Source organism: Callospermophilus lateralis, chromosome 16, assembly GCF_048772815.1.
Source record: "Callospermophilus lateralis isolate mCalLat2 chromosome 16, mCalLat2.hap1, whole genome shotgun sequence".
Classification (NCBI taxonomy): domain Eukaryota; kingdom Metazoa; phylum Chordata; class Mammalia; order Rodentia; family Sciuridae; genus Callospermophilus; species Callospermophilus lateralis.
In genome coordinates, this window is record NC_135320.1 from 58,635,840 (window position 1) to 58,707,928 (window position 72,089).

Consider the following 72,089-nt stretch of genomic DNA (forward strand, 5'->3'; position numbering starts at 1 on the left):
ATATGCAAGTGAATATAGAAAAAGCTAGTTCTTTTCACAAATTGGAAGCCAGGTAAATTGTTTCTGTATGACTAACCAAGAGACTACTCAAAACCTCTGAGGCTGGTTTTGAACAATTATAAGTCTCTTTAATAAAATAGTTTAAACAAGTTGTTAAAATTTTCTGTCTTACCTGGTATGGTGGTGCACAACTATAATCTCAGCTATTTAGGAGGCTGAGGCAGGAGGATGGCAAATTCAAGGCCACATTTGGCAATATAGAGAGACCCCATCTCAAAATAAAAAATAAAAAAGGGACTGGGGTTGTAGCTCAGTGGTAAAGCAGGACTCCAATCCCTAGTACTGAAGTGGAGGAAATTTTTCTGTCTTGTTTCATTTCCATAACAGTTGATATCTGGCTGTCCTTTTTAGAATGCAGAGAGAACTTTCTTTACCATGTTCGATAAATGTTGCCCAGGTTCCATTGCCAAGAAAGTGTCATCTAAAAATGACAGTTTAGGTTTTAAAGATGTAGCTCCTCTCTTTGCTTAGTTTTAATGTATGGACTGTTATTATAGGACATAATAGCAGCCGTGGTCAGACATGGAAATGGTGGGGAGACAAAAAATATACAAGTGAAGTATTTTAACAAAATGAAAATAAATAAACTTGTATTTTTTCCTTTAAAAATGTTAGGGGGCTGGGGTTGTGGCTCAGTGGTAGAGCGCTTGGCTAGCACATGTAAGGCTCTGGGTTCAATCCCCAGCACCATATATAAGATAAATAAATAAAATAAAGTCATTGTGTCCATCCACAACTTACACACACACACACACAAACACACATAAATGTTGTCAGGAAAAAATAAATCTTTAGATGTCTTTTATGATTTTTTTTTTTTTTTAAGACAGGCTCTTGCTAAATTGCTCAGGTTGGACTCCAACTTGTAGTCCCATTGCCTCAGCCTCTAGAGTAGCTGGGGTTTCAGGGATGTGCCACTCACTTGGTTCTATGCACCTTATGCTTTAAGTTTAGAAGGCACTTCTAGATTGGTAGTATTTAGAGTTGGAAGAGAAGAAAATGTGTGGCATACCTGTTACATTCTTAGATAACTATGTATGCTTCTATTAAGGGCAGAGAGAAGTGAGCCTCCCTTATCTTTGTAAAAACACATTCTTTACTATTATAAACCAATGAAAAGCAAATATATGCAGGTTTTGTTAAACACATTTGCTAGATTTTTAAGTGAGATATGCTAGGCCAGTAATGATTAAGGCTAACATTTATTGAGCATCATTCTGCCTACCAACTATTACATGGAGGTTGGAAAATAGAGCAAGGTCGGAAGTAGATGCATTTGACTTAAAACTCACAAATCCAAGATGAGAAGTCTACTCAGGATGATATATAACAAGAAGAAACCAAGAAGTTTCAAATGCAGGCCCTAAAATTTCACTGTCTAAAGCTATTATCACCAGCCTCATTTGGCCATTTAAATTTTAACTAACCTGGGGCTGGGGTTGTGGCTCAGTGGTAGAGCGCTCACCTAGCAAGTGCAAGGCCCTGGGTTTGATCCTCAGCACCACATCAAAAAATAAATAAAGGTAATGCATCCATCTGTAATTAAAAAATAAATATTAAAAAAATTTTAACTAACGTGAAATAACTTTTAATTTAAAAGTCAATTCCTAAGTCACATTAGTCACATTCAAGTATTCAATAGCCCATGGGACTAGTGGGTATCAGATGGATAGCAAGCACAGAATAAAATTTCCATCATTACAGGAAGTTTTGACATGGAACTAATGAAAAATTGTCTTTATGTTCACACTGTGATGCCAGATAAAGTCTATGGAATTTCTGACAAGTTTCCAAAGCTGTGAAAGAAACTGAAAATCATCCAAAATTGTGCAGTTTGGTTGTTTTTTTTACTTTCTGTTCAACCTAATTCTGTAACTCTAAGAAATTTTGTGGTGAATTTCTGCAGGGACACAAAACAGAAAATGTATAGATAGGTCAGAAAACCTATGCCACTGGCATTTCCTATGTGCCAAGCACCATGATAATGCAACTACATCTAACCTGCAGGATAGCTCTATCGGTATTTATTTATTTTTGTACTGGGAATGAACCCAGGGGTGCTTAACCACTGAACCACATTCCCAGTCCGTTTAAATATTATTTAGAGACGAGTCTCGCTGAGTTGCTTAGGGCTTTGCTAAATTGCTGAGGTTGGTTTTGTACAAGTGATCCTCCTGCCTCAGTCTCCCAAACTGCTGGGATTACAAGAGTGCACCACGGTGCCTGGCTATCTGGTTTATTGTTAATCACCATTTTGCAGATGAAGAAGCTGAAGTTTAAAGGTAGAAGGTCACAAGCTAGCAAGGAGGAAGGCCAGGATTTAACACCAGGAGTGTTTATGGTGCTATTTGGCTCTGTGCCTTCTAGTTCTTCACTTTCCTTAACTATAAATCTAAAAGGATCAACTTAGTAAAAACCTCAAAATCCTCTACTGTTTCTAAAACTCAATGTTCTAAATTAGAATAATACTACTTATCTACCCAAGCTAATGAACTATGCATGAGTAGGAAGGGCAGTTTGCTATCTATTTTTCCCCCAAAGGATAATGCTTCCCTCTGTCGTGCCTCTGTCCTGAAGCTTTGCTTGGTTTCCCTTATCTAATGTGGTTTGGATCATTTGTAATCACCACACACCACAGACCCTCCCCCTGCCTAACTTGATAAGAAGCTCAAGGTAAGGGGCGATTCGCTCCAGGAATCCTAAAAACAACCAACCAACTGCGGTAATATAGCGGGTGCCCAGTCCGTGGACGTTTATGGAACTAAGTGGAACCAGACTGCAAGGAAACTGTGAATCAGCCGAAGAGCACGATTAAGGATATTACTCAGAAAACTGGCCTGGCCAAGAAGAAGCCTGTGCAGGGGGTTGGAGATAAATTCTAACCAGCAGAAATCTCAAGCGGGAAAACTTTAGGGATAGGGTCCGTGACGCTCGCAAGTGGCTAGCCCGCGGCCACCCGCAACACCCGCAGCCGCCGCCAACTCCACCCACTCCGAGCGGCTGCCGCGGCCCCAGCTCCCGGCTCCCAGGCTCCCCGGAGCGTCCCGGGCCCGCCCTCTCCGGCGACGGCGGCTGCGGCTGCGGCTGCGCAGTGGCGCGCGCCGCGATCAGCTGACTGCTCCGGCCCGCACGTGACTTGTTCTGTGGGCTCTGGGGTCGAGGAAGCTGTGAGGCCGGAGCTTAGGTCCGGGAGGGATGGAGCGCTGAGCCGTTAACGTCTGCCAGGCCGCCCGCCTCCTCACCTGTTTCCGCCGCCGCCGCCGCTTCCTCGTTTGACACCTTCCCGGGTCAGTGAGCGATGGCTATCCCTGAGGGGGACCCCTGGCCAGGCCCAGGCTTGCGCTGCTGTCGCTGCTTGGGAGGGATGGGGGCGGGGGCGGGCCCGAGACAGTAGCGTTGGCGTTGGAGCTGGAGCCGGCAGGCCTGGTGCCTGTGTCTGCTCGGCTTCTGTTGGTCACTGCTTTGGGCCTAGGTTCAGTCTCTAAGGAAGAGGAAGGAGGGAAAAAGAGACACAGCCTCAGGGGGTACTCAGTGGCAGAGGCCGAAAGGAGAGGCAGAGCGGACTTGGGACCTTGCTTAGGCAAGGGTTACTGAGAATCCACGCCGTCTGATGGAGGGGATGGAAGGTGTCAGAGTGGTTCAGGTGAGGATCTGGGGTGGTGTGAGTGAGGTCACAGGCAGCGTTAGAGCCCGGGACTGGGTGTAGGGACTTGTGTGTGAGTAGGGGGTTGGCAGTTTAAAGGGCCTAACAGCTCCACTGCACGCAGGGATCGTCAGAGGGAAAAACAGGGTCGGTCTAGGTAGGAGAAAGCACAAGAATCCAGGGAACTCAAACCTTTTTTGGCTGTTCTTGGTAGAATGGGGGAAGGGTAGGCAAAAATCTCCGAAAGGGAACTTGTGCAGAGAGTTGTTAAGGCATATTGAATCACCTGCGAAACAGGAGTAAGAGGAAAGCTGATCTTATTTTCAGTGGAAAAAATCTGAGGGTTCTATCCTGAGGGTGCAGCAAGTTTAAACAAACCAACCTTAGGAGTTCCACCTAATGATATTGGGAGGAAAAGTCACATATGCGACACATTAAAGTACTCTGAGGATATATATATATAATTGTCAAAAAGAATGCAAAGTGTTTTGAAAGTGTGAAGCTATGGGAACTGGAGCTATGGGAAAATACCCTGGAGGCAAGAAAACTTGAATTGGGTCTTGTCAATCCAGTGGGATTTGAACTAGTTGAGGAAAATGGGGACAACTTTCTAGGCATGGAAAGCCACAGGTTTTGAGAACCTGAAGATGAAGGGAAAAGTTTTGGAGAGTGGAGGACAAAGGCCAGGTTTGTGGTGGGTTGTGTAGTGGATCAGTGGGGAATAAAGTTGGGCTGAAATAATGAGAACTTTGAATGACTTATTTACTTAACTAATGTATTGAGTACATGCTATATGCTGGTATTGTGGTGATGCAAAGATTCAGAAAATAAAGGATTTCTATCCACACAGAACTTTTAATAGTCAAATTGGAGGCAACAGAGTTTAGTAATGATCATGCAAGTGTGAAATGTGCTTTGAAGGAATATCAGTGGTGTGAAAGAGTTTGCCAGGAATATAACCTTTATGGAAGAATGTTCAAAGAACGTTTTTTGAGCCTATGACTTGACCTGAGGTCTGCAAAGAGGCTGAAAAGGGGATGTGATGGTACCAGTGGAAAGAACTTTAACTGAGGAACAGTGTATGTGAGGAGGAATAAAGTGTTTGAGAAGTTGTTGGAGGGCTAGGGTGGCTGAAAAGTGGGTAGAGGTTATGAGATCTAGGGTCAGGCCCAGCAGGGCTTTTACCCTAAAAGCAAAGAAGCCAGTAATGATACAAGCAGTGGAATGAGTCAGACTGTAGTTTTTGAAGAGATAATTTTGTGAAGAATGATGAAGAGGGTGGCAAAAGTGAATGAGAAAGCCAGCTGAGGAAAACATTGTTGTAGTCCACTGAAGGATTTGAGGGCATTTTTCTCTCTTTACTAGGGATTTAAGGAGAACTTTTAACTTTACTCACCTTGAGAGGATTAAGGAGTTGGGAAAGAGGAAGAATGATAGTTCTGTTTGTCCCTTTCCCTGAAGGTAGTTATAACTACCTCCTAAGCAGTCCTGAAATACACAGGGAGGCCTGGATTGTTTTGAAGTTCATGGGAGACTTTGTTTTTTTTTTTTTTTTTTTTTTAAGAGAGAGTGAGAGAGGGAGAGAGAGAGAGAGAGAATCTTAGTATTTATTTTTTAGTTATCAGCGGACACAACATCTTTGTTTGTATGTGGTGCTGAGGATCGAACCCGGGCCGCACGCATGCTAGGCTAGCACGCTACCGCTTGAGCCACATCCCCAGCCCTCATGGGAGACTTTGTAAAAATTTATTTTGACCTTTCAAATGTGTTCCTTAGTAATGTCATCTGTTTCAGAGTAGCTTTTGTTGAAATATAGTCACAGGAAGGAATCAGTTACCTTTCATGTTTTTTTTTTTTGTTCTTACAGGTCTTTGAGGGATGGTAGTTGAAAATGCTCTCACTGGATAGGTAGGGACCTATCTCGATCTTTGGAACTAGAAACAGAAGTAAAGTGATTTGGCTAAGCTTGGCCTGACTTCCACAGTCTTCTGACTGCTCATAGATTATTCCTGCTGATTACCTACCCAGTACTTACTACAATTCAACATGTAGAGAGCAGGGTGAGTTTTTCAAAGTACCTTGTAATCTTTGATTTAGCATTTTGGGTGAAATTTCTCTAGGATAGCTTCGAGGGATTTGGCAGTCTGTACTTTTAGAAACTGCTTCTCTAAGAGCTTGGGGAAAGCTCTTCCATTTACAATCCAGTTGGGGGAGATAATAAGCAGCAAGGTGAGCTGAAAGTACTCAGTTTGCCATTCTCAGTTCTTTGGCAACTAGGGAGTTTCAAATTTTTCTGAAGATGGAGCCTCAGGGTTGTGTCTCAGAACTCTGGAATCTCTTTCCCCTTTTGTTATTCTTTGCAGAGACTATATAAAATTTCAAGAAACATTACTCAGGATCTAACTAAATGCTGAGAGCTATGTGACTAGAATAATTTTACTTTTAAAACTGGATAGGAAATACTCATTTTTATTTTTTGGTGTAGAAGTCTTAGGAGCCTCCTTTATTTAGCTTTTGCAACCCAGAACGAAGCTTCTGGGCTTCACAAATTTGATTCTGTGATTATTTTCACAACTCGTGAAATAATTTTATTGGCCAAAGAGCAAAACTGGCCCCAAAACAAAACTTCTGCAAAGGTAAACCTTTGCAAAAGGGTCTTCTTGCAGCCCACCTGTCCTTAGCTGTAAGTCTTGATTTTGCTTAGGAATAACAATTTTGATTGACAAGAGTTTTGACTCAATAGTTTTGACTGAGCACATCCTAGTTTAATTTTGTTCTTGAACATATTTTGAACTATCTGCAGAATACATTCTTTTCTACTTTTTTGGATGTAGACTTACATATCATTTTAGTTATAAATCAATTCATGTTCAATTTTCTCTCTCTTTTTTTTTTTTCAGTATTGGGGGTTAATCCCAGAGCTTCATGCATGCTAGGCAAGTGCTCTACCACTGAGATACATCCCTAGCTCTAGATTTTCATGTCATAAATGTTTTTTTTTTAATATTTATTTTTTAGTTGTAGTTGCACAGGATACCTTTATTTATATGTGGTGCTGAGGATCAAACCCAGGGCCCTCGCACCTGCTAGGTGAGCACTCTACCACTAAGCCACAACCCCAGCCCTGTCATCAGTGTTTTGAAGACAGTGAAAACAGGCTGCAGTTTTAGCTCAGTGGTAGAGTGCTTGCCTAGAATGTGTGAGGCACTGGGTTCCATCCTCAGCAGCACATAAAAATAAATAAGTAAAATAAAGGTATTGTGTTCATCTACAATAATTTAAAATAATTATTATACCCTATTGGCTATATCTGCCGTTTCAACCATCATCTACAATAATTAAAAAAAAAAAAAAAAAAAGACAGTGAAAACCTTAGCATGATGCTCTTGGAAAGAGCTCAGGAAATGTAAAAATTTCCTATTGACATGAGTCTTAGAATTAGAAATTTCATTTTATTTTTTGATAATGAAACAAAATTATTTTCCAAAGGGAAAAGAAACTACTTCTAACATTATGTGAATATGCACACGTGCTATAAACTTATTGAGTTTAAAAATGATCCAAGTAGGCAGGAGGTTAGGTGCTTTGGTTATATCATGAGATGAAAGGCAGAATATTAGCTAGGTATCTAAAAAGTGACTGGTATCTGTATGTATTTTAAAATAGAGAGTGATGTGTCTTCTGAGGTATATTAAGTAAATTTATCAATGAACAGTGAAGTTATTTGTATATTAAGCTAACCAACGGTTGAATTAACCTTACCATGAAAGGTTATCTTCTTGACCCAGCCTATAGTTCAGTGTTTTTGCATGGGTGCTATTGGTATTTTGGACAGTATTATTTTATGTTTAGCCTTCATCCATCAAATGCTAATTAATGATCCTCACATTGAGACAACCCCAAATGCTCCCATTTACTTCTAGACTTCTAGAGGAGAGGGATACCATTTGTTGCAAAACATGCATGTGGTGCCATCATTTATATGTTTAACAAATATTGAATATTGAAAATACAGAGGCTAAGAGAAAGGTCTTTTTTTTTTTTTTGGCAACAGGGGTTGAACTCAGGGCATCCAACCACTGAGCCACATCACCAGCCCTATTTTGTATTTTATTTAGAGATAGGGTCTCACTGAGTTGCTTAGTGCCTCACTTTTGCTAAGGCTGGCTTTGAACTCGTGATCCTCCTGCCTCAGCCTCTGGAGCTGCTGGGATTACAGACATGTGCCATTGTGCCCAGCTAGAGTAATATTTTAATAGATTCAGTTCTTGATGTTTTAATGTAACTCCTTTAGTATGAAAGTACAGAAACTAGTCTGATATTTCTTTGAGGAACTTATCTGTTCAAAAGCTGCTTGAATAACTCAAATAGATTTTCTGTACCAATAAAATGTAGTCACTAGCTGTGTGACCTTGAACAAGTGGTGTCATTAACTCTTCCCTCTTCTGCAAGAGGAGGGCAGTGATAATGTCTACTTTGAAGGAATTAAGTACAAAATTGCCTAACATACTGAATGAAATGCTTGTCACTGGGCACTGCACATAGTATATATTCAATGAGTAGTTGTCCTTACCATTTAACAGAATCTCAAGCTTACTGGAGTTAAAATAGGGAAAATTTATTTTAACTCTTTAACTTGATAAATTTCAGGCCAGAATACATTGCAACAGAGACATCAGCACCTTCTAGCAGAGTGTGGTACTGTGGTTCAGTCAAGATTATAAGTGATCAACCCCAAAGAAAGGGAAGTAACATTTGGGGAGCCATGAATGTAGATTCAGGGAATCCCCTGGCATGGAAGGAATTGTCTGCTCCCTTTGTCATTACCGAGTTGAGTTGCCTGTACAGAGAGGAGTCTCTGGGAGCCCAGAAGATTTTGATGATGACTTTCAGTAGTAGCCATTCAACTGTTCCCTATTGGCTATATCTGCCGTTTCAACCAGCTTTACCAGAAATTACTAGAAACTTTCCAACATTGTATTTTGTGTAACTACTTCCTGCAACATGTTGCAAGTCTTTTTTTTCTTCTGTATTTGGGGTGGAGCCCAGGGCCTCATGTATGCTAGGCAGGTGCTCTACCCCTGAGCTACATCCCCAGCTCTTGTTTCCAGTTTTTATGGCATCTTGTGTGAAAGGAAGGCTTTCCTTTTACAAATTTATTTCTTGTCAACTGTGGCATTAAAAGAGTGTAGTGGTTTATAAAATATATCTATTAAAGATTAAATTTTCTTTTATATTTAAGTATATTTATCCAGTGAACTTGAGGTAGTCTTTAATGGGAGATAGAGTATTTATAAATATTGTTGAAAACAAAATATATAAGAGTTAAAATTTGTTTAATGAAGGTGTAAGTTGTGACAGTTTTTAAATCTCATTCCATATGAATCATGGAAATATTCCCTGAAAAGTAAAATTCCCCTTTTAGTTATTGGAAACATTTAAGCAAGTTATAATAAAAGTAAGCCTCTCCCACCATCCCATTTATGATGCTTATGTTTTGAAGGATGAAATCTTTACATTCAAAGAGGAAGTGGTCATTCTTTCTTTCATTTTATGCAGTGTAAGTGATTTCTAGGCAACTAAATTTTAAAATGAATGGCTTATCTGGGCATGGTGGCTTTCATTTATAATCCCAATGACCTGGGAAACTGAGGAAGGACGATTTTAAGTTTGGTCAGCATGGACAATTTAGCCAGATTCTGTGTCAAAATAAAAAATAAAAAGGGCTAAGTATGATGGTGCATGCTTATAGTCCTAGAGACTTGGAAAGTTGAGAGGCAGGAGGATCATAAGTTTGAGATTAGCTTCATAAAATGAGTGAGACCCTGTCTCAAAATAAAAGGGTCTGGGGATATAGCTCAGTGATAAAGCACCCCTGAGTTTAATCTCCAGTACTGAAATGCATACATAAATAAATAAATAGGGATGGAGATGTAGCTCTGTGGTAGAGTGTCCTTGGGCTAATTCCTCAGTACCCAAATAAATATTTTGTGTTAAATGTTTCATACTGGTCAGTTTCACTAAAAGTTGAAGTGCATATTTGGAAGGCCATGTGATATTTCACCGATACCTGAGGCATCCATTTTCCTTGTGCTTGTTGAAATAAACTGCTTTAGTAAACTTAACACAGTTGCCCTTTGGTGTCTGAGAGGACTTGGTTCGAAGACTTCTCACTGATTCCCTGGTGGATACCAAAATACAAGGATGCTCAAGTCTTTGTATAAAATGGCATAGTATCTACATACATTACACATGCTTTCCCATATACTTTAAATTATTTCTAGATTAATTGTACTGGGTAATATAATGATAAGGATAAGAGTCTGCATATTCAGCACAGATGAATATTTTCATTCCATGGTTGGTTGATGCCTGAGATGAGGAATCTGTGGATATGGAGGCCTAACTAATTATAAAATCTGAAAAGGAAGTTGTTTGTATATTGGCCAGTTTCTAGGCTTAATATATTGTGAAAGATGACTGCATTTCAGAGACTGCAGTATTCTTGAAAGCATTAAAATCAGTTAAGGGTTGGACCACTTTTGGGGGTGCTGCTGTTTTCTGCAGCCCTGTCATGGGTCAGGCTTGTACCTTCCATTCACAGAGGCAGTGCACAGCAGATCTCCTGTTCAGGCTGAGCACCCCCACTTTTTGTGTTTTTGAATAAATTACTACATTATTGTTTTAATTTTACATTTTAATTAATTGTGGTAGGAAAATAATTCATTGTTTTCAAACTCCTAGAACTGAGAGATACAGTATATAAAAAGTCCCTGAGGGGCTGGGGATGTGGCTTAAGCGGTAATGCGCTTGCCTGGTATGCGCCGGGTGCGGGTTAGATCCTTAGCACCACATAAAAATAAAATAAAGATGTTGTGTCCACCGAAAACTAAAAATAAATATTAAAAAACTCTCTCTCTCTCTCTTTAAAAAAAAAAAAAAAGTCCCTGAAGTTTGGACCCAGGTTTATCTTTCATTTCTCCTTCCCACTTGGCCTGAGGTCAAAATGGATGAAGAGTCCAGGAAGATTGTGAGGATAAAACGTGAAAACTCAGACAAGGACTAATGCTTGATGACAGTGAAGACTGGCAGATTTGAGTTGTAATTCTAAGAAGCAGGGTTAGGGGCATATGTTTTGTGTTATTTAGTCTTCTGTCCCTTGGAGAAGGAACACTGGTCACAAACCTATCTGATATTGTATGTAAGGTTGTACTCTGTTCTTTAATAAATTCCATATACTTTTAGGAAACTATATATTTTTAAATTTTGAGATGTCTCATTAAGTAACCCAGGTTGGCTTTGAACTTGTGATCCTCTTGCCTCATCCTCCCAAGTAGCAAGGATTATAGGCGTTGTGCCAGTACACTTAACTGATTTATACATTCTTCCTTTTCTGGTACTGGGGATTAAACTCGAACTTAAGGGTGTTGTACCACTAAGTGACATACCCATTCTTTTTTTTTTTTTTTTTTTTAATTTGATATCAGGTCTCTAAGGTTTTAAGGGTCTCACTAAACGGAAGAGCCTGGCTACAAACTTGTGATCCTTCTACCTCAGTCTTCCAAGTTGGTAGGATTATGGGTGTGTTTAGCCTGCGGCCAGCACAGGCTTCCTAAATGAAAGTTCAGCTAAGTGAGAAATCCGAAGGGAGTTTTGAATTAAAGAGACAGGCTCTAATTACCTTTAAACCACCTCCAGGACGGCTTCCCCGCTCCAGCCACCTATTATGGTAGCAGGTAGCAAGGTTTACTGAAGAGGCGTGAGAGAGAGAGAGAGAGAGAACACGCCAGGGAGTGGACTTTTATTGGGGAACAAAAAATTCTGGGGAAAATTCCCATCCAATGAAGATTAAGGAGGGGCAGTGTCCCGAGGTCCTGCGATGATTGGGTCTTGGGGTAGTGGCCAGACACGCTTCCACATGGACAAGCCCTCGGATCTGAGAAGAGTGGGGAAAACTCTGGACACAAGGATGTGTCTAAGCGCCTCTCGCCCAGCCAGGGAGGTAACTCAAATCACGTGCGAGGATGGCCTTCCACAGGTGTGCACTACTGTACTTGGTTGAATTATGCATGCACTCTTTTTTTTTTTAATATATTTTTTTTATTGGTTGTTCAAAACATGACAAAGCTCTTGACATATCATATTTCATACATTAGATTCAAGTGGGTTATGAGCTCCCATTTTTACCCCAAATACAGATTGCAGAATCACATCGGTTAGAATTTTTTTTAATATTTATTTTTAGTTTTTGGCGGACACAACGTCTTTGTATGTAGTACCGAGGATGGAACCCTGGCCGCACGCACACCAGGCAAGCGCGCTACCGCTTGAGCCACATCACCAGCCCTGAATTATGCATTCTTGAGCAAAGCAAGAGTTTACTCAGATTTCATTTTGTTCTATACTTGATTTCATATGTTGTTGTTGACTTTATTTTTTCAGCTTGTTAGTTGTCATCAAAAACATATACAAAGTGGTTTGATATATGTGTCAGTATATGTGTGTGTATATATGGTTTCTAAATTTCATAGAACAAAAAAGCATTTATGTGTTATAGAACTAAAAATGCTATGTGGTTCTTGATGATGATATGACATTTAGCTATCTTTTAATAAGCATATTGCCATTTCTTGTCACATTGAACTCACTATATAATCATGAAAATGTCTGTTTTGGAATAGTGGCTCAGAAATCTGGCTGATCACCTGATTTACTTGAAGGACTTAATAAGAAAAAAGGATAGTCCTGGGCCTCACCCAGTATAGATTCAGGAAATGAGTGAAGGAGCAGAATAGGTTTTTGGATAACAAAATCTAATTCTCTCATTTTACAAATGAGGAAATTTTTACAGACAATAATATTCAGAACTAGGGTTAGATCCCAAGGCTTCAGTTTGTCAGTGCAATGTTCTGTCGGTTACACTGTGCTTTCTGAGGTTAGCATTTGGGTTTTCTCTGGCTATGATTCCTAGTGAGATAAAAACATTGTTGACCAGCCTTGATCCCATGCTTGAGATGTAGCTGCTGTTAATCAGCTTTATTCTTCTGCTTTGTATCATCATCAGGTTTCTTTGTTATAATACCATGTTAATAGCTTTTAAACTTTTCACTGTTTTCAAGTATGAGAGTAATGTGCTAATAAGGGTTTTTTTCTTTGCTGTTGTTTTTGGAATGCATGCTTACATATAGAATTCATTATTTAAAAATTGAGAAACAGGGATCTGCACAAAAAATGAAAATAAAAACATTCATGAGCCACTCCCAAGAGGTAATCATTAACGGCTTTTTAAAAAAAACATAAATTAATGTTTTATGCTTATCTCTATCCTTATTTCCTTTATTAAAGTTGATATAGCTGGGTCAAAGGATATGCACATTTTTAGATAGTGATGACATAGTATTCTAAAACATTTTAGATCTTTTATTAATGATGTCAAATTATTATAGCTTCAACAGTGCTTTTATTTGTATAGGTACTGGGGGTTGAACCCAGGGGTACTTTACTCCTGAGCTATATCCCTAGTACTTTAAAAAAGTTTTTATTTTGAGACAGGGTCTTGGTAAGTTGTTTAGGGCTTTGCTAAGTTGCTGAGGTTGTCCTTGAACTTGTAATCCTCTTGCTTCAGCCTCCTGAGTTCATGGGATCACAGGCATATATCAATGCTCCTTGCTTTATCAATGTTTTTAAATGACTTTATAATTTACCAATCAAAATATCTTGCCATATGTTTGCAAATTAATGGCACATATATGAATGTAAGTGACATCTATTCAGGCTGCATCTATTGTTGTTTTTCAAACAAAAGTGAGTATTTCTCCCTTTGCTACCAAAGTAATACATGTTCATTGTTCCATTCTTCATACACAGTATTCAGTCTTTCAGCCTAGATTTGTTAAAATTTTTGGTGTTCATTGTTATTAATTCTGTTTTCTGTTAAATGTAAAACATAGGACTGAGATAGGCTGGGAGGTTATGGCTGAATTCCCACACAGAAATAAATAGTAATTAGCAAAACCAAAAACTCATGAATAATATGTATAACACAACTGGCTGAGACTTCAGTTTCTGACTGCAGTGGAGTAACTGGTACCAGATGTGCTTTCCCACCATAAACAACTACAAACCTGGACAAGACATAGGAAGAAACTGCTTCTAGGTAGTGGATAGCGAGCAGTACAAGAACTGAGAGAAAGGAAACAAGTGATGTGAGCTCTGTAATCTCTCCAGCTTTCTTCCTGTACATACATACTCTGCACCAGAGTTAGCAAGGGTAAAACCCAAGAAGAGCATATTGATCTTACTGATTTAAGGAGATTAGGTTTGGGGAAGGCTTATCTGGCTAGAATTTGCAAGTCTGATTGTCAGAGACATAAAACCCCAGAAAGTGACATAGGTCTCTCTCTAGGAGGATCAACAGGGTTTTAAACTGAACAATTGCTGGAGCTCACAGGATTGGGACATTCAATAAAATCCCCAGTGGTCAGTAACAAAACTAAATTAGTAAAGCTGAGGGTTCATTTTAACAAAGTTTAAGAATGAGCCTTGAGTAGATCAAGCTGATCCTCATGTCACTTAACTGCCTGTCAGAACAAAGTACAACACTCTTAAAAGGAAGACAGCAAAACCCAGTGATCAACAGTGTAACATTGTGAATTATAGTAGGCTCAATGACTTAACAGAAAACATGAACGTAATGAAGAAAGAAATGGAGAACGTTAAAAATGGAACTTATAATGTAGAAAAAGGCACCTGAAGTGAGATACTCACTGGATGAAATGAATGATAGATTAGAGACTATAAAGAAAGGTCAGCAAAATAAAATGTAGAGCAAGAGACTATCCAAACTTAATGCAGAAAGAGAGAAACAACTGGAGGAAAACAAACAAGCAAACAAAAAATGAAGCTCAGAGACCTGTAGAATAATATCAAGTGGTTTAAAATGTGATTTTATCCCAAGAGAGGGGAGCACAAAAAATTTCGAAGAAAATAATGGCTGAAAAAATTAAAGATTTGATGAAACCTATAAATACAGATCCAAGACACTCAGCAAATTTCAAGCAGGACAAATAATTATTACCTTGGGGTAGGCACATTTTACATCTACCACAGAAAGCATCTATTATTTTAAAAAATATACATTGGACACTGGCAGAATTGAAAATTTCTATTCAGAAGCACCATTAAGAAAAGGTAAGCCACAAATTGAGAGAAAAATATGTGAATGTCTGTGTAGTTTGGATATTTAGTGTCCCACAAAATTCCATGTGGACAGGCTTGGTCCCAGCGTGGCACTGTTGGGAGGTGGTAGGAAATTTAAGAGGTTGCCAGGGGTACACACCTGTAATCCCAATGGCTTGGGAGGCTGAGGTTCAGAGCCAGTCTCAGCAAACTCAAGGTGCTAAGCAACTCAGACCCTGTCTTTAGATAAAATACAAAATGTGGCTTAGTGGTCAAGTGCCCTGACTTCAATCCCCAGTAACCCTTGCTGCCCTCCACCCCCCCCCCAAAAAAAAAAAAAAAGAAAATTTAAGAGATGATGCCTTGTTGGGAGGTTTTTAGCTCGTGGGGTATCTGTGAAAAATTATGTCCCTTTCATACCTTTTCTTTCTTTTTCTATGTGGCCACAGGTGAGTGCTTTTGCTCTACCACATGCTTCCGCCATGATGCACTGCATCACCTTAGCCCTGAAAGTAACGTGGCCAACCAGTGATTATAGACTGGCACTCCAAAACTGAGCCAAAATAAACCTTTTGTTTTTCTAAGTTGATTATCTCAAGTGTTTGTTTGTTTTATAGTACTGGGGATTGAAACCCAGAGCCTTGTGCCTGTTAGGCAAGTGCTCTACAACTGAGTTGTACTCCCAGCCCACAGGTATTTGTTGTAATGGCATAAAGCCTACTAATACCATGTATGTATATCACAAAGAAATTGTTGTTGTAATGGCATAAAGCCTACTAATACCATGTATGTATATCACAAAGAAATTGTATCAGTATACAATTTCTACAACTCAGAAATAAGTCACCTTATTATTATTATTATTTTAAATTGGGCAAAAGACTTGAAAAGAGACTGCACAAATGAAGATCTACAAATGGCTAATATCATGGAAAGGTACTGAACTTCATTATTATGAAAATGCAAGGTATCCCTGCAGCCCTGGAATGGCTAAAAATGAAAAGACTGAGAACCCTAAGTGCGAGTGAGCATGTGCAACAACTAGAGCTTGCATACCTTGCAAGGAATATAAAATGTTAGAATTTCTATTTAGAAATTCTGTTCCTAGAATTTTACCCAGGAGAAATGGAAACACATCTTTACAAAAAAAACTTTGTAGAGGAATGTTCATAGTGCCTTTGTTCCTTTTTTTTTTTTTTTTTTATTGTTGGTTGTTCAAAACATTACATAGTTCTTGATATATTTCACACTTTGATTCAAGTGGGTCCTATTTTTTTTTTTTTTTTTTTTGGCACTGAGGATTAAACTCAGGGGCACTCAACCACTGAGCCACACCCCCAGCCCTTTTTTATATTTTATTTAGAGACAGAGTCTTGCTAACTTGTTAGGGTCTTGCTAAATTGCTGAGGCTGGCTTTGAATTTGGTGATCCTCCTGCCTCAGCTTCCCAAGCCACTGGGATTACAGGTGTGTGCCACCATGCCTGGCAGTGCCTTTGTTCTTAATGGTACCAAATTAGTAACAATTCAGATGTCCATCAGTAGCTGAACAGATAAATTGTAGTATATTCATGCAGTGCTGTCCTAAGCAATAAAAGTTAATGAAGTACTGATAAACACAACATGGACAAATATCAAGGACATGCTCAGCAGAAGCAGCTAGATAGAAAAAAATACATGATGTATGCTTCCATTAACAATGAAATTTTAGATCATATAAAACTAATCTGTGGTGACATAAAGCAGATCAGCATTTGTCCAGAGCTGGCAGTTGGGCAGGGATTGATGGGACTAGATGTGAGGGAAGGTTTTGAGATGATAGAAGTGATAGACTTTTTTTTTTTCCTTCAATACTGGGGATTGTACCCAGGGTCTCAGTTTAGCAGTGGTTACACAGATCTATATGTATGCCAAAAACTAATTGAACTCTTGGATATATGATTATATGTAGATTATATTTAAAGTCGATTTAAGAAATAAATTGGGAAGTGAAAGGAGCCCACCAATTATGAGTTAAATAATTTATGTTATTTAAGTTTCACATTATTTGTTTATCCAAAAACATTCAACAAAGACATTTTGAGACTCTATCATGCCAGCTTCTATGCCATATATTGAGAGAATACCATAGTGAGCAAAAACTACATGATTTCTACTTTATTTAGAAGGCAGATATTAGTAAAAAGTGTTCTGTAGAGAATGTGCTATAAAAATATATAATATCACCCTTAGCATATAATATATAGTCTCATCTAGTATATAGCCTGCTACATAATATATAACATCTGAGGTATTTTCTGTGCCTTGGTTTCTTTGTAATTACTATCCCTCTCATGGGGTTGTTTTAATAAGTTAATGAATTAATATATGGGAAGTACTTTGGTGAAGTAGATAGGAAGCATCTTATCAGTATTGGTTGCTGCCTTTAGAATATTTGAAGATCTTAATTGTCTGGTGTTGCAGAGGTATACCTAGGCTAGCTCAGGGAACACTGGATTAGGACCAAGGTTAGGGAAAGGGATGATGAGCTAGCTAGAAGTGTTAGGTGCTTTTGAGACATCAGAGTGGAAAGGTAGTCAGTGACTGCTATCGTTGGGGTACAGTTCTTTTTGTTGCAGGAGAGCCCAGGGTATAGAGAAAACCAACAGGAGAGAAACACATTTACACATTTGCACAAGGGAGGAATGTAGATTTGAGTCTGAGTCTTAAGAACCCCAACCTTTAGTCAGTGTGCCTATTTGATGATTTTTTCTTCTGTTTAGCATATGATGTATCTGCATTTATGTTTGGTTTCAAAAATACAAGATGAAGCAAAAGGAAATAGTTAGCAATAAAAACAAGTAATTTGGCTGGGCATGGTGGTGTGTGCCTGTAATCACAGTTGTTCAGGAGACTGAGGCAGGAGGATTGTGAATTCAAAGCCAGCCTCAGCAAAAGTGAGGCGCCAAACTTGCTATCTCTAAATAAAATATAAAAAAAGGTCTGGGGATGTGGCTTAGTGGTTGAGTGCCTCTGAGTTCAATCCCTGGTACCAAAACAAAATCAAACAAACTCACTCCCCCACAAAACCAAGTCATTTGAAGCAGTGGAGGTGTTCAGGTTCTTTTTTTTTTTTAATATTTATTTATTTTTTTAGTTATCGGCAGACACAACATCTTTGTTGGTATGTGGTGCTGAGGATCTAACCCGGGCCGCACGCATGCCAGACGAGCGCGCTACCACTTGAGCCACATCCCCAGCCCCAGGTTCTTTTTAAGTTCCTAACCATTGGCCACTTATTTTGACTCTTTCCTCGCATCTGAGAGAAAAAGGGAAATGTGTTTAGCAACATGAATTTTATTTTCTCAGCCTCCCCACTCCCCAAATAGTACAGTGTATTCCCAAATAGTAAAATGTATCCCCAAATAGTAAATTATATCTACATTTTATTTGCAGCTAAGTTAAATTATTCTTAAATTTCAAGAATTTTTAAAAAAATGTGACTCATGTAAGAGTTTAACTGTGGACATTGTGTAAGGCTCTGGGTTCTATCCTCAGCACCAAAAAAAAAAAAAAAAAAAGCTTGGGGTGGGGATAATGTGATAAGTGCATGATAGTGGCATTCATAACGTATAAGTAAACAGGATATTTCCCTCCTGGGACGCTGGGGAGAGCCTGAGAATGAGAATGTGTTAGGGACATAGTTAATACAGTTACCTCCAAAAAGATCTAGGTCATCATTTTATTCATTCCTTCCAACAGTTGTGTAAAGAGGTTTGTGGAATTTCCATTTTGCACATGAGAGGACTTACAAGGGGGTAGAGTAAGGGTTTTAACTCTTGTGAGACTCCAAAGTTTTTGTGTTCTATGATCTGACAGGTTAGGTCCCTTGAATCTCTAAATTTTTTTTTTTAATCTTTTTGTGTGGAGTAACCATTGTTCCTTTTAGGAGGTAGAATAGTTTTGGATGCCAGGTTCTGGACTATTTTAGAAATTTAGAAATTGTGGGTGAAAATGTAAGAGTCAGACACTTTTATGTAGCAGAATCCATTAGACTTCCAGGGTACTCTGAACTTGGAACTGAACAGGGTGAAGGGGTTCCAGGTTGCTTGTGGATCTCTCTTCAAATGGAAGACCTCAGGCATATGTGACTGCAGAGTTCCTCTTTCCTAACCTGACACAGTAAAGAGAACATGGCCTTTATAGTCAAACACAACTGGATTTGAATCCCATCTGCCAGTTGTGTGGCCTTAGATAAATTACTAATCTCTGAGTGTCTCATAGGGTGGTTGTAGGAATTAACTAAGGTAATGTATGAGAAATGTGTAGCACAGTACCAAACATAAAGGGCATATTTATTTATTTATTTATTTATTTGTAGTATGGTGGTACTGGGAATTGAACCCATGTGTGAACTACCATTGATCTACAACCCTAGCTCTTTTTTACTTTTTATTTTGAGACAGGGTTTCACTAGGTTGCTGAGGTTGACCTTGAAATTTGCCATCTTCCTATTTCAGCCTCCCAAGTTGTTGGGGTTATAGGATTCACCGCTGCATCCATCTTATTACAGTCTTTGAAACAGGTGCAGTTTAAATAATAAAACACTGCTGTCAGGGAGAATTGCAACACGTGACTTCATTACCTGTCATTTATTGGGGAGGTATAAAAATGTATTTCAACAGAGCTAGTTGTATAAAGTAAATACAGTAAAAGCTCAGTTTTCCAAAAACCATAGTCACTTTGAAGATCTGGATTACTAACAGAAATTTAAAGATGCCATTGGATTCTCTTGATAAACTGAGGAATTTAAAATACTGTGATTGGTGTTGAGCTAAATAGCTATATTTGGTTAAGTGCAAGAGTATTAGATAAAGGAAACCAGAGATAGGGAAATAGCTAAGGCCAAAGTAGTCAAAGGAAAGTGAAAAGGGTACCAGTTGTTGGAGCAGTTTTGGTGAGGTGACCTGAATGTGGTGGAGCACAGAAACCAGATGACAGGAAGGCAGCAGATAGGTCCACAGCATTTCATCAGGAATTAATTATAAAAGGCAACTTCCTGCCTTTTATAAAAGGCAAAACTAATAGGCTTTTGGAGTTAGTATAGGTGTAGTCTAAGCTCCTATCCTTTAACATTGTTAAATATATGCAACATTATTAAATATATGGACCCTAAAGGAGGATTAACTTGATAGATTATTCTGTTCTCTGAATATGCCACTTGATAGTTCACTAACATTTTATAGTTTATAAATTTTACTAAGCAGTGTTATATTGTAACTCATAAATTAATTACATTCTTATAACAGTTTGAGGTTTTAAAAAAATATTTCATATACAGAAAAATTCAAATATTGCAAATTAGCAGACATCCACATATCTACTACTTAGATTTAATAGCTATTAACATTTTGCCATGTTTGCCCCAGATTGATTGATCATCCATTCATCCAGGAGGAGGTAGGGATGGATCCTTCCTTCCCTCCCTGAACTCAGTGTCTTGGGCATGTTAGGCAAATGTTCTACCACTGAGCTACATCCACAGTCAAATCTTTTTCTTAAATAAAATCCTGAATTCCTGGAATTACAGGTGAGTGTCACTGCCCGTGGCTTAAGTTTACTTTAATGATACCATACATAATAAGTAGACAGGTTTACTTTCATTAAAGTGGGCTACTGAGATTATGAAAGTTCATTATGATTAACTATATTTTGAAGAAAATTTATAAAATCCTTTCCCATTCATTATCTGATTTTGTTCTTTTTTTTTTTAATATTTATTTCTTTAGTTTTTAGGTGGACACAGTATCTTTATTTCACATTTATGTGGTGCTGAGAACCGAACCCAGTGCCTCACACACTCTAGGCGAGTGCGCTACCAATTGAGCCACATCCCCAGCCCTGATTTTGTTCTTAAGACAGCTATATATTCAATTTACAGACATGGAGTCCAGTTTCAGGAGAGGTTAAATGAGCAGTAGTGGTAGAAAGTTTATGATGGTTCTCCTGAAGGCAATTAGATTGGAAAGTGATATCGTAATGTTATCATTTTTATTAGTTAGTTTATGTTGTATTTTTATCTACTTAGATTCTGAGTAGATTTATATTTTACCCACTCCCTCCTGTGTGTGTTTGGGGAGGGGAGGAAGAGGAAGAAAAAACGATTGTAGAAGAGTGTTGGATGTATTTTAATGGGAGTCTTTGGGAAGAAGTGTCCACAGCTGCTTCTGTAACTCAGCTTCAGTAGTGTTTTTACTCCTCCCCACAACCTTGTACTTGAACAAAACCAGGTAGGTTAGCAAGACACTTTTTTTTTTTCTTCAAATGTTTGATGGTATCTAAGAACATATTGGAGATTTGAGGAGATTCCTCTAGGTTGAATATGGATAATCATCAATTTGACTACTTTGTGGGATTTTCTAAATTAATGTGGCAAATTTATTTGGTCACTACTATTCAAATGCACTGATTCAATTAAGTCTTTCTCGGGTTGATTATGCATAGCTTTAATTTTTTTTTTCATTTTGTTTATATGTGTTAAATTTAAGAGAAATCTATAAATTTGTGACCCTTGGATTTGGTTGAATGAAAACTTCTTGACTGGTATTTTGGGTAGTCTCACTTCTTGAATAATTTCTATTTAGGATGTTATATAATGTTGAAAACATTAAGTAATTCATATATTAGGTCTTTTTGCCCTTTGGTTCTGGGGATTGAACCTAGGTCTTCATACATGCTAGGTAAGCACTCAGTTATTGAGTCATATCCCCAGCCCCCTATATTAGATCTTTATCATCTTTTTTTTTTTAGTGTCACAAATAAATCACAGATGTATTTACTTCCAGATAAGTAAATTTACTTGATATCATATGCCAGTGTTAGATTACTTCTGAAACAGGTTTGTGCTAGCTTTTTGTCACTGTGACAAAATACTTGAAAGAATCAATTTAAAGGGAAGAAAGGTTTATTTTGGCTCATGGTTTCAGAAGTTCCAGTCTGTGGTCACATGGCTCCGTTGCTTTGGACTGTGGTGGTGCAATACATCATGGAAGGAACACATGGCAAAGTAGAACTGATTAGCTCATAGCCGTGAGAAGCAAAAAGGGAGAAGCTAGGCATAGTGGCAAATGCCTATAGTCCCATCTACTTGGGAGACTGAGGTGGGAGAATTGCTTGAATCCTGGAGTTTGAGGCTAGCCTGGGTGACATAATAAGACACCAGTTTAAAGAGTGAGGGAGGGAGGGAGTGGCCAGAGTTCTATGTCTACCAGTGACATAACTTTCTCCGGTTAGGCCCAGTAGCACCATGGGCTGTGGACCAAATCTTTAACACATAGGTTTATGGAGTACATTTTAGATATAAACTTTATCATTTATCCTGTGACTGAAACATTTTAGAAATGAATGATATTAAATATACTTTTGTGTGTTTGCTTTGTTTTACATTATAGCTTCTTTATTGATTTCCAAAGAAGTTCCTGGTAATAAACATGACTGAATTCTGGCTTATATCTGCTCCTGGGGAGAAAACCTGTCAGCAAACATGGGAGAAACTGCATGCAGCGACTTCAAAGAATAATAACCTTGCTATTTCTTCCAAGTTCAACATTCCTGACTTAAAGGTAAAGCTGCACTGTGTAAGAGTATAATCAGGAGTGTAGTCAAAGTGTTTGGAATCAGGAGGGGCCAATTCTTTCTTTTGGTAGAAATGAGATACCCAGTTCCTTCAGTAGAAAACCCTCTCATCTCTAGTTAATCTAGTTTCGTTTCTTTGAGATGTTGTAACTACCCAAACTAAATAACATTTTTTTTCTTGCTAGACTTTTTTTGTGCTTTTTTGAAATATGATTTTCAGAGTTGAAAATCTTAGTAATATATATGTATGTATGTATATACATATATATATAATTTTTTTAATAGTTGTAGATGGACAGAATGCCTTTATTTTGTTTGTTTATTTATATGTGGTGTTAAGGATTGAACCCACTGCCTCACACGTTAGGCAAGAGCTCTGCCATTGAGCTATAGCCCAAGCCCAGAATTAATTTTTCTGTTAATTGATACTCTGCTAACACAGTAAATATCTTACTATAGCACCTACTTAATCATTTTTGCCAAATCTAACCTCATTATTTAATCCATTTAATCTATGTACAATTCTATTCTGATCTGATCTACTGATGCTAGAGCAGTAATCTAGCAGCTTCAGTGTGAAACAGGCTGCCAGTAATCAGTTGATGAAGCTGCTAGTAACTGGTTTAATGAACTTTTGTTAAGAATGGTGATATTTACATTTTGCTAGTTAACTAAGTAAGGTGGTCATATACAGTATTCATTTAAGACTTACTGAACATATTCAGCGTTTGATATTTTTTTGGAGTTTGGATTCCATTTAGACAGGATGTTTCTTCCAAAATAGGATCTTTTGCATGAAGTTTTGCATGGAGATTTAATTATAGATCCTCAGATGCACATCCATGGACCTTCTGCTAAGGGTCCTTGTTGTAGAGCAGGACTTCAAATGACCAGCTGTCACTGGATAGTACAAATATAGGCATACCTTGAAAAGTCTTCACATCCTAAATGGTGCTTGTACCCATGAATCAGAAGATTTGTTGTATGTATAAATAGATTTGAAATGTCTGACAAATATCTTTTTAGTACACTTGCATGTTATAAAATAAAACATGAAGAATTTAAGATTTGAGGGCCCTTTAAATCAAGATATTGTATAATCTTGTAAAAAGGGTGGGTAGGGATGAAAGCTAAATAATAAAATGCCATCTTTCCCTTCCAGGTTGGCACACTGGATGTCTTGGTTGGCTTGTCAGATGAACTGGCTAAACTGGATGCATTTGTAGAAGGGTAATGTACATATATGCACGGGGTAGTACAAAATGAGAGACATTATCATGCTACCTGGACATTGGATTTGTTATCACATATATACTCTGTTTATAGGAATGGTTTTAGAAAATAATGACTTTTTCTCTTTATAAAGCAATTTTGTGAAGGTACAGTTTATGTACAAGAAAATATACCAGTTTGAAGTATGAAAATAATAATATTCTTTTTAATATCTTTATTGAGATAATTTACATGTCATATAGTTTACCTATTTAAAGTGTACACTTCAGTTATGTTAAATACATTCACAGAGATGTGTTATTACATTCACAGAGATGTGTTACCAATATCGCAATCAGTTTTAGAACATTTTTATTGGGCTGGGGATGTGGCTCAAGTGGTAGCGTGCTCGCCTGGCATTCGTGCTGCCCGGGTTCGATCCTCAGCACCACATACAAACAAAGATGTTGTGTCCGCCAATAACTAAAAAATAAATATTAAAATTCTCTCTCTCTCCCTCTCTTTAAAAAAAAAAACAAAACAAAACATTTTTATCACCCTCCCTCCTTCAATAAAAACATCCTGTTCCCATCAGTAGTCACTCTCTGTCCCCCACCACCCACTGATCTACTGTCTGACATTATAGATTTGCCTGTTCTGGACATTTCATATAAATAGAATTTAATATATGGTCTGTTGTGATTGTTTTTTTTTGGGGGGGGGGAGGGGGGCAGTGCTAGGGGTTGAACCTGGGGGTACTCTACCATTGAGTTATATCACCATGGTGCTACTCCCCACCCACTCCTGCTTTTATTTTTTTGTTGTGCTGAGGATTGAATCCAGGACATGCTAGGCAAGCACTCTACCATTGAGCTACATCCTCAGTACTCCTGGTCTGTTTTAAAATTTTTTTATTTTGAAATAGGATTTTGTCAAAGTTGTCCAGGTTGGCCTTGAACCTGTTACCTTCCTGCCACAGCCTCCCAAGTTTGGGGTTACATTATGTACCACTGCACCTGGCTAAGACTGGCTTTTTTGTTTAGCATAATGTTTTGAAGTTTTAGCCATGTTATAGCAAATATCAGGATCTCATTTCTTTTTATTATCAATTCTATTATCATCAAATAATATTATCAAATAATTGATTTGATATTAATCCACTCATCAGTTAATTGGACATTTAGTTTGTTTCTTCTTTTTGGTTTACATGAACAATATTGCTATGAACACTTGCATGCAAAAGTTTTTGTGTGTTCAGTGTTTTCATTTGTCTTAGATATGTACCTAGAAGTGGAATTTCTGTGTCACTTTTTTTTTTAATATTTTTTAGTTACAGATGGACACAATCTTTATTTTATTTATTTTTTAAATGTGGTGTTGAGGATCGAATCTATGCCTCACATGTACAAGGCAAGCTGTCTGCCACTAAGCCACAACCTGAACCCTACTTGGTTCCTTTTTGAAGAACTGCCATATTGTTTTCCAAAGTGGCTACATTTTTTTTTGTATTTTCAACATCAGTGTTTAAGGGTTGTAATTTCTCCATGTTGCTACTATCCGTCTTTTTGATTATATCCATCCTAGTGGGTATGAAGTAGTGTCTCATTGTATTTTTGATTTGCACTTCCCTGATGACTAATGATAAATGTTGAGTTTCTTTTCATGTGTTTATTGGCCATTTATTTTTCTTCTTTGGAAATGTCTATTTGGATCCTTTGCCCATATTTAATTGCCCTTATTTTTCTTTTTATTATTGTGTTGTAAGTGTTCTTTACATATTCTAAATACAAGTCCTTTGTGAGATATGACTTGCTAATAATTTCTCCCAATCTGTGTGTTGTCTTCATTCTCTTTTTCTTTCTTTTCTCCTCCTCCTCCTTCCCTTCTTGTCTTCCTGCTTCTTCCTCTTCTTCCCCCCCACCCTCTCCTTGTTCCCCTCTATGGAGATTGAACACAGTGATGCTCTACCACTGAGCCACATCCCTAGTCCTTTCTGTTTTTTATTTTGAGACAGGGTCTCAATAAGTTGCTTAGGGCCTTGTTAAGTTGATGGGGCTTGTCTGGAACTTGTGATCTTCCTAACTCAGCCTCCCGAGTCTCTGATATTACAAGTGTGCACCAGCCCCTTTTTATTTTTTATTTAAAGACAGGGTCTTGCTAAGTTGCCCAGGTTGACCTCAAACTTTTGACCCTCCTTAGCTTCCTGAGTGGCTGAGATTACAGGTGCACACCACTGCACCTACCTTGTCTTTACTTTGTTGATTTTTGTTCTAGAAAGCACAAGAATTTTTAATTTTGATGAAGTCCAATTTATCTACTTTTGTTACTTGTGTTTTTGGTGTCATATCTAGAAAACAGTCACAGTATACATCTGTGTTTTTTTCTAGAGTTTTATATTTATAGCTTTGATCCATTTTGAGTTCATTTGTATAGATGGCATGAGATAGAGCTACCACTTCATTCTTGAGTTTGTGGACACCTAGTTGTCCAACAGTGGTAGAGTGTTTGCCTAGCATGTCCTGGATTTAATACCCAACAATACAAGGGAAAAAAAAATTAGGGACTAGTGTGTATCTCAGTGAAAGTTGTCCAGGCACCATGTGAATTATCTTGGCATGTTTCCTGAAAATCAGTTGAACATAATAATGAGGGCTTATTTCTGGACTCTCAGTTCTGTTTTATTGATCTGTTGTTTTTATCCTTTGCTATTACTGCATTATTTATCTTGATTATTGTGGCTTCATAGTAAGTTTTTAAATCAAAGTGTGAGTTCTCTTCTTTTCAAGATTGTTCATTCTTGGTTTCTTGCATTTTCAAATGAATTTTAGGATTGCTACATGAAGTTTCTGTAAGTCATCTGGAATTTTGAAAAGAATTGTGTTTAGTCTGTGATTCCATTTGGGGTATATTGCCATCCTAACAATGTTGTCTTTGATCCATTTTTTTGAAGATGCTGATACTTCTGTCTGCAGAATTTAGTTATAACTATTTAATAAAATGCTTATTCCATAAGCCCTATATTCCCCTTACTACTTAATTTCTAGTTTCATATGCTACTTATAATACTTAAAGGACATTAATGTGTACAAATAATATATGATACATGTCAGCTGTACTCTTGTCAAATCTGTAAAACAATAAACATTACATGTTGACTGTTTGAAGAGCTTACCGTTAATTATAACTTCAATTATAATATAGTTTCTAGTCTAACCCTCAATTAAAATAACTTTAAGGGGCTGGGGATGTGGCTCAAGCGGTAGCACGCTCGCCTGGCATGCGTGCGGCCCGGGTTTGATCCTCAGCACCACATACAAACAAAGATGTTGTGTTTGCTGAAAACTAAAAAATAAATATTAAAAAATTCTCTAAAAAAAAAAAAAGTAAAAAAAAAAATAACTTTAAAAACTGAAAAATTCCTAAAAGTTTTTAGGCTTAGTGAAATAGAACACACCCTCTTTGTATATTTATGTGAGAGAATGTGTGTATTTACCACCTATTGCCCCAATGCTTACATAGCACTTGAACCCAAACCCTTTATGGGGGGGAGACTAATACCCCCTAATTTAAGTATAACTTCAACTATAATGAAGTTTCTAGTGTAATTCTCAAAGCAACTTTACAAAGTGCAAAAATTTTGAAGATTTTTAGGTTTAGTGAAGTAGACCATCTCCTTATATATATATTTTCTTACCAATTTTTCCCCAATATTTACATAGCAATCAGAGACAAAATGTTACAACTTCATGCAACTGTATTTATTCTGATAGTTAATATAGCTAATTCATTAAAGTAAAGCATGAAAACATTTAGATGAGTATTTTAACATAAAATTTTAATCCCGGCCTTTTAATTAATTTATACTAGAATTATACATGCAGTGTCCTCACCTCAGTGAGAATGCTGTCTATATCAAAAAGAGAAAAGGAGCAAGTTTCAAGTCCACTATCGTAGTAGCTCATACACCTTACTGAACCACATCTACGTGGGATATAATAGTGATTAAAATTAAGCAATATGGGGCCAGGGTTGTAGCTCAGTGGTGGAGTGCTTGCCTAGCATGTGTGAGGCACTAGGTTTGATCCCTGGCACCACATAAAAATAAACAAATAAAATAAAGGTATTGTGTTCATCTACAATTAAATTTTTTTTAAAAATTAAGCAATATGAACAAAAGTTCAACAGTCATACTATAATAGGGTGATAAATTTTGTGCCAGCTACTGCAGTCATACAGTTAACCCAAATTAATACAATTTGGCATAAAATGCGTTTTAAATGTATTATGATAAGGTTAAGTCTTAACTAAGCTATGAAAAACTTTATTTAAAATAAAACTCTGAGTAACCTTAACACACAATAGCTAAGACACAAACTTTATGAGATACGACTTGTAAATAATTTCTCCCAATCTGTGAGTTGTCTTCATTTCTTTTTCTTTCTTTTCTTCCTCCTTCCCCTCTTTCTCTTCCTATTTTTCCCCTTCTCTCCCTCCCCTTCCTCATCTATACTGCAGATTAAACATAGTGATGCTCCACTACTGAGCCATATCCCTAGCCCTTTTTATTTTTATTTTTTGTGGTGCTGGGGATTGAACCCAGGTCCTTGTGCATGCAAGGCAAGCACTCTACCAACTGAGCTATGTCCCCAGCCCCTCTTTTTATTTTTACTCTTTGTTTTTTGGTACTAAGGATTGAACCCAGGGATGCCTCAGCATGCTTAACCATAAACATAAGTACTTAAATAGCAACACTATAGCCTAAAACTCAAAGGACTTTACATCTCTCTAGAGGAACCCGTTCTATAACTGATAAACCCAGACTTATCCCAGCACTTTTTGCAGTATTAGCCTATGTACTGCCATCTTCAGTAAACCCTAATGTGGTCTTACTGTAAACACAAATATACACATAAAAACTTTAAGTCAAGATGTAGATTATAAGATGGAAAGAAATGGGCTACATTTTCTATTTTAGAACATCTCAAAATAGCTCTTATGAAATCCAAGAATCAAAGGCAGATTTAGTAGTAAGTTAAGAATAGAGAGCCTAACTAAATAGGGATATAAAGCTCATACATACCATCTGTCACCCTCCTGAAATATTATAAACTAAAAAATATAATTTTATTAACACATAAGAAGACATAAGTTGTAACAAGGTAAATGTACTGGAGAATATGTTTGGAATAACCAAAATATAGCTTAATATAAAGTACCCAGCGTACACCTGGAAGATTTCACATAATTTGAACATTTTGAACTAATCCTAGCTCACCAACCTTACAGACTCCAATACTATTTACAAAACATTTGTACCCAATAAAAATTTAGGTGATAGAAATTACTGGAGCTATGGAGACAATACCATAAGGGAAAGATAAAAGATACAAAAGCACAAAATAGCAGAGACTGTTACCTTTTACATAATTACTAACCAAAACTTCACAGAAAGTCCTTAAACTAAGAACTCTGAAACCAGATGAGCTACTCAAAAGTAGCTGAAAGAGTAAATTCATCTATGTAATGAAATTGTGGGTGGCTTATGAGTGGAAGTTTCCTAAACTTAAGTTTTGTCACTTGAAATTCAGTTTCACTGTATTTTAGCTGAAGATGGGCATGGGTATAACTTTCTGCATTTTGATTAATTGGTGGAATCAATCTAAAATTCCTTTGACTCTGGAATGCAGATTGTTTAAATGTATATGACTTAGTTAAATGCTGTAATTTTTAAAATTCAGAATTTTGGAGAGTCATTTGTTTGAATTTTTAAGGGAATAGGTTTGAATAGAAGGAGCATTTCCTAGAACTCTGTGTAGACAGTTTTCTCATTTATGCCATCAATTTGTTTCTGAATTAATTTGAACCATCCTAAAGCAAATCCTCTGGCCATAGAGTCTAACATCAGGGTTGCAGAGAGAATCTTTTAACCTAACCTAAGGAAGTAAACAGACTTCATGTTGAAGAGATGGTCCTGAATATTGAAGGCAAGAAAGCCCCGTAGGAGAGAGTTTTATAGTAGGTTAGTCAAGAGATATTAGAAGCCTCAAATGAGGCCTAGTATTTGGTTATAAATGGAAAAGAGAAGATAAAAAGTAGTAGATTACATTTAGGGTTTTAATTCCATATATTCATACAGAGTAAATAATTATTATGAATTATTGTGAATATAGTAAAAATACTTATTGAAGAAATACTCAGAGGACAAACTGATGGAAAAAATAGTCTCTTGATTTCTGGATTACAGGGTTTTTTGTTGTTTTTGTTTGGTGTGGTTTTTATACTGGGAGTGGAATCCAGGACCTTGAGCATGCTAAGCACACACTCTACCACTGGCTACACTCCTAGCTCAATTATAGGTATTTAATTAAAAAAGAGCTTAAGGAGACTTATTTTTAGTTGTAATCTCTGAGAGGCTATTGGCTTCCTGAGGTCCCGTCTACCTCATTCATTACAGTTTCAGGTCACGACAACCAGAGAGACTGAGAAAGGAAGTTCCTGGGAATACAGTTATTAACATTATATATGGAACTTTATTAATCACCTTGATGACTTTTTAAAAAATTGGTTGTGAGGACTGAACCTTGCTCTACACTAAGGTACATTCCCAGCCCTTTTTATTTTGTATTTTGAGGCAAAGTCTCACTAAGAGGCTGGCCTTGAATTTGAGATACTCCTGCGTCAGCCTCCTGAGTTGCTGAAATTATGGGCATCTGTCATCACACCTGGCTGACCTTGATGGCTTATATAGGTCTTGTCAATGATATCCTGAATACAGTTTAAAGTTTGCCAAGAGCTTTTAGAGAAGGGATCTGAAAAAGTTGATTTGAGGCAAATGTACTAAGCTTGGCCAATAGAATTGAAAGTTACCTACACTGTTTGTCAGCTCTTCTTTTTTATGCTGCTCTGCAAACACCATCTTTTTTTAGTCTACCTGAAAGATATGAGAAGCATAAAGATCCTGTGGTGGTGGTGTTAGTCCTTGGTGGCCAACTGACAGATGGTAATGACCATCTGACCTAAATGATTCAGCTTTTTAGAGTCAAAACATGGTGATATGTTGATATCGAAGCTTATGCTTTCTCAGTAATCTAATCATTAGGTTTTTTGTTTTTGTCTTTTTTTTTTTTAGGTGACTGCATGCATTGGCATAGGTACTCTTGTAAAGATGCATAGGGAGATCATGGAGACACAGCCAAGTGTGTATACAAACCCCACATTCAGCATATTGAATAGTTCAGGCTTGCTTTATTGTTTCTGAAATTGTTTTACTTTCTTAAGTTTGAAGATCACGTCCTATAGGATTGTCATTCAAGTTTAGTCCTTTTGTCATATTTTCCTGGCCTTTCATGTTTATAATGTTTATACCATTACAAATCTTCCAGTTTCCTCTCCCAGCAATTGAACCACCAGGACTTCAGTGTGTGTCGTAAGACTTTTTTTTTCTTTTCTTTTTAAAAATATTATTTTAGTTGTGAGGGACCTTCATTTTATTTATTTATTTATATATGGTGCTAAGAATCAAACCCAGTGTCTCACATGTGCTAGGCAAGCGCTCTACTACTGAGCTACAACCCCAGCCCCTCCCCTGAAGACCTGTTTTAATCATGCTGTATCCCCGTCTAGAGTCTGCACTGAGGAGAGCTAGCTGCACTCTTGCCCTCCCACTTCCTAGCATAAGCCCCCTTACTCAGCATGCCGCTCTTGTAAGACTTAGCTTAACCATTCTGAATCCCATGCTTTTCACCTATTCTTGTTGTGATGCAGATGATACATAGTGGCAATGATGTAGTTTCTTCCCATGCAGCCATCCATTCAAAATCCTTCCTATCCTTCTTTGCCCATATCCTGAACTGCTGTTTTCTTGATTATAGTAGCTGGAACTGATCTCCCTTTTTTTATGCTTCTCTGTTTGTAATCTCAGCTGGCACTTAACTCAAATTGTTTGTCATTTATATATATTTATATCTCTCCAGATAGATTTTAAGCACTGTGAAAGTAGTGATTTTGTAATTTTCAATTCAGCCAGGACCTTGAAGACCCCAGGGAAAGGAGAAAAGAACCCCAAGAGTCAAGAGACCATCAAGAAACATGGGTCTTGTGACTTTGGATAAGTCACTTATTTTCTTTATTCTTGTCTTACTTATAAGAGATTGACAAGATCAAATCTAAGTGCCTTCGTGATGTTGGCAGTATGGTTTCTTCTGTTGCATAACTCCTTGCAAATAGTAGTTGCTCCAAATAAATAAATGCAGGACCCCAGCCTTCTTCACAAAGTTGTTGACTGTATATCCCTTTCCTTCTAAGTGAAAGCGCAGTGTCTGGCTCGTAGTAGATTGGCAGTATGTACCTTTTTTGTTCTTGGCCCTTGTCCATTGTTAATTTTCTCAGCATATAATATATGGCTATTCACAGACTATTTTTCTCTAGTTTCCCCCTACTTCCTTTCCAGGTTAATAAATACATTGCTTATAGTCTCCTTAAAACCCTACAGCTATTTAATTAATATTTGCACTTAACAAAATCTTGATGTGTTTTATTGTTAAAATGTTACATATAAAATAGAACCATTTTTTCTCTATTATATAGATGTATATAATGGGAAAAAATATATATATGGTTAAATTCATGTCTTTTTGTAATACAGTCATTGTATAGCATGGAATATAGTTATTTTTCCTGAAAATGGTGGTGCTGTTTTTTTTTATTCTCCAGGGTGGTTAAGAAAGTGGCTCAGTACATGGCTGACGTATTGGAGGATAGTAAAGATAAAGTTCAGGAGAACCTTTTGGCTAATGGAGGTAAGTTAATGTTTCATGATTCTATAATTATTAACTTATGTAAAATGAATGATTGAGCTAAAAAAAGGATGTAAAAACAATCTATATATAAGATGTTAAATACAACAGAAAGCCATTAAATACAGTTGTTACTACTAAATTTGGTGATACTGTCAGTTATATCCTATTCCCTGAACTATAACCTATGATATGATGTTGAGTTTTCTGCAAAAGCAGTATTACAAAATTGTACCTTAACTGTTCTGGAATTTGTTTGCTAACTTATGTTTATATCTCCACATTACATTTCTCAGCATTGTTCTCTAGCTGCCTGCTATCTTTTCTAGCTTTTTATATTTAATAGCGTCTAACTGCTCAAGCCCTAGAATAGAAATTATTAATTTTTAAAAAGATTTTTTAAAGATGGACACAATATCTTTATTTATTCTATCAATTTTTATGTGGTGCTGAGGATCAAACCCAGCGCCTCACATGTGCGAGGCAAGCACTCTACCACTGAGCTATAACCCCAGCCCTGAAATTACTAATTTGATTGCAGAGCAATGCCTCTTCCTCTCAAATTTGAGTATGACTTTTCTTAGTACCCATAAAATAGTCTATGGGCGTCTCTATAGCTACAAGCTAGTATTTACAGAGCTTGCTCTGTATAATAATGGCTTTATACAGACAGCCTTGACCTCTTTGTTGATATTTTTACTTGGATTCATTGTTTTCTTATGAATTATTACTTTAGCATTTGTTTCATTTTAAATTAGGTCTATCTTTAGATGTTATTATAGTAGGAAATAACCCTTTTCATTCTATACTGTATTGCCCTCAGTGACAGAACACTGGTTTTTAAATCCAGTGTTCTTGTAGTCTTATTTATTCTTACAAGTAATAGATGCTCAATAAATATTCAATCAATTACAGTATAGTAATTTATTCTTGCTTGTTATAGTAATTATCCTGATCCAATTGCTTGCTATTTCTGTTAATTTTTTAGAACAAAATAGAAGGTATATGTGTTGACTTGTGACACCTTCATTGATCTTCAGTATGTGGCATGGCAGTTGACAATTTGGTTGTCAGCTGCATCCGAGATTGCTTTTGGAAATACCTGCTATTGCCTCCTTGGTATTATGTAAAGAGCAATTGAGGAGAGAGATATTTGATATGAATTATTTTTGGCAGTTAGCTTTGTCATACTTGACATTTATTTTTCCTAGCCTTGATCCTCTTGGACTTGAGGGGCGAAGTTATTTTGATTACTAATGCTGCAGTTGTTGAATATCTGTTTTTTTCAGTTCTTCATTTGAAAATGAAAGGCTTCATGTTTCAAAGATTGTTGGTATGTAGACTTAGAAACAGTCATCACATGGCTTTAACAGATAAGCTTATTTTCAATTTGGGGAAGTTGTCAAAGAAAGAACCCTTTTGTCAAATCAGATTTATCAAGGACACAATTTGAAGTAGTTTTTTAATCTTTGCCTTTCACCTTCATATGAGGCACATCATGGATATGTACATATTCCACTTACTAAATTGTCAAATTAAGAGCATCTTTATATATGTTGAATTTTGCGTCAGAAGAAGAGTCCAGAAGGTAAATTTTGATTAATTCATGTTGCTTAATCGAATTACATGTTTATTTAATCAGGACTCTTCAGAAATGACATCTTTGCTGATGTTCTCAATGTTGATTTCAGCATTAAAATGTATTGCTGTATGAAAAATCCGTAAAAAAAAAAAAAATATTCTTGCTTCTCTTTGGTAATAAATATATTCCCTTATTTCAGTTGATTTGGTTACTTATATAACAAGGTTCCAGTGGGATATGGCCAAATATCCAATCAAGCAATCCCTGAAAAATATTTCTGAAATAATTGCCAAGGTAAGATAAAAATTAGGATAGGTCGTACATACTGATTTATAGTGGTTTTTATAATTTAGTTTTGATACGTAGGCTTTTTAGGCTTTTGATATGCAGTTAACTTACAGATTGCAGATAAAAATTAAATGATCCCTATTACAGTGTGAGATGTTAAAATATATTAGATTTTTGTGATGCTGAGGATTGAACCCAGGGTCTCACACCAAAGGGCAAGGTATATAAATTTTAAAGATGTTATAAAGTATAATGTCAGTAGTGTAAGTATATGGATTATCTAAGTTGGATAGTTTACTTATTTACATAGCTACTTAAATATGGCATCAACAGGGTTTAAATGAGAAACTTTAAAATTCTATAATTATTATTTATACAAGTTTTAAGGATAATTTAGATCATGTAGTATAAGGAATTGGAATCCAGTAAAGATTTATGAGTTATCCAAATAAATGATAATTGCCACTTAGGTATGTATGTATGCAGTACTTTTTCAAACATTAAACCTTATGGGTTCTCTGACTCCTTCTGACTAATAGTATTGACCCTTTGCTCCGAAGTGCCTATGTTCATGTACCACATGATTTTATGTACAGTTTTCAGAGAGCACATGGACACTGAAGCCCATCCATTAACTCACCAAGGGCCCCTTTTTATTGAAATGTCCTTCAGCTTGAGAGAATATGTAAAAGTCTTATACAGACCTTAATGAAACAAGTAGACAAGGACCTGTTCATTTGCTAGCATTCTTAATGACCTGTCTGGAGGGAAACTATGGTTTAAATTATTGGGCAGACTTCCCTTGGCTCCCAATGACTTTAATTGTATAGTATGTTCTATAGTTAAATGAAAATGAATTGACTATCAAAAATTTTATCATGCTGAAATAATCTTTTTAAATGTAGTACTGGGAATTGAACCCAGGACCTTACACATGCTAGCTAAGCAAGTTCTCTGCCACTGAGCTTTTTTTCTGTTTTTGGTAATGTTGAGACAGGGTCTTACTAAATTGCCCAGGCTGGCCTCAAACTTGTTATGTTCCTGCCTCAATCTCCCAAATAGCTAGAATTATAGGTATGCACCACCACACCCTGCCAAAGTCATCGTGTAATTTAAAGAAAGTGATTCTTTTACAGTGATTGAACCTTACTCTCTTTGGATCCTTATCAAGGATTTAATCTGCTTCCCCATACTTTTATAGATATTGTAGAGAGGTGAAGTGAAGTGACTTAACCTAGCACAACACATGGAACTGATTCAGATCCATTTCTTCAAATATTAACCTACTTTATGTTTTCTCCCTAAGTAGTTAATAGTTTTAATCCTCTTTGGAAAACCAGCTTTTGTAACATTTATAAATTCAACTACATTAATTTTATTGAGGAAACATTTTGTGTAATTATAGTGGAATTTTTGACAACAAATTCTATGCAAAATTCTTTAGCCTTGTGAATTGAAGCCTTAAAATTAATAATCTTCAAATCCAGTGGCCTAGATCCCATTTACATGGTTTACAAAGTAATACAGTAATAGGTTGATGTACATGTAGATTAAAACATTAATAAAAAAGGTTCATATGGAAATTATCCTATTAAAAATGAAGTTGGTTAAAAAACTGGAATTGGTTATTTTAAAAATTACCCTTTAAGGTTGTGCTTTTAAAGTAATAAGATAGTCTTACATCAGAAACTAATGTGTTTCGTGGGAAGTTAAGTTCAAGTACTTAAATTTTATTAGTAGAAGCAGGGAAATTTTGACTCTTTCTTTTCTCTTTTGAAGGGAGTAACTCAGATTGATAATGATCTGAAATCTCGAGCATCTGCATATAATAACCTAAAAGGAAATCTTCAGAATTTGGAGCGAAAGAATGCGTAAGCATAGCAAGTATATGTGAATATTAAGCATAGGGGTAGCATGCTAGCATCATCAATGAGGTGTTGTTGGGGTTTAGTAAGGTCCAGTGTAAGCTGTTGCTATAATCAAAATGGTGTTTTTTTTAATATCATGGAGAAAGTTGAATAAGGTTAAGTGTGTAGAATTCAGACAAGTTGAAAACAGATGTGAGACTGATTTATTGTGTTTGCTTCATAAGTAGTACTTGTGAATTGGGTTCTGGTTTATTCATTTATCTATTCGCTGTTTCTCAGAAAAATTCTAAAATTAACTGTTTTAAATTACGTTTATAGTGTCTGCATAGCAATAAACTGCTTAATTCTATAGAAGAATTCATTTATTATGTAATAATTCTTTGACTTATCTGTTTAGATTTTTTTCACACATCAGATTTTCTTAAACTGTTTGGGTTGATCTCCTTGTACTGTAACTACAACAAGGGTAGTTTTAAGCATATAACTTTTCAAGTTGTATGTTCATAAACCATAGGGAAAGTTGATTGGGAGATCATCAGTGATACAAACAGGATAAGACATTTTCGTCATGGCAACATCATTACTAGAATACCAAATGAAGACTGATTCAAAAGTTGATTATTGGGTTTAGTAACAAAAATTGCTTGGTATCAAATTAAACCTAGAGAGATGGAAGAAAACCAAAGGTCAGCTTAAATGTCATAATTACAATGAAATGACTTATGAATAGCATCTTACCAGTCAAGATGTAATCAAGAGAAAAGCTGAGTTATAATCATTAATCATACACAAAGGTAGATACTGGAGGCAAATTTTGATAAATGTTGCCATTTCTTTGTTGTAAGATTGGGATATATTTGGCTAACTGTTGGCTTCTTATAAAGCAAAAATGCTAAGACTAATTCCTACTGAGATATATATGTAGCAAATGTGAATATGATCAGCCTGCTGTTTCTTGAGTTACAGAAGCACATAATTATCCACCTAATGATTTTTTTTTTTTCCTCTTTAGAGGAAGTTTGCTAACTCGAAGCCTGGCAGAAATTGTGAAAAAGGATGACTTTGTCCTTGATTCAGAATATCTCGTCACATTACTGGTTGTAGTTCCCAAGTATGTTTTTCTATTACAAAGGATTTTACTTGTTAAAATACAAGATTACTATCTGGTATTGCAATATAAAGTTGTAAAAGTGTAAAACAAGTATAACCTTGTTATTCATTCTGTCAACCAACATTTTCTCATAAAGTAAAATTTGGTGTATAATTTGGTTATAGAGACACCAATTATAAATTGAGATTGGTATAGTTGGATCATCAAAAAATGAAGTAATGCCCAATTATTGGATTTTTAAGAATACAGATTACAGATTTTATATTTTTTCAAAATAAGTCTTTGGGTTTGTTTTTCTGAAAAATCTTTATGACTAGTTAAGATAAGTTTAAACCCTGTAGGAAGCAAAGAATGAATTAGATTGTGATGCGCAGGTTTTTTTTTTTTTTTTAAATAACATCTTTAAAGTTTTTGCAAAGGTAAAATATCAAACTTAAAATAGTTCTTAGTACATGAACATATTAAGTTCTCTAATTGTATTTTAAGATAGTCTTTAAAACTTAATATCCATATACCATAGAAGAGTATTCTTGATCTGCAGTTATACAGAATGAATTTTACAAACATAATGTATTTATATCCTTACTTAACACATAACAGTATAGCAGTTGACAATAGTAGCTCACAAAAGCAAAAAAAAGATTAGCTCTGCAAATTTTTTTCTATAAAGGGCCAGATAGTAGGTGTTTGGGCTTTGCCTACTGTCTGATCTCTGTCACAACCACTTAGCTTTACCATGTCAGCTTTGTGGTTATAGCTGAAGCAGCCACAGACAACATAATAGGTCCTAGAACAGACAGACAAAGCACCTCCATGGAATTCATAGTGGCTACAACATTAGCCTGGCTTGTATACTTTTTCCCTTTTACTGCAATAACCAGACTTTTGGATTTTTCTTTGCACGTGGAGAAGAGCTTAAAACAAAGGGTTTGGCTTCAAACCCTTAATTTTGTGTTTTGGTTATATAACTCCCCTGCTATATTGGAACACTGGTTATTTGTAGTAAATACTGTGTTTTTGCACCAATAGGAAAATTACACTACGTAAGAAAATAACCTTTGCCCATATAGTTCTCTCAACCTTTATTAAAAATTTATGTTTAAAACCAGAATTTTTTAGTTTTCTGTACCTTGTAGTTGAAAACACTAAGCCTACATAGGGCACCTTACATAATGAATTATTCTCTATCCTGGCCTACAAACACTATAATTATTTTAAATCTCAAACATAGTCATCTCTTTACACACTTCGAGAAGCCACTGGCCTCTAGAGAAGGTGGTTGCACAATGTTCTATGGTGACGAAATTTACTGTCACTAGATTTACTTGCTACTTCCTGGTACTCTTTTGCTTTTTGTACTTTTATTCAGTCCTGCTAATGGTCACTGAATAGAAATGATAGTGATTTCAGTATGACCTTTTTCTTGTTTTTTAAATGAGGCATAATACTTACCAACCATATAGTTTGAAAATAATATAGAATGTATATGGTGCTCTGCTTCCTTTCCATACTAAGTTCTAGCATATGCTGCTTTTGCAATAGTTACTGGATATAAGAGGGTGGTGATCTGTACTTCCTGCATCACTCAGTGAATCTGAAATTCATTCTCAGTAGAAAACTTGAAATTGTTATGTTTATTTGACGTATTTCCCTGAAACCATATATCCCATCTGTCCTGTAACTTTTTTCTTCCTGGATATGGCAGGAAGTAGGACTTGTTTTTCTTTTCCAGTGCTTATTGTATCTTTTCTGCAGGTTAAACCACAATGACTGGATTAAGCAGTATGAAACACTAGCTGAAATGGTAGTTCCAAGGTCTAGCAAGTAAGTAGCAGTCTTTGTAAAACTGTTTATTTCCTAGAATTCTTCTTAGAGTTTGGTTGTTGGATTAGAAAATATCTTTGCATCTTTTCTTTATGGTAGATTTATAATTTTAGAACCATCATTTTTAGCTTATAAATGAAATATATTAACATTAGCTATCATAATGTTAGACTTGGAAGGGACTTGGCACAGTCTTTTTCACCCATTCATGTTTATAGACATAGAAATTTGAGGCCAGCGAGGTGAAGTAGTTTGCCCAGAGTCACACATATCATTAGTGGCAGGGCTAGAACTGGAACCAGGTCTCTGGTGTGGTGCTTTTTCTGCTCACTGTGCTGCCTTTAGAACAGTCCTCATTCTCTGTATGACTGTAATTTTTAATTTTACCTTGCAAAGAAAGCCTTCCAGGTGGCTCTTAAGAGTATTGATCTCCAAACGTTCACTGTCACTTTGAGCATAGATTTTGCCAAATCTGTACACTCCTGAAAAACCAAAACACTAACAAAAAACTCAAACCAGGTGTAATGATGCACACCTGTAATCCCAGCCACTCAGGAAGTTGAGGTGAGAGCATCACAAGTTCAAGATCAGCCTAAGCATATTGGTGGGACTCTGTTGCAAAATAAAGAGGAAGGGCTGGGGATGTGGCTTAGTAGTAGAGCACCTGTCTAGCATGTAGCCCTGGGTTCAATCCCCAGTACTGGGGGGGAAAAAATCTTTTTAAATTTAATATACATTGTCTAATTTGATATTTACACCCGTTCTGTGAAGTAGTTTGGGCAGACATCCTTTTTTTCTCAGAGATGAGGAGGACAAATTGTTGCCCAGAGCATATGGTTATGTAAATGTGCAGTGGCAGAGTTATAACTAGAACTCAGATCTTTGAACTCTAGGTCCCATAAATATTCTCTTACATCATTCCCTGTCATGTTCCCTACATCCCCTATATCCCTTGTGTGATAATATCCTGCCATTATCACATACGACCTTCTTTGAGAAAATACTAAATACAGTTATGTGCTCCCAAAGAATTCCTTTGTATATAAATGCCTGAAGAAGAGACGACCTTGTGAAAGAAAGGTGTAGGAGATAGTGAAGAATTGGAATTAGTAAGGTCAGGCCCATGAAATATTTTCTTTTCCAGTTTCATTGTGTCATATGGGAGGTAGCTTAGTATTTTGGAAAGAGTCCTGGACCCAGGGATCTGAGTTCTATTGCTGGTTCTGCTACCAACTTGCTGTGTGACCTGGGGTAAGTCTTTTAACTTCTCTGGGCCTCATTTTCTTTGTCTGTAAAATGAGCATAGCATCTTTCTTGTATATGTTATGAAGTAAGTTAGTTTAAAGCTTGATAGGATATATCAGATAGTACTATTGTCATTTCACAAATATTGATCTTTTGAGAATTAAACCACAAACCTGTGCCCATCATGAGTCTATTTCCCACTGGAGGGAATACCTTCTATGCAAACCAACCCTTCACATGCTAACTAGAGACTAAAGTTGTGTCTTGGTATTAGATTCTATTTGGGCCATTTATCCTGATAGATAATACCTTCTTACCTATAGAGGATTCATACTGCAGGGGTTGACTATGCCCAGGTGGCAGTAGAGGAGGAGGATAAGGACTCAGTGCACAGAGTGGACACACACCAGCCAGATGTCCAGGGGTTGGTGTGTCGGCTAATTAAGCAGCCCCAAATTTACTCTGAAAAGGGGGACTTTAGACATGTTACTTCAGAATTTTACCTCCTGCAAATCACTCTAGTAGTCTAAAGGAAAACATTCCAGGCAAGAACAGTTTAAAACAGGCCTCTGAATGACCTGTAAGTGCACACTGATGGCCTGAGTCTCCAGCCCTTTCTCTCTTGGTGCAAACATCTGTTCTATTTCTCAGTCCAAAGTACATTTGATTCATTGACTCAGAACATAGCTGTTTACATGTCATTATAGAGAACATAGCGCTAGCTCAGGTTCAGGTCATCAGAAGAGCTGTAGCTTAGGTAGAGCAGATAGGCTTCAGAGTCAGTCTGACATTTCCCCCACTATTTAGGAACAACCTTAAGATTGATGCTGGTTTTGAAACTAACATTTTTGAGTAATTACTATGTGTTAGTCATTGGTCTAAGTGCTTTATACAAATAAAGTAAAAAAAATTAAAGTATCACTTTCATTTGATACTTTTTAGCATGGTACCTGAATGATGATGAGTCTTGGAAGCAGTGAAGATGAAAGTGGAATTTTGAGGTAGAAGAATAGATTGAAAAATATCATCCCTAACCCTCAAGAAATGATTACATTTTTAAAGTGTACAAAATCTAGCCATCCTACTGAGTTGGGAGGCTGAGGCAGGAAGATTGCAAATTTGAGGGCAGCCTGGGCAACTTAACTTAGCAAAACCCTGTCTCAAAATAGAAGTTCTGGGGATGTAGCTCAGTGGTAAATAGTCCTGGGTTCAATCCCTAGTTCCAGAAAGGGGGAGAGAAATCTGGGTATTTACAAGATGTTTTACATAAGATTGGCCAATTTGAAATATTGCTGTTTTGAAAAACAGGGATGTGTAGGAATGCTTGTCAAGGCTATGGCCAAGAAAGTAGAGACCGGGCTGCTGTTCTGCTTTTTGTTGGAATACTTCAGAGAAGGGTTCTTTTTACTTCTACTTCAGAATTACTACTTTCCTTATTTTCTATCTACTTTTGCAAAAATAACAAATTGAAGGCTGGGAGTCAAGTTTGGTGGTGGAGCACTGGCCTAGTGTGCACAAAGCTGTGGGTATGACCCCAGCACTGGGGGTGGGGGTCTGATTGGCTCAGATCAGGGGTTAATTTTTGCCCTTCCTCTGTCCTTGGAAACTACCACAAAGTCAGTGGAGCTTCTTAGAGGATTTGTTCAGTGAGCTAGAGTTTCTGAAGAACCTTGCTAGGAAGTGAAGAAAGGATTACACCAGCCATTATGTAGAGAAGTTTCTCTTTTTGGAGGTTTGCAAAGGTAACTTGCAAAGGTATGACGCATGGGCAGGGCAGAAGTAGTGGATTAACTGGTTAGGGAGAAGCAAGCCTTAGGAGGGCTGCAAGGTGAAGCAGTAAGAAGAGCTCCTGAATTCCAGAAAAAACTGCCCCTCACAGAAGTCACTGAAAAAGCCATGAGATGGCTTAAAAACAAACTGGCAACAGACTTAATTCCCTCTGGGCCCAGTGATACCTACAAGATGTAACAGGAGAACTAAATGAATAGAGTGAGTTTGGCTCTTTTATTAATCTGGTAGGACCTTTGCAAGTTGTATTAGACTAAGCTTCCTGCTAGGTACAATTCCTGGCCAACATTGTATCTGAGAATAGTTCAGGTTCGTGTTTACTCATGAAGAAGTGTGATTTTCCTATCTCTTTTCTGTCCTTGTGGCTTTCATTTTGTTGCTTTACTTTGGTTTCACATATCATTTAAAACTTTTATGGGATTTGCCTTGGTTGGAAATCCATCTGTCATCTGCCAACTCTCTTCTTTGATGCTCTCATCACTTCCACTTGGTTTCTTTTCTTTTTCTTTCTTTCTTTTTTTTTTTTTTTTTGAGAGAGAGAGAATTTTAATATTTATTTTTTAGTTATCAGCGGACATGACATCTTTGTTTGAATGTGGTGCTGAGGATCGAACCCGGGCCACACGCATGCCAGACGAGCACGCTACCACTTGAGCCACATCCCCAGCCCCTCCACTTGGTTTCTCTTGCCTCACCCTTGACATCTAGAAAGTTTTACCTCTGGAGTCAAATCTTTAATCCAGCTCTTTACCAGATCTTCTCTGAAGGACATTGCTTTTGTACTTTGTTCACCTCCTCAGGTTCCTAACCCTGTGTTTGCATTGACTTTGATTTCCTCTGATGGAGCTTTGTTTCCTGTTTAGCCTGGACTCTGCTGATCACTTCAACCATTCATCTGTAGAGCCATTAGCTCTGCAAACTCACACCACAAATTAATCTTTAATGCAGTCCGATAGCTTTGGTACCCGAGTTGCTTGAGTGAGCTGAAGAGACGCTGTAAATCTACACTCAGGTTGTTCTGTCTCAGGGATACTCTGCTCTTTCATAGCTCTTACCTTCACTGTAATTTAAGAATTTTTAAAGCTCCACCTGTATTCTGCATGAACCCTGTAGCTTCAGACTCACATATGGGGTTCCCATTGAGTACTCCATGTGATGATCTCTAGGAAAACAGCATGATCTCCTCCATTTTGGACTCAAACTGTCTTATAAAGCAGCCTCAGAGGCTGCCACTTTCTGTGGTAGTTGGTTGAACTATATGAAATTGGTTCAAAATGGCCAAACATCCCTAATTTCATATGGTTTATTCTATTTTAACCCCTCCCTCTACTGCTGCTTCAGTTTAGACTCCTCTCATCTCTGGCCTGGACACTCTAATGGCCATCAGCTGGTCTCCTTTTTCCCCTCTCACACAACTGATATATAAATCTGTTACTGCCATGTTTATTTAACTTAGATTTTTGCAGTGCTGGGGATTGAACCAAGGGCCTCCCACATACTAGGCAAATGCTCCATCACTGAACTACACTCCCACTCCCTGCTGCCCTTTCAAAACTCTGCTTCTTCCTCCCCACTTTACTGCCTCTACTCAGCAGACCCCTGCCTCCACTTCGCCAATACTGTGTTTCAGCTGTGCTTATTTCAGGCAGTTCCCCAAATGCACCATGCTTTTCCCCACTTGTGTTCATTTGCCTGGAATATTCTCTTGCCTGTCCTCCAGTTTTCAATTGGCATTACTACTGTGAAACTCTTGAATCCACCCAGATAAAAGTACCATTTCCCCATCTCATGTTCGTTCTCTGTTATAGCACTTACAGCCATGTTGTACTGACCTCTTTACATCTGTTTCCTTCATTGGACCCATCCCTTGAGTCAGGGAATGGGGTCTTGATTGGTTTTACTCCTAGTAGTTAATAAGAGCTTGGCACAGGGTAGTGCTCCAGTACGTGGTAAACAACTAAAAAGTCCCTTATATTAAGGACTCATTGTTTATTTTTTATAAGGCTTTAAGAAATACTCTTCCTGGAGAGGAGAAGTAAAAAACAAGTGGCTTTTATTTTTTTTTTTGATAAGGTGACACAGTAGGATCTCGTCATAAAAACAAGATTGGGTTTTTATCTTGGTTTTTCTGTCAGGATTCTGAATAAACAGTACAACTTTGCTGGTTGTCAAGCATCAGATATTTTAGAAAGGGCCTTCAAATAGCAAAGTATTACATAAGATTGATATGTTAATGGTGGAATATTGTTTATGGTTCTGAAATAACCTGTCAAGTTAGATTTGGGTTTGTTTTAACCTCAGCCAATTTGCATATCACCAAGTCAATCTTGGCAAACCAAAGGATCATTAAAAGCTTTTTTTTAAAAAAAAAAAAAAAATCTAGTTCTGTCCATTTAGTAGCTGCCCTGCTTTGGGTTTGAAAGGCACTTAGGAGCAAGAACTAAAGATAACAGTTTTATAATTATAGTTTAAAATATTTAAAGGTCCTAATCCAGTGTAATTGAGTTCCTCAGCACATCAGTGATCATGGTGATGGGTACTTCCTGGTGTCTGTTGGTCTTACACTTGGGAGATGGCCCCTGCTGACTGGCCCACCCAGAGCCAGGGTGGATGTGGGCCTTAAAGCCATTCTTTGGTTAAGCACTGTAGTTACCACCTTAATTTACTCAGCTAACCAGGCAATTCTTACACATCTGGGAAAAATGAAACTTGTTTTTTTTTTTTTTTAAATAAAATTTAATAAGTTATCTTTAAATTCTATAAGCACTCCCTCATTTTGTGAAACTTTTTTTTTCTAAATTTCTAAAGTACAACTTTGTAAATAAAAACTAAAAATAACAAAAGATACAGGAAACTTTTGGAAGTAATGATGTGCTTATTACCTTAACTGTGGTGTTGATTTCATGGGCATGAATATGTCCAAATATTCAGATGATATACACTAAATATGTACAGTTATCTTATTTCAGTTATACCTCAGTAAAGCTGTATTAAAAAAAAAAGACATGAACATTAGAAAACCCTCAATACAGGAAAGAAAGAAAGATCGCCTTGCCCTTTGTAACATTCCCCTGCCCCAGTTGAGCATACCGTTTCATAGGCCTTACATGTGGGGCTCTATACTAAGGAGCTATCAGCAGTAAACTTTTTTTTTTTTTTTTTTTTGCTACTGGTAGTTTTTGAAAGCCAGATTACATGTAGTATGATCATGCGGTTGCCCTTACAAGTAGTGGGCTTTTCCCCACAGCATTACACATTTATATGACAGTTAAAATTTTCTGGCACTTAAGTTGAAAAGGTCTTCCCAGTGATGTCCACAGAGCTGTGAGTGAATAGAGGCTCTGCCTTAGGGGCACCTTTAAAGCCTGAAGTGGAGTCTGAGATGCACACAGATGCATTTATTCAGAGGTTATTTAGGCAGTTGTATTTGTGATTTTTGATTTGGGGTGTGATGGTAGAAAAGGTATGAGGTAGTGGTCATACAGGGGAACTGGGCCAGGCCTCCATGGGGCTGGCTGGGTTGTGCTGGAGAGAGGAGAGAATTAGGCTTCCAGAAGCAAAGAGTGTGCTTAGCAAGGAGATACCATAACCAGTTCTCCTGGTACTGACAGAGTGTAGATTGTGCTTCTCACAGTTTGATGCTTTACTTGAGTTAATGTTTAATTCTGTTGGTTAATAGGAAGTAAATGTAATATAGGATGTGAAGGCATCATAACCATAAAACAGACAGACAGTGTCTTCAGTGTTTGAGGGTACAGATAAGAGCATCCAGGTGGTTTTGGAAGGGCTATTATCCCTTAATGCTGCTGCTCTTCCTCTTGTTTCTGAATTCTGCCCTCAATATGAAAGAGAAAAGAATGTATAAAACTTCAAATGACCTACAAACTTCTTTTTTTCCTTAGTGTTCTCTCAGAGGACCAAGACAGTTACCTTTGTAATGTCACCCTGTTTAGGAAGGCAGTTGATGACTTCAGACATAAAGCCAGGGAAAACAAGTAAGATTATTGTTTATTTTTTTTTAATTAGTTAAATTAGCCATATATGATATGAACAAGTTTCCCCTCCCCCAAATTTAGATTCATCGTTCGTGACTTCCAGTATAATGAAGAGGAGATGAAAGCAGATAAAGAAGAAATGAACAGGCTTTCTACTGACAAGAAAAAGCAATTTGTACGTGTTCTATTTTTCTTTGACTTAAAATAAAAAAGCAAATTTCTCTGATTTTGTTTTAAAGACACTTCATTTTAGTTTTCTATTGAATCATCAGAATGAATTTCCTCTAAAAAGGCTAAGAGCTATAGTAATCTTAAAATACATACCAAAAAATTATGTACTCCAACTAAATTAATGTCAGAAACAAATTTTAAATGTAAATGTTTTGGTTACTATATTTGTAGAGAAGGATGATTTTTAAGTAAATAATGAAGTTCTTTCTTCAGGAAGAATATTCATTTTCTTAAGAGAAACCTTTCTGTCTTTTAATGAAGCAATTTATGCTTAAACTATTGAAGAGCTGTATGTTGTGGTCATAACAGAATAGGGACAAATGGATTTGGAAAATCAAGATGGCACCAACTTACTTGCCATCTTCAAAGTGCAAAATTATTGTAAAGACTAAAAACTTATATGAAGAGGGAAGTGTGATGAGTTAAAAAGTGTGTTGCTCTGGTAAAGTGAGGGGAAATAAAGGCAGATTTCATTGGAAATTATTTCCAAGTGCTTCATAAACCATTCCTTCCCAAATGGGAGAAAACCATCCTTGACCAGTCAGTATCCAGCATAACCAACTTATTAGGGAAGATCCTAAACCTTCTTAAAGAATAGCTATTTTGACCAAAGATCTAATTTTTTTTCTTGTCCTCATTGCTTAAATTAGTTGATTGGTACATCCCAATGAGCTTCTTAATGTTATCAAAGTATTTGTTAGCACGGTTGATGATCTATGTCTTTGCAGTGTGGAGAGGAGGTTTTTATTTGAATTGTGTTTTCTTTAAAGAGGCATTTAATCATAACATATTTTAAGTTCAAAAAGAATTTATGCTACATAATAGAATCACTGAAAATTTAGAGCATGAAGAGGTTTTAGAGACCTAATAGGAGCTCAGGATAGTGAATGACTTGCCTACATAGCTATTTATCTTTATTCCTAAATTCTTTGTAAGTTAAATTCTATATAAATGTATTAAATGTTTTAGAGTATTGAATAGTAAGTTCATATTTTTATGTTTTGTTTTACATATTCAGAGTACCCTTTATTTTGTACCAGTTTAGACTACTTTCACGAAAATATTTTTTGAAAGTAGTCTAAACTGGTACAAAATAGAGGAGTACTCACTGTATTAGTGAGTTGTTTCAGTTCATTTTAGTGTCTGTTGAGATTACTGAGTATTGGCTAACCTTTTAGTCTAATTTAACCTTTTGGTGTAACAGAGACATAAGATAATTTGGTATCTAATATAATTAGAATAATTCTTAAAACTTAAAAAAAAATTTTTTTGTAGTTATGTATGAAGAGAATGCCTTTCTTTATTTATATGTGATGCTGAGGATCAAACCCAGTGCCTCATACATGCTAGGCAAGCGCTCTGCCACTGAGCTACAGCCCCAGCCCATAATACTTAAACTTTTAAAAGGTGAATTACATGACTTAATTTTCCTATAGATTCTCAGTACTCAGTAGCTAGTTACTCTAAAAATATTTGTTCTAGATGGGTGGCACACACCTGTAATCCCAATGACAGGGGAGACTAAGGCAAGAGAATCACAAGCTTGAGGACATCCTCAGCAATTTAGGGAGGCCCTAAGCAACTTAGTGAGACCCTCACTGCCTCAAAATAAAAAGGGCTGGGGATATGGTTTCAGTGGTAAAGCACCCCTGGGTTCAATCCCCACACCCCCCCCCCAAAAAAATATTATTTTTTAATTTATCTATCTAATTGTAAGACCAAACTTGTGTTTTTTTTTTCTTTTTAAAGGGACCACTCGTGCGGTGGCTGAAAGTGAATTTCAGTGAGGCATTTATTGCATGGATTCATGTGAAAGCATTAAGGGTTTTTGTTGAGTCTGTTTTAAGGTAAAGAAAATTGGGAAACTTGGAGCTGAAGAGTTTATAGATGCTGAAGGGTACTTGAAACCTGTTATAACACAGACCAGCACTATGAAATTGATTTGGAGAAACCAAAAAGCCAGTCACGAGGGAATACTGTCATTTTCACACAGTTTTAAGTATGCATTTGTTTTGTCCTTTAATTCCAACTTTGGAAGAAGTGATGCATACTGCTATACTCTCTGGTTCTATTCTTAGGTATATCATGCATTGCTTAATTATAAGCTTAATGCTGAAAAATTCTCGATTTTGTTGTTGTCCAAACACCACACAGAGCACTTACACAGACTAGGTGGTATGGGTCAATCACTTGGCACGGCACCTGGATGCAGGCAAGAGATGCAGTAAGGAGATGTGTGAGGCTGTTGCTTGTACAGGGCATACTGCTGTATAGTAAGCTTCTTTAAACTTCTGACTAGAATACTCCCTAAAATAATAAGTATAATAAATACTATACCAGTAATAGTCATTTATTTTTCAAGTAATACATGCTTATATGTTTTGTACTTTTATATGACTGACAGCACAGGTTTGTTTGCACCACATCGCCACAAACATGAGTCATGCATTACAGTGACTATAACATCACTAAGTGATGGGAATTTTTCAGCTCCATTGTGATCTTATGGGAACACAGTATATGTGATCTGTCACTGATCAGAAGCATCAGTCTGCAGTGCATGACTTGTAGATTATAAAAATTAGCCAAAGTTTATTTAAAAGGAAGATATTTCAGTTACTTTACATTTAGTTTGGTATACAGTATATTGATGATTTGTTGAAATTGTTTCATATTGACCTAAAATGCTTTATTATTTTGAGATACTTAAATTCAGTTATCTGTGAGCCTCTGTACATGTTGCTCAGATTAGAAATAATTCTTTTTTAGTCAGGCATGGTGGTGTATGCCTGTAATCCCAGCAGCTTGGGAGGCTGAGGCAGGAGGATCGAAAGTTCAAAGCCAGCCTCAGCATTTTAGCGAGGCCCTGAACAACTAACTCAATGAGACCCTGTCTCTAAATATAAAAAAGGCTAGGGATGTAGCTTAGTGGTTAAGCGCCCCTGGGTTCAAAGAAATAATTTGTTTTTTAAAAAACAACTTCTCTATAGCTGTACTATTTTTAAGTTTCTTAACCCACATATACTTTGAAATTTTTATCTCATTATTTATTTTAAAGTAATCTGGTAGCCTTACATGTTATCTTTACTTCTTGAGAGTATGCATAGATTACCTTAAAAATGGAACAGTATTGAAGTAGTTCTTAGTAACTAACTTTTTAAAAATAGATGTTTCTAATGGGCATTGAGGACCAGAGAACGTTTGCACTTCTATGTAAAAATTTCTATGGCTGCTGTGTGCACACTCCTGGAATTCCAGAGACTCAAAAGTCTGAGGCAGGAGGATCATAAGTTTGAGACTAGCCTCAGCAACTTAGTAAGACTTAAGCAATTTGCAAGACTTTGTCTCAAAAAAAAATAAAAAGGGTTGGGGAATGTGGTCAGTGATAGAGCACCTCTGGGTTCAATTCCCGGTACCCCAAAATAAAAAAAAATAATAATAAAAATTTCTGTAACTACTTGTCATACTTGTGAAGGGAGTCCTTAAAATGAGATACCCTCTACCCATAAATGATGATTATAGTAGGAAAATATTTGTTCTAAAAAGGAAATCTTTTTATAAGCCTGTGTTGCACTTTGTATTTCTTCTTTACAAGGTATGGCTTGCCAGTGAACTTCCAAGCAATGCTACTTCAGCCTAATAAGAAGATGATGAAGAAACTGAGAGAAGTATTATATGAATTGTATAAACATCTAGACAGCAGTGCAGCAGCTATTATTGATGTAAGTACTTACTAGATGGCTTGACAGAGTGGGAATTGGAAAGACAGAAAAAAATTATTACAAGATAGGAAAGGGGAGGTAAATATGTATCATGGTAATCATTTTTTTATTACTTTGAAGTTCTCAGTTTTTTAGACAGACAAAGCAAGTAAAATTCAGGTGTTTATCCTATTACATGCTTTCTAAAAGCCAGTCATCATCTGGCTGAATATCAGATGTTTATAGCTTCAGAAATACAGAAACAACCATGCAAGTTGTTGTTGCAGGAATTATAAATTGAAGAGAGGAAGAAAATAAGTAGTTATTTTAATTTTATTTGGTAAAAAGAAGAAACAGAGTCAATAGGTAAGCATTTTAAAGAGAACTATCAGTTTTCTAAAATGGTTCTTTTATTAAACAAAAGATATAAATAGTATAAGTGTTTTCTGTTATTGTTTAATCTTTCAGTGGGCTTTTATTTTAGATATTTGATTTCACATATCTTGCTGATTTTTTTTCTCTCTTTAGGATGGTAGTATACTATATGTGCACTAGTTAAAACTATGAAAAATCAATTTTTTTCTTGATAGATGGGAAATGACTTGCTACATTTTCATGGAATAGTGAATAAAATGAGGTCTATCTCTTTTATACATAATTTTCTAGCAGTAAATTCCTATATATATGTGATACCTTTAAAGACATACTTGGTTTATTTTTATATAACATTTTATAAGTCTTGTATCTCATAAGCCCTTTTCCTAAGCCAGAGATATAGAAAGTAACTTTTGCAGCATCCAGAAGGGTTGTGGGCTGATAGTTAGACACACAGGCTCTGGAGGCAGCACTTGAACCTGGCTTTACTACTGTGCACTGTGCCTCTTAGCCTTTTAGAGACTACTTCCTCATTTGCAAAATGGAGTTCTATAAGTATACACCTGGTTTTGTGTTTTTCCATAGGCTCCCATGGATATTCCTGGCTTAAACCTGAGCCAACAGGAATACTACCCCTATGTGTACTACAAGATTGATTGCAACTTGCTGGAATTCAAGTAAAACTGAAGCCCTCTCAGACGCCCTGTGCTTGTGTTGCTGTGTGTTAGCAGAACTAGGCTGCAGTATCATAATACTTTTAACTCTGTCCTTTGCTTGCTCCCACCCCTTTCCCTGGTGAGTTCTCCCTAGTGGTCCTATCTCAGTGTTTTCTTTTTAAAGGAAAAAATATATATATATTGCTTCTTTTTATTGGATCAGGTCTGTAAATGTGTACTAAAAAAATCAGAGTTTATTTATAAACAGAATAGTTTATTTAAAGAGAAGTTCCTCATTGATATTGTGATATGCATTAATTCCATTTGTTACCATTGTGCACAAAAGCCTTGTTTACAAGGGAATGGTGTAAGCATTTATACCATTTTGTTCACTGTATGTAGTAGACATAACTGTTTAATAGTTATTGAATCGTGATGTAAAGAAATGTGACAATATTCAGGTATGTGCTTTCTGAATGTTTCTGATTACAATCTATGAGCACTGTTGACACCCACAGGAGAGAATAAAATTACCTGTGCAAAGGTATATTGTGGTGTGTGTAACTTCAGATTACAATTCAGTGTGAGAGTTTAATAAATTATGTCATAGCTAACTTGCTATGCTACTTTCAGGATTTTGTCATATGCTGAGGTGTGACTATTTGTGTCTGGCCTGTCTATGATTTAATTGTGCCAAATTTGGGTCAGAGCACAGATTTGAAGATTATTCTTCAACATATGAGTATTTACATTTGGATACTAGACTTTTAGTTCTTGCAGATATGGGACCAATTTTGAATAAAGCCTAGCAAAAACTATGCAGTTTTAGTAATTTGTCTAAGTCTTCATTTTGCTTATTTTTTAAACTTTTTTTTTTTTTTTTTGTACTGGGCATTAATCCCTGGGGCATTCTACCATTGAGCTACATCTCCAGCCCTTTTTAATTTTTGAGACAGGATCTTACTAAGTTGCCAGAGTGTCCTCAAACTTGCCATCCTCCTGCCTCAGCCTTTGGAGTTGTTGGGATTACAGGTGTACACTCTTGTGCCTGGTATATTTCTTTTTTAAAGTCTATAATTATAAAAAATTTCATTTTGACAGTTATATAATTTATGACAGCCTCTGAAAATAGAGGTATTGCTGTTTTTAAAGCAGGGTTCTGTGGTGATGCTGCCCTTCCTGTGGACTCTCAGCCTTGCAAATGGGAGGAAGAAGTTTGTATCATAAGGGCGTCTCTAAACAGTCCATTCCCTTTCGGAAATTAGTCTCCAGATTCCTTTTTATTATGGAATTTTATATTATCATTAAATATTAACTTCAAGCAAACAAGATGTCTATAAAGAACACAGGAAATGCCCTGTACTCCCTAACTTCTAACTCCCAAGGGAAGCTTTGTATTCTTCGTGCCCTCCTCTATCTATAACATACAGAGCTTTTGTCTTATAAAACTAGGATCATACTATATTCTATCACTTGCTTTTTTGCTTAAAACTATATCCCAAATACCCTCCCCTGTCAGCATAGCTGGAGCAACCTCATTCTTTTTTTTGGAACCGGGGATTGAACTCAGTGGCACATGGCCACTGAGCCACATCCCCAGCCATATTTTGTATTTTATTTAGAGACAGGGTCTCACTGAGTTGCTTAGTGCCTCAGTGTTGTGGAGGTTGGCTTTGAACTTGCGATCCTCCTGCCTCAGCCTCCTGAGCTGCTGGGATTACAGGTGTGTGCGCCCCAGGCTAGAGCCACCTCATTCTTTAGACCAAAATCACATGTCTTTGCCGTAACGTATTTAGCCAATGTTGGATATTCAGGTTGTTTAGTTTTGTTCCTCACAAACACCACTGCAGTAAGCAAGCATCCTCGTACAGATCGATATATACTTGTATTAATCTCTCTGGAGGGAGAGACCCTGAAGTGGAACCTGCAGCATCATTGAATATTGTATAGTTGAAATTTTGACATACTGCCAAATTACCATTCAGAATTCTAAATTCCAGATGTATTTGGAATGCAGATTTATTTTCAGTTTTCCTTTGAATAAGAGGAAAATTTTGGGTTCTGATGTCAAAAAACTCTTCTGGTTGTAAGTGTTGAGTAAAACGGGGATACCATGGGAGAGTGTGTTTTGACAATTGACGATTGCCAGGCCCACACTATGCCTTAAGTTTGTATTTCGACTGTGATATTATTCTGATGTGAGGGGTAGGGGCTGTGTCAGGTTTAGACTTCACTATAGCCTCTGTCAGGGACGCAGTATGGCAGCGGGACCAGGTGGCTCTGGAACCAGACTGTAGCTCTGCTGCTGCTGAACTCTGCAGTTCTGGGCACACCATCCAAGTCCTTCTCTTTGCACAGTGAGGCTGAGGAGAGTGTCCAGCATAGTGCTGTCGTGATGAGTAAAGGAGACAGACCCCTTGCCCCCAGAAGAGTGTCGGGTGAAAGCTTGACCCCTGTACTGAGGGTCCTTGAGCGTGTGCAGCTCTTCTTCGCTGATTTGGGAATTTTAAGGATCACAATTATTGTAGAGCCTGAAGGTTAGATGTAATTGTGTGTAGAGGAGGAATGGTGGCATTTGTGTCTGAAACATAACACTAAGACAGTTTGAATGTCACTGAGCCTCAGTCCGTGTTGGAGAATTTCTGTTGTTCATGGAGGCCACCGTTCCTGGGAAAGGACTCCCTTGTCTTCCTGAGGAATCTCTTGTTCCCTGAGGATGGAACTCAGCTAACTTATCTCATTCTTGTCTGTTGCCTCAGCCCTTCACTGTGCTGTTTGGGATGGGAGGACTGGTTGTCCCATTTTATATATGGAGAGACTCAGGGCAAAGAAGTTAGGTGATTTGTGTGCTAGAAGTCACAAATTTCGAGTCTGAGTCAGAACAGAATCTGAACCTATGATTTCTGACTGCTGGGTTCTTGTCATGCCACCTGCCCTCCCCAGGTAGTGTAAAGGGAGCCAAACCCACCCATCCCTCAACCCTCATCCAAGACAGTGATACAGGAGAGGTTTCAGGGATGGATTTAGGTTTTTAGGTGTTAAATTATGCTGTCATTTGGCAGGAGCCAGAACATCCCCAGTGATGGGTGATGGTGTGTTCACCTGTTGCATGCTAATTTAGTAGTCTACAGCCTTCAGCCAAGGAAGATACTCCCCTGCTGAAGTTGCTGTTGAGCAGAAACTCTTCGTGGAACATATTCCATGTGGATTTTTGAATGAGCTTATATCAAGTAGCAGTAATACTTTGTATATATATACTCAACAATGTGAACTTTACTTGCTCTTAGTTCAAAATTCTGGTTCCAGATGTTGGAAATAAAGAAATTGATCTAGATATGAAGGTTTTCTTTTTTTCTTGGCTGCCCTTTCTTTCATCTTAAGAAGAAATCAAAGAACATTTGCACAAGGTTAAAAACCACATATGCAAATATAACAGCTCACAGTAAAAACCTTGCCTGCTTTGGAATCAGTGTGGTGAACCTCTTGTTAACATCAATAAAAGATGGTGTGTCAGAGATCTGTAACAGTATAACATTCTAGAGAAAGCTTAGAAAACTTTCCTAATTGATTACTTGTCTCTAAATGGAAGTTTACCCATTTCAATAATGTAAATTTATACATGGTTTTTATTTTCTAGCACAAACAAGCATTAGAACCTTTAGACTAATATCTGAATGTCATTTTTTAAAAGACTATGGTACATTGCAATTCATCAGCAAATTTCATTTATCAGCAGATTTAACTTTAGTCTAATTTTAGATCTGAATACTATAATATATGAGAGGGAAATGGAACAAGAAATTCAAAGAAGGTAAAATGGATGAGAAACAAGACAACCAGGAATAGTTGAAATAATACAAGAGGGGGAAAGCTTTAAAAAGAAGCAGAAGATGGTCAGCAAACAGGAACACTTCCTGGCAGTTGCTCAGTACTGAAACATCATTCAGTGTTTCTTGAACACAGTGATTCTTTCTTGGGGAATTTAATAAAATTACAGATTTGTTATTAAACTCTACAGAGATGTAATTTCTAGTTTTGAGGAATACTCTGCATTTTTAACCAGCACCCAGGAGATTCTTTAAAAAATATTCTTCCTCTGAACCCCCAGCTGGTACGTTGTCTTAGTTTGTGAGCGCATCTTGAGGTCTTGTACAAATAGTGATTCAGTTTCATGAGACCACGCTCCGTAGGGTCCCATGATTGGCTTTCCCTGCTCTCACCTGAGGAAGCACCCCATCAGACCCAGTCTGTGAGATGGCTTACTCATGAGATCACAGAACATGGAATTAACATTTGCAAAAAAAATCCTGTCCACAATGATCGAGGTCAAATTTTTCTCTCTTAGTTGGAAACCCATTTGGCATGTTTTCCCACTACTTATAAAGTGTAAAAGAACAACCAAAATAGACTTTGAAAGACTGGTAAAATCAAAGTGGAGACAGTAAAGATTATTTTTGATGTTAGACAAATGAAGGAATACATCTCATGTACAATATTACTTTGAACTTGAAGGTAGTTGTTTAACTAGAGGATGAACAGAAACTGTTCAGAATATTAAATCCTAATAGTAGCTTTTGTGCATTTTACCATTTCCTACCTAGGTGGACGACCTCTTAAATAAGAATTCTTAGTTATCTTTTTCTAGTCTTGTATAGGTCCGAGGAATAATCTGCATTACAACTTGCTGTATTTTATATATATTTAGGTACGTATTTTGACTGCCTCTGAGAGCAGATATAAAGTCAGTTATAAATTCACTTGCTTTTTAAATAAAAATTGTGACTACACAAGTACTATATCTTACCACAAGAGGGCTCTCTGGTACCATTGAAAAGTTAGCAAGTAGTTTCTTCCCCCTCTCCCTCTTGTGGTTGGTTCTGAAGTACACAATTTAAAGAAGTCCACACACCCAACCAGAAGCATTCTGATTTGGAGTATTTTATTACACACATTTAATACAAAATTCTCAAAAATTTTAGCTGACTTGTATTCATTTTGTGATGATACATTGTGTGTGTGTGTGTGTGTGTGTGTGTGTATGTGTGTAAAATCCAGAATACATTTCAGCATATTTACACTAGCCAGTTACAAAGTTTTCAACAGGTGTGTGCATATATAATAGCAGATTTATTGAGCACATACTATGGACCAGGCAGTATTTTAGGAACTAGGGACAAAGCCGAGCAGCTGGAGAGGCATAAAGCCTATCATCATGGGCTTTAAGCCTAGCAATCTGGTGGCAGCCCTGCTTGAAAAACTGCCGACTTGTCAGCACCAAATTATGAAAAGGATTTTACTGATTAGTGAAATCCACAATCTAAAAATATACTTAGTTTTGGGTTTCTGTTCATAAAAGTCAACCTATAGTGTCAGTTCATAATAAAGAATAATCCATATATATTTTTTTTACTATGACCACATAGGTGTGATTGAACACTGTCCAGAATAATTCATTATGATGAACTTTCTATGCCTGTGCTACACACTGTGATAGTCCCTGGCAATCACTGGACATGTGGTGTGACCCAAAACTAGAATTATTAATAAATTTAAATAGATACACATGGCTGATGGCTACTGCATTAAGCAGGTCTAGCTGGTCACCTATAGGTAAGGAGCTCTGTTTTAGTCAGCTTTTCACTGCTGCAATTTAAAGATCTGAACAGAACAACTGTAGAGGAGGAAGAGTGTATTTGAGGGCTCACAGTTTCAGACGTCTTAATCCCTGGAAGGCTGGCTGCATTCCTTGGGGCTCAAGTGAGGCAGAACATCATGGCAAAGAGTGTGGCAGAGGGAAGCGGCTTCCATGAAGATCAGAAAGCAGAGAGACCCACTCTCCAGATAGGAATATATACACCAAAACCACACCTAATTCCCACCTGTTCCAGCTACACCTTACCATCTCAGTTACCACTCAGTTATTCCTACCAGGGGATTAATTCACTGATCGGGTTAAGACTCTAAAAACCCAATCATGTCTCCTCTGAACTGTCTTGTGTTATCTCACATATGAGCTTTTGTTGGACACCTCACATCCAAACCATAACAAATCTCTATTATCCTTGAGTTTCCAATACACTCCATCTCTTTTGGCCTTTTATTGTCCCTGTAACTGGAAGAACCAGCTCAGCTTCTGTTCACTTTGATTGCCAGTTTTAATTTCCCAATAAGTCTGAGAAATAAGGGAAGACTGCTCTCTGAATCATTGTTGATGTGCCTCAGATTGCTACAGACAGCATTCTCTTTGATCACAAAGACATTTTATGTGCATGAGGATAAACCGGATGCAATATTGAAAGACCAAAAAGCTGTTTGTGATGGGAAATATTGAATCAGCAGAATTGAAAACACAGCTGTGTGGTTCTAATGGGAATATCATTTCCTCTGTCAATCAGTGCTCACTTAGCACCCATTGTGTACACGGCCTTCACTGTGCCAGACTCTGTAGGGAGACGATGCTCAGCAAACGTTCTTGAATGACATTACTCGTCTTTACTGACTGAGGAATCTAAGAGGTTCAGAATATGATGAAGCGGTTAAGTTCTCTAAAGAAGTCTGACAAATGATGGGTGCCCTCAGGAAGAGGCAGATTGCATAGCATAGGAAGGGGGTTGTGTTCTAGCACTGGCGTATTGGTATGAGTCTTTCCTCCCTCCGGGGTCAATGGTGCCACCCTGCAGGACTGTGGGTCAGGAGAAGCAGGCACCAGACCCCACACTTCTTGCTGCAGCCCTGCACTCCCCCTCCCCAGCTCATTACCCCATTTTCTTTCTCAGCCTTTGTGTCCAAACAAGTAGCATATTCTGGAAGCCCCCTCTCCTCCTCCTGGCTTTCCAATCTGACAATTCCCAAATGGGCCATTTTGTCCCTGATCTCTGTTCTCCTTCAGTTCAACTCTAGTTCTGCAACCAGAGAATGGGCCAGGCACTCCATGCACAGAATAAAGTCCCTTTGTTAAAATTGGATTCCCAACCCTTTTTTAAATTTTTGGTTTAAATTGCCTTCTCTATGTTTTCTCTAAAAGCAGAATATGTTTAATGTGTCTTTTTTTGGTACCAGGGATTGAATTCAGGGGCACTTGACCTCTGAGCCACATCCCAACCCTATTTTGTATTTAGAGTCAGGGGCTCACTGAGTTGCTTAGCACCTCTTTGTTGCTGAGGCTGGTTTGAACTCACTATCCTCCTGCCTCAGCCTCTCAAGCCTCTGAGATTACAGGCGTGTGCCACCACATCTGGCTGTCTTTTTTATTTTGATGGGAGAAGTGTTTGTTAGGAATGTGCCAAGGATCTGCTTTCTCTCCTGCTTTCTTGGAGCTGGCTGTGTTGGCTGGCATCAGATCTGTGCTTTCTCAGAGTGTGATCTGGGGCGGCCTCACATCCTGGGGTCTAAACTGTATCTTCATCTGAGAAGAGGGATGATCACAATAATGCTGTAGGACTATTGTGAGGATGAGGGTTAAACCTTAGATTCAAATTTTCTAACAAGGCCCATGACATTGAGAAGAGGTCAACATATTAACTGTTTTTGTTGTTGTGTTATCAAAGGAATCAAAAAGATTCTTGTTTGATAGCTTAAGTGATTGAAATTAGTTGCCCTTTAACTACACTCTTAGATGGCATATTCCCCTTTAAATAACTACCAGAATCACATGACTAGCAATTTTACTCCTGGGTGTATACTCAAGAGAATTGAAACCATATGTCCTTACAAAAACTTGGACATGAAAGTCCAAAACAGCATTGCTAATAAGGGTAGAAACAACCAAGTGCCCTCATGGAGGGTGAATGGATCAACGACATGTGATGTACCCATATAATAGAGCATTATTCCACCATGAAAAGGAAGGACAGACTGATCATGCCATGACAAAAAGTGCCTTGAAAACATGCTAAGTGACGCCAGACACAAGAAGTCACACATGATATGATTCCATTTATAAGAAAGGTCAGACACATCCATAGATTCAGAAACATGAGTGTTTGACAAGTACCGGGGAGGGGTTTGTAGCCAGGTTTCTTAGGGGAGTAATAAAGATGGGAAGTTAGGTAGCAGTGACAGTGATGGCTACACAACTTGGTAAACACCGAAAAACACCCAATTAGACACTTTAAAAGGGTCAGTTTTATAATATGTGAATTATTTCCCAATTAAACCTATCAGGGATTATCTGAAATTCTCTTCTTTAACATTTGTGTGCTTTTTAAAAGTTAATATGAATTCCCTTTTATGAAAGACAGGAAGCTGTGGACTTCAGAGTCTCACTCGGCAGCTATCCTATCAGTCTGTCTTTTTGTTTGCACTTGCTCCACTTGTCTCTGACTCGCTGTGGCGATCTGCAGAGCCCCCTCCACTTCTGTGACTGTTACAGATCTGTCCCAGGAGAGCTCACTCAGTGGTTATCACATCAACAGTCACCATTCATCCCCAGCAGTCCCTGAACAGAGGACATCTGGCTGAGGATAAATTGTCAGACTCTACTGGTCTGATGATATCCTTCTTGGTTTAGTATGTGCCAGTCACAGTTTGCTTAGGTAAAAATACCCTTAGATCATTCATTCACGCAACAACCGTTTATTGATGGCAGAATCCTCAGCCACTCAGCAAAGGTTGAATGGCTGCTGAATACTTGGATGCTTAAATGACAGAAAGGACCCTGCCCACCTGGAACTTACCTACTAGTTGAAAACAGGCAATAAACACCCACTGAACAAGATGGGACCTACCTATGTTAGGTTTCCATGGCTATGACAGAACAACTGAGAAAATCGATTTTCTTAAGAGGAAGGTTTGTTTTGGCTTATGGTTTCAGAGGTTTGGGTTCTTTGTTGTTTCTGTTTGGGGGCCTGTGGTGAGGCAGAACGTCATAGGGGTACATGGTGGAAGCTGTTTACCTCCAGCCACAGGGAAGAAAAGAGAAGAGAGGGGCCAGGGTCCCAATATCTCCTTCAAGGGTACATCCCCAGTGATCTAACTTTTTCCCATAGGCCTCACCCTCTAAAGATTCCTCCACCCCCCAGTAGTGCCACTGGGTGATGACCAAGCTATGAGCCATGAAACATGAGACTTTGGAGGCTATTTAAGATCTGAACCCTGACTTTCCACTCCCAGCCCCAAAGGCTCATGTGTAGCCCACATGCAAAATGCAAGCAGTTCATCTCCAAGGGTCACCAAAGTCTTAACTGTTCAGCCTGGCTAAAAAGTCCTAGTCCAAGTCTCCAAGACGCAAGGCAAATTGAGCTGTGAGCCTTCTAAAAATTCAAAGAGAAAGGTAAACACTTCTAACATACAATGGCACAGAGTAAACAAAATAGCAAGGAGGAATCAGATGCAAGACAGACCGAAACCCAGCTGGGCAAATATTATTCCTATAGCTCCATGTCCAGCATCTGGGGCACACAGAGCTGTGATGTGAACCCCACTGGGCAGCCCTGCCCCTGGGATCACGCCCCTGAAACTCACATGACCACTCTCTGGCTGGCTCCAGTGACTAAATTCACTGAGTCTAGTCCATACCAGGAAGTGTACAAGACTCTGCACTTGAAAGTCTTCCCCACCATTTTTTTTTTTCTCTTGCAGGGCTTCACAAATGCTAGGCAAGGGTACCTTCTTCTCCCTTTTGAGAGTGTTATATAAACATATTTAATGCTATCCTACAAATACCCATGAAGATCCAGGCAGAATTTAGCAATTTGTAAGCTTTATTACTAAAATTCTTTTGTAGCTGCTCTGATTTCTTTAAAAACATAATTGTCGCCTGTTTTATTAAAATTATTAGACATTTTAAATAATAGTTGGCACGTATCTGACTCTGCAGATCCCTACTAGTCACACAGTAGTCTTTTTGCTAATAGCCAACAAAAGACAATGGGTCTTTTGGGGCGGGGCAGGGACACTCATTTCCTTTTCATTTTTCCAATGTCTCCATTCCTTCCTTCCACTATCCTTAGTGGGAAGGGATGTCTTTTTCTTCAGACTGTTACAGCCTTGTGGTGGGAGACAGAGGCGATGACCTCTGGTCAGCAGAAGTGCAAGTATCTTGTACATGGCTGTCTGCCTTCTCTCTTGCCTCTGCCAAGATCTTAGGCCACTTAAGGCATTTGTTTGGGCCAGCTTTATTGCATCCCTCCCATTCTTGGGGGTGGTGGGTGGAGGTGGGAGACATGACCCCTGGAGTGTTGAAGTGATTGCTTGAAAATGCTAGCCTGCCTTCTGGAATCAGGGCGGGTATCATCAGGCACTTATGTTGAAAGGAAATGTAAAATTTTCCATAGTTGGAACTATCCAGATTTTAATTGGCTCCTTGCCCTCCCGTCAGAGTTCCTTTTCTTAAAATAAATATTTTGGAAGGCTCTTATCTCCACAGCCAGACTCCAGCCCCAGCTCCTGACCAGGCAATTTAACTCTTCAGCCACCATCTGGTACACACTGTGGTTCCTGTCGGCTTCCAAAATTCATTAATCCCCACTTTGGAACTGAGGGGACAGTAACATCTATTAGGTTCCTTTTTTTATTTTTGAATGTCATTATTTATTAATTTTCTAGCCTTTTTCTGTCTCCACCACATTCTTTGCTACTTAATTTTGTTTGGTCAGAATCTTGAACCTTCTGTTTCCCTTTTGACGTTTTTCACCTTGGTCATTCTGTTTATTCTTGCTTTTTGCTTACTTCATTTTGGGATCCCTTTCCAGTGAAACTTTCTTTTCTATTAAGGATTGAAATAAAAAAATAAAATAAAAAATAAAACCTGCTTGCCTGACACCTCATGCAACTAAGCAGTTATTCTGAAGTTGAGGGAAATAATGATAAAATCGTGCAGTGAGGTAGTGTATTAGAGTTCTCCAGGGAAATGGAATGTGTGTGTGTGTAAATATGCACGTGTGTTTACACATGTATATAATGATTATGTATTATGTAATATATATGCAACATATATTATATATATGAACAAGGAATTGGGTCATGCAGTATTCCCGAGTCTGAAGGCCAGAAGCTGATGTAGAACTTGGAAGAGGCAACGTCCCAACTTGAAGGTCCAGTCAAGTGGACACAGAATGATCACAGGCATCTCTTGCTTTCCCAGTGACCACACAGCCCAGCCCCGGGTTGGGGATTATTTGTTGTTTGGTGTATACAGAAGCTAAACCAAAGAAAAGAATTGCAACCTCAGTTCACAGCCATGGCATTATTTTAGTTTTGCAATCCTCTGGCTTTACGTCCCGGCTGCATTCCCTTGTGCTGTGTGTCGTACATGTTCGTTTTACCGGTCTCTGTTCAACTGTCTCCCATTCCCCACAGAAAGTGTTTCAAATGATCTCCCCTTTCCCAACGTCACTCACTGCTCAAGCCCCTGCCCATTCGCTCTCTGTACAAGATCTCGTCGTCTCCTTCACAGATGGAGAAACCAAGACCACAGCAGTTAGTTGGCTTGCTAAGGTCACACCTCTGCTGAATGGGCTGACTGGGATTTAGTTGGAAGCATTTTGTCTTGTTAGTCCTGGGGGTCCACTGGGTGCTAGACTCCTCACCAGGTGCTAAATACCCTCATCTCCAAACATCCTCGACTCCTGTACGCCTCTGTCCTCATTCCTGGAAATCTGTCTTCCTCAGCCGGCTGTCTCCGCCCTTCATATGAATGATCTGCTCTGATCTTACCATCTCATGCCTGCCTTTCTGCATACAGGCCCTCTAGCACCTTGTTAGATTCTGTAATATTCTTTTATTTCCAGTTTTTTAATCCCTTTTATGTGTATTTAAAAAAAAAAAAAACCTCAGTTCTATTTAAAAACTAAAAAAAAAAAGGAACTGGGAGACACCAAGCTGATAAGTAGAAAATGAACATGGAGGAAAACAAACCAGGTAGACAGAGATGCATAATAAATAGGCTTGTGTCTTTTTACGCTGTTGCTGAAGAGTGAGCAGCCGCGAAGAAATATAATTGTATGGCCCAGTGGTTTGGTAGTACCTGGAGGAGACTTGGCAAGGCCTGTTTGACTGGATTCCTCTCCCTGTCCAGGGATAAGGATGTTTTTTTCCCTCCGGGTTCAGAGAAGGCAACTCTCCCATCAGGGTCTTGAGACCTTCTTCAAAGTGAGGTCAGAATTAGGACCTGCTTCAGGGAAGAAGGGTGGAGGAGGCTAAGAGGGACCTGACTGAGACAGTAGACTCTAGAGGAGAGGGAAAAGGAGCCCCTGACTAGAAGGAGCCCCGCATCTGCATGGCCAGCTACAGTTGTCCCTTTAGTTTGATGAACAAAACCTCCAGCATATGCTTATACCAGATCAACTAGAAGAAAAACATGATCAATTTAAATAGTATACCAGATTCAAAAAAGACCTATACAACGTGCCCACAACTGATTTATGGCTGAACTGTTTAACCAAGAAAAAAAACATTCTGATTCCCAAATAGCAAATAATTGACATTGGATTTGATTTCACAAAAGCTTGCCCGGGAACCTGCACTTTTCTTCCCAGGAAAATCACATGTAGCCAGAGCGCTGAGCCCCGTGTCACTTCTCTTCCCTGAGGTGAGGGATGTCTGCACCCTGCTTTGGGATAGGTATATCTTGGCACTGTGGCACTGTCTTTAATAAATCTTTGCTTGCACTTGCTTTCAAAGCATCACTGAAATTCTTTTTCAGAGGCTTAAGTCAAGAACCTGCCTAGGCCAGGTTGAGGTTCCACTGCCCCTCTACAAGGACCTCCTTAGACTCCTGCCACGTGACATTACTTCTTCTGCTGTTTGCTCAAGTGCCAATGTGTCCTATTTGGGGAATAGCATATACTGGACTCTACCCAACTATGTTATTAAAACAAAGCAAAACTCCATCTTTTAAAAAAATGTTCTTTTTAGTTATACATGACAGTAGAATGTATTTTAACATACACATACATGGAGTCTAACTTCCCATTCTTGGATTGTAAATGATGTGGAGTTATGCTGGTCGTGTACATATATGAACATAGGAAAGTTGTGTCCGATTCATTCTGTCTTTCCCGTTACCATCCCGCTCCCTTCCCATTCCCCCTGCCCAATCCAGTGAGTACCCCTGGCTATGGTAAGTCAGCATTCGCATATCAGAGACAACATTCGGGCTTTGGCTTTTTGGGTTTGGCTTATTTCACTTAACAGGATATCTTTAGTTCCATCCATTTACTGAAAAACGCCATAATTTCATTCTTCTTTATGGCTGAAAATTTCATCTTTTTACATAGACTTCATCTTTTTATATAGACTCATGTATACGTGTATGACCAGGAAGGGGGCATCTGCTGATGAGACCCAGGGTGGGGAGAGAGGAGTGGTCCTTGAGGGCTTACAGCTGTGAGACAGACCAAGCTCCAGTTCAGGCTTCATCTCTTCATTAAAAAAGGATTTTTTTTTTCCTTAAGCAAAGGAAGAAGTAATAAAAGCCCACAAAAGCCCGATTTTGTAATACAGTCTATAATGTGGGAATCTGGTTTTTGTTTGGTCCTAGGGATCAAACTCAGGGCGTTGCTCATGCTAGCCAAGCGCTTTGCCACCGAATACACTGGGAATTGGTCCATCCCCTTAGCACAATTAGGCCCGACTTAAAAAAATATCCTTTGTATTCATCTTTGTTAACTGAAAATTACCATTTAGTCTAGTGTTTTCAAACTGCAGGCTAAGATCCATCAGGGGGTTGTGATGCAATCAGTATTTTCTTAATAAAAAAGAGAAGGAAGAGGGAAGGAAATAGAGGGATGGGAAGGGGAGGAAGAAAGGAAAACAACTGAGTAGAAGAGAATAGGATAAAATAAAAAGCACCGGTGTTCTATACAGGCTGTGAGGGCAAACATTGTTTGGAGAAGCTTTGAAATGTTTCTCTTACTGTGATTTGTGGCCCCTAAAGTTTAAAACTCAGTGACTTAATGTATTTTTTTTTTCTTGACTTTGTAAGGAAGCTAACTAAGACTGAATGTCTTCTTTTGTGCATTGGAAGCATATATGTTTTAAACAGGTCTCACTAAATTGCCTCGGCTGGCCTTGAACTTGTGATCCTCCCGCCCCAGCCTTCTGAGTTGCTGGGATTACAACTGTGCACCACCATGCCCAGCTTGCAGTGTACATTATCTTAAGTAATTTTAACACTGATACGAACCAATCATTTCAAGTTTATTCTTGCCATTTTCTCATTAACTTAAATTCTGAAAAACAGTTGTGAATGTTGATGTAGGAATTTGTCTGCTCCGTTGGCAGGCTCTCTCCAGTGCCCCGTGCTTTTGCAACTTAATGAGGAAACTAGCCAGCTACTAAGTAGCCTGGTGAGAATTTTATTCCATCTAGACTTCTTATTACAAACTATTAAGAGATAATGTGGCATCGTGAGGTTTTCAGATTTATCAATAAAGGATCCAGAAGTCATACTATTTAAATGGAGGGATTTAGAAGCTAAATTTTCTGAAGTTATGAAGCCTAAGACAGGCATCTAGGATACATAAAAGCATATCATCCCACATCCGTGTAAACCTAATGGATTGTATTAATCACACAGAATGTTTGGTAAGAGACTTATCGGATTGGAACACACATAACATGTTTAAACATGGAAATGTAACTATTTATTTTCCTCTTTCCCTGGTCTTAAGGGGAGCTGGAGTTAAGTTAGCTGATGTGGCCACTTAGTGTAGGACTCGCCTGGAAGTGCTTCAGCGTGAGCCAGGACTGAAGCACCGGAGAACTTGTGCTTCAGTATGTCTCAAGCCAAATCGGCTTCATTATCTGTCATTTCTGTTTCCCATAAAAGAAAACAGTATCAGTAATTCGTGATCCCATGTGTTATTTACAAAAAAATAAATTTTAGTTGTAGATGGACACAATACCTTTTTATTTTTTATTTGATTTTTATGTGATGCTGAGGATCGAACCCAGTGCCTCACATGTGCAAAGCAAGCGCCCTGCTACTGAGCCACAATCCCAGTCCCACCGTGCGTTATTTTTGTAATATATTGCATTATATGTGTGAGTAAAATATAGTTGTGATTTTTTATGCCCTATTTTGTATTCTATTTTTACTTATTTAGTACATTCTTATTTAGTGTGCTTAATTATTCATTCTTAATTTCATTGGAGTGTGGGGCTATTTCCTTTTAATGGGAAAGGAAGTGGAACCATATATAGATGATGGTGTTATTTAAATCTGTTTTTACTTAGCAGCAGCGCTCTTGCTGTTTGGCTTTCAGAAAGTGAGTTTTAAATAGGAAAGTGACAACCAGCCTTGCCTTATTTACTACTGAACCGAATCCCACCTACCAGCATTCTTAGACTCTGAGTTCTATTTCCAACCCATATTATTCTTTGGGCTACTCAGACTGGTGGAGAAAACCATCAGTTCCAAATTCGCACTTGTGCTGGTATTTTGCCAGGGAGCCTTCAGATGGTAGGCCTACGGCTAAGAGTCCACCGTGTCCCAGTGTGATGGCTCATATTGTAGGAACTGGGGGTCACCCATGGTTTGGGCTTGAAGGGGAAGGAAAGAGTTAAATCCCGAGCATGTTCTCCAGTTAGCCCTCCCGAAGTTATCAGTGGAGAAGACCCGGGTCCTGAGGTAACAGGCAGCCAGATTGCAGAACCATATTTTGCTTTGGATGAGGAATGCTTAGAAAAAATGCCTTTTCACGATTGTCCTTCCAAATGCCCAGCTGACTGAAGCTTTGATCAATGTAATTGGTTGTTGGAGGTCCCAACCTGCCTCTGGGTTTATTCTGTGCTGTGGTAGACAGCAAAACAGAAGAGGCTGCCTTTCAGGTTGCCTGCCTATCATGCACTTGATGTGAAGAAATTTCTGGAAAAACCTGAAAATTCAAAATACATTTCCATAGACAATAGGATTTTTCTTTACTTCATTTGAGTTTCCATTTTCAGGCAATGAAATTTGAATCTGTTTGGTTTTTAGACTAGAGTTTTGTTTTCTCTCATTTGAAATTGGCCTTGGGCACTTTTCTATCCAGCAATACTTCCCCTTCCCCAAAAGCAACAGTGATACTGAATATATGGTGCATGTCTGTATCTCCATTGCAGCTGAAAGGAAATTAGCATTTGTGTTTTAAAATCTTGGTAAAATAATAGCTCGGAAAAACTATCCATTTATCACAGGTCATTTAAAAAGTGTTCACCTCAGTTGGTATCTGTAGTATCTCCATCTTCTTTTGTGATAGGGCACTGCCACAGCTACATGAATTTCCCTTTGGGCAATTTTCCTCCTTCATTGTAGAGGAACAGATTTAGCAGGAAAACCTGCAGCTCCATGTTGGTTCACCTCCCCTTTGCATTTTGTCACCTGGGGTCTTTCCCTTGGGTGTAAAGGTGGCAGCTGAGGCTCAGGCTCCAGAAGCTAGACTCAGGGTAGAGTGGAGGTTACTCTGGGGACCACAGAGGTTTGATGGTGCTGGGGGCAGCTAAGACTTTGTTTCTTCTCCCATCATCTTGAGGTGACCCCATTGGGTGTATCTCTGAAATTCTGACCTGCTATGAGATCTTTGACTCAAAAAGGACTGTGAACAACTATCTTTCAGGATCAGTAACAGCTGCCCTCACACTGTTCTAAGGAGGAGGGCAAAGGATTGATTCCACCATGGCGACATATTTCTTTTTCACAGTCTATCTACTCAGTTGACATTTACTAGATTATTTCTGTGGTGTTCTCGTTGAAAATATCTACCAGCTGTTCATCAACTATATATGGAATCTTCATACATTTGAAGGGAGGTCTGAGTAGGATGATTCCATCATTCATCCATTTCCTGAATGGACATCTATCTGTTGAGTTCCTGCTGTGTGCTGGTCATTGTTAGTGGCTGGAGATACAAAGAAATGAAAAGTGCAGACCCCTCATGAATTTTTTGTTGTTGTTGTTCAGCAATATTGAAAGGACTCAAAAGATGGTTTACCCTCCAGCCTGGGGGTCCTTAGTGATCCTTTCCTGTGGACCGAGGACCTTTATGTTCTACTGCAGCCAGAGGACATGAAAAGTGTCAGCTTATGTTAGGGAGGCTCCTGATGATCCAGAGAACAGTGAGGCGACCTCAGTGCCAACTGAAGATCTGGTGGTGATGTCAGGAAATACTTTAGAGATGCCAAGTTCAGAAAGGCCGAGTTGCTGGGGAGTGGGAACATCTCGGAGGAGATGGGGAAGGGTTCCACAGATGTTCCATGAAAGAGAAAGATCTCCCCCTCCCACCTCTTCTCACCTGATATCATTCCTTACCCCAGAACCTGGAGAGCGCTTAGACTCTCTCACAAAGCAAGCGCTATGTCAGCGTCCGTCTGTGGCTGTGGTGCTCTGTGATAGTTCCCAGGTGATCAAACGTTGAGTGGTTCATCAGCAGTGGGAGTGCTGGTCTGAACTCTCTGCAGGCCTCTCTTGGGCAGATGGGACATCTCTGTCCCAACCTTTCCCAGCATCATGGAACTAGATTCCCTATGCTGCCTGCAATTAGAACATTCCAGAAGATACAGGCTGGGGGAGGTCCAAAAATGGGGAAACAGAGACAATGAGACGTCTGCTTTGCTGTTGCAATGGGCAAAAGTGCAACTTATGCAGTCGAGGAGAAAAAATAGAGAGTGTCCATGTGCTGTGCCCTTTTCAATGCTTTTTTTCACTCAGAATCACTCAATACAATTTCACTCTATAGGTCCTTCAAGAAATGACAATCCTTAATGCTGGGAACTGCAATAGACATAATCAAGTCAAAGCAAAAAATTCTAAACTCTAAGCACTGCAAACACTCTTAATCATGACAGGCTCATGACAGACATTCCCTCTGCATGCTAAGCCTGAGTGCTTGATTTAAATCTTAAGTCTCAGGCCTTAAGCCCAGCAGATGCTCACTCACTCAGACCGCAGCGATGGGGTCAGGAGCTGATGGAGGCTTTTCCTGTTGTGGAGTTGACGGCTGCCTGAGGAGAAGGCACCTTTCTCACCAGGGTCAAGAGGCTGCTGTAGAGTTTGAGAGCGGTGAGGACGATGCAGAGGATCAGGCAGATGAGATGAGTGGAATGTCAGTCTAGGTCCTCATCAGGCTCTCCGGCATGTGTGCATCAGTATCGGCTGGCTGAATGTCTGTTCATTTGTTCCATTATTTACACTAAATTTGGGGGGCTTCTGCTCACCCTTTTGGTACCTATCAGCTGTTACCAGGTTTCTTAGTGACATCCTACATCTTAGTGAGGACATATGGTCTGGTGGTTTCCACCCTGATATTACCCTTCTGGCTCTTACCAGGGTCATGACAAATGACATGTCACCCCAACTCTTATCAGGGTTGTGGAAAGTGACTTGTTTTATCAGGCTATGCCTGTTGACATACTGGAAGGCTCTGTGGCTTGCCTGGTGAGACTGCAGGTTTATTTTAAAATGGAGTTGCTTAGGCTCAGGCCTAAGGCCATCCTTACATTTGGGTAGTTCTGGTTCTTTCCATATAGCAAAGAGCCCCAAGATACTGAAGCCAGAATTAAAAGAGGCAGGCAGTATAGATAGGTAAATCAGGTCAGAATGATCAAGAAGGCCAATTTGGGTCTGGGAAGCCTTATTGAGATTACCTTAACCACAGGTTGGAGCAGGGGCAGGTTATCTGTCTCAGATTGTCCCTCCCTACAGGGAGTTGTTAATTATACCCCTTTCCTGCCCAGATAACTCCAACTTGGCTCCTCTAGCCCATCTGCTTCTCTTTTGGCCGTCCCACCAAGCATTTCCTGGGCCTAGTGAGGAAGGAGAGAGAGGGGAAGAGAGCAGGAGAACAAAGAAAGCCTAGGACATATTAAAAAAAGGCAGAATGTGCTCACTTCTTGGGATTCCAGCTACAGACCCCTTCTCCCTCCCAGGAGAAGTCTGTGTTACCCCTTTTTATTTACTTATTACATATACATATGTTGTAGGTGAACACAATACTTTTAATTTTACCCAGTGCCTCACGCATGCTAGGCGAGTGCTTTACCACTGAGCCACAACCCCAGCCCCTACCCCTTTTAAAATAAACCCTGCTTTATATGCTTGCCTCCGCTTGCTTCTCTAATGTTATACTTCAACATGTGAGGAAGCAGGACTCGTCACCGGTAACTGGCGGTATCAATACTTCCAGTACAGACGTGCAGTGAGAGGATTCTCAACTCAATGCGAGAATGGAGGCTCTTATTGGGGTGTGGGGGGAAGACACTAGAATAATCAAAAAGCAATGAGAAAACCCATCTTTTCCTACTCTTGTAGGGGAGGCCCATTATCAAGGAGAGGGCAGGTTTCCTCATGTTCTTAGCAGTGTGGGATGGGTTAACTGATCCTCCTGAGCCTCACCAGGACTCTTCATAGAAGGACCCCAAGAGTTTATCTGGAAATTGAATGAAAAACAAATTAAACAAAAAAATACCACCACCACCACCAAAAAAAAAAAAAAAAAAAAAACTAGGTAAATTGGGGCTTTACCAACAGCAGGGGGCTCCAGGCACCCATATGATCCATGTAAAATAATGTTTTCATTATTGATTTGTTTTGGTAGCCTGACTGGAGAGAGAGGTTTTAAAAATGCTTAGGGATGGGGCTGTAGCTCAGTTGTAGAGCATCCTAAGACCCCGGGTTCCATCCCTAGCAACAACAACGACAACAACAACAAAGCCATTATAGAAATGCTTACAAAGGGGGCCCAGAACCATTGTTTACAGTATCCAGCATCTACCAAAAATGTAGCATGAGATAAGGAAGTTCACAATACTATCACCTGCATTTATATAGTGCCCTGCCCTGTGCTAAATGCTTTAGTCATTGTCTCATTTAGTTCTGAGAACAGCCCTGTGACAATCATGATGGTAAGACACTAGAGGTGGAGTCAGTCATCTGCTCACAGTCACAGGGGTCTTGGGCAAGTTTGACTGTACTAAAACTGTGTTCTTGGGACCACTGGGCCCCACTACCCCACTTTTCCTTCTGAACCATTCCTAGTATTCTGGAAACCAGTCAAGCCTTTATAGGAAGATTTCTTTTTTTCCCCAGATTTGAGGAATAGGGAGAGGATATTACTCAAGATCTGAAATAAAAGGAGGAGGGGAGAAAAGGGTCTGATTTGTTCAGACATCTGTCATTGAATGTAGTAGCTGGATCATGTCAGCCAAGGTGGGTTTTGTCCCAATGCCAGTACATTTTGGAGAAGGATGGAACCTTCCGTTCCTTCCCTCATCCTTTTTCCCTCTTTCCCATCTGCTCAGGATTAGGCCAGGAGGTAGATCGTGGTCCAGTTCTTCTCATTAGCTGGGGTCAAGTCCTTGGCCTCCTAGAATCTTCATTTTCTTGAATGGAAAGTGGGGACACTCTCATGGCTTCCCACAGAACTAGAGTTAGAAATGTCCAGTGTGCCACACAGGAGCTGCAACACGTGGTCAGGACAAGCAGGGGAGCACTGGGGTAGAAGATGCATTCAACCTTCCTCCCGAGAGAGGCAGAGTGTGCCACCCAGCAAGGACAGCTTCGCAGAAGGATATTTTTGAGACTGATGCAAAATCCCAAGCAGTGACGTCCCAGTGACTCAGCCTAAGTGGGTGGAAGTGATTTTCAATAATGACAGTATCATCGTCTCCCGCCTCCTACAGTGTCACACATCACCAAACACAGGCTCACTGGTCCTGAACCCACTAACTCAGCCACTCTCCACAGGGTTGAAGTGAACAGAGGAGACATGTATGTCAGGGAACACCCCCCTCTGAGACTTGAGCACCCTGTGCATCTGTGGGGCAAGGTTTTTCTCTTCCTCTGCACAAAGCCCAGAAAAACAACAGTGGTTTTTGTTTTTGTTTTTTTTTTAAAAAAGGTCACTTTGTATATCCCCCAATTTAAACAGTCTTCTGGGAGTTGAGGCATAATTATAGGCACTATTACCAGGGAAGAGGCCACTTGAATTAATTAGAAAGGGAAGCCAC

At 38.3% G+C, this 72,089-nt stretch overlaps 1 protein-coding gene across 1 annotated transcript; it reads left to right on the forward strand.

Moving 5' to 3' along the window:
* The first annotated feature begins 3,173 nt into the window (after window positions 1–3,173).
* On the forward strand, window positions 3,174–54,498 carry Atp6v1c1 (ATPase H+ transporting V1 subunit C1). Its single transcript, XM_076835730.2, has 13 exons — window positions 3,174–3,347; window positions 22,310–22,480; window positions 23,656–23,723; window positions 32,418–32,503; window positions 34,282–34,376; window positions 36,150–36,241; window positions 37,251–37,349; window positions 39,105–39,173; window positions 46,109–46,201; window positions 46,283–46,376; window positions 48,182–48,279; window positions 50,028–50,154; window positions 51,094–54,498. Exons 2-13 carry the CDS (start codon window positions 22,349–22,351, stop codon window positions 51,187–51,189), a joined length of 1,149 nt encoding a protein of 382 aa, XP_076691845.1. The 5' UTR covers window positions 3,174–3,347; window positions 22,310–22,348; the 3' UTR covers window positions 51,190–54,498.
* Window positions 54,499–72,089: the final 17,591 nt, after the last annotated feature.

Excerpts from the sequence above, each read along its gene's own strand:
- Atp6v1c1 (XM_076835730.2), top strand. The coding sequence starts at position 22,349 with ATGACTGAATTCTGGCTTATATCTGCTCCTGGGGAGAAAACCTGTCAG. Across the intron at positions 34,377-36,149 it reads TTTCTGAAATAATTGCCAAG|GGAGTAACTCAGATTGATAA; the intron begins GTAAGATAAAAA and ends TCTCTTTTGAAG. Across the intron at positions 36,242-37,250 it reads AATTTGGAGCGAAAGAATGC|AGGAAGTTTGCTAACTCGAA; the intron begins GTAAGCATAGCA and ends TTTCCTCTTTAG.